The sequence below is a fragment of the Brassica napus genome, chromosome C5 (genome assembly GCF_020379485.1).
Source record: "Brassica napus cultivar Da-Ae chromosome C5, Da-Ae, whole genome shotgun sequence".
NCBI classification, from domain to species: domain Eukaryota; kingdom Viridiplantae; phylum Streptophyta; class Magnoliopsida; order Brassicales; family Brassicaceae; genus Brassica; species Brassica napus.
The window spans coordinates 28,717,523-28,788,626 of NC_063448.1; the positions used below are offsets into that span (position 1 = coordinate 28,717,523).

General features: G+C 39.8%; 5 protein-coding genes, 1 long non-coding RNA gene, 1 other non-coding gene and 1 pseudogene across 9 annotated transcripts; 3 read left to right on the forward strand and 5 right to left on the reverse strand.

Moving 5' to 3' along the window:
• Positions 1-817: 817 nt before the first annotated feature.
• On the reverse strand, positions 818-4,108 carry LOC125587188 (meiosis-specific protein ASY2-like). Its single transcript, XM_048757377.1, has 6 exons — positions 3,196-4,108; positions 3,016-3,138; positions 2,583-2,918; positions 2,071-2,426; positions 1,557-1,987; positions 818-1,511 (listed from the first exon to the last, which is right to left on the reverse strand). The coding sequence occupies exons 1-6, from the start codon at positions 4,106-4,108 to the stop codon at positions 818-820; spliced, it is 2,853 nt and encodes a 950-aa protein (XP_048613334.1).
• A 3,550-nt stretch (positions 4,109-7,658) lies between these two features.
• Positions 7,659-8,771, reverse strand: LOC125587189. Its single transcript, XM_048757378.1, has one exon. The coding sequence runs from the start codon at positions 8,769-8,771 to the stop codon at positions 7,659-7,661; it is 1,113 nt and encodes a 370-aa protein (XP_048613335.1).
• A 6,004-nt stretch (positions 8,772-14,775) lies between these two features.
• LOC106432373 lies at positions 14,776-18,467 on the reverse strand (annotated as a pseudogene).
• Positions 18,468-32,877: 14,410 nt separating this feature from the next.
• Positions 32,878-37,539, reverse strand: LOC106432361. Of its 3 annotated transcripts, none has more exons than XR_007323499.1 (5): positions 36,886-37,539; positions 36,574-36,623; positions 36,361-36,474; positions 34,098-36,267; positions 32,878-33,992 (listed from the first exon to the last, which is right to left on the reverse strand). It is a non-coding gene; the product is annotated as an uncharacterized LOC106432361 (long non-coding RNA). The 3 variants fall into 3 exon arrangements; XR_002662811.2 differs by having other exon boundaries at positions 34,098-34,503; positions 36,886-37,533; XR_007323498.1 differs by having other exon boundaries at positions 34,098-36,474.
• Positions 37,540-50,623: 13,084 nt separating this feature from the next.
• On the reverse strand, positions 50,624-51,291 carry LOC106419657. Its single transcript, XM_048757379.1, has 2 exons — positions 51,223-51,291; positions 50,624-51,181 (listed from the first exon to the last, which is right to left on the reverse strand). Exons 1-2 carry the CDS (start codon positions 51,289-51,291, stop codon positions 50,624-50,626), a joined length of 627 nt encoding a protein of 208 aa, XP_048613336.1.
• A 2,320-nt stretch (positions 51,292-53,611) lies between these two features.
• LOC106373339 lies at positions 53,612-55,891 on the forward strand. The gene is made up of 4 exons (XM_048757380.1): positions 53,612-54,187; positions 54,242-54,457; positions 54,711-55,232; positions 55,484-55,891. The coding sequence occupies exons 1-4, from the start codon at positions 53,612-53,614 to the stop codon at positions 55,889-55,891; spliced, it is 1,722 nt and encodes a 573-aa protein (XP_048613337.1).
• Positions 55,892-62,683: 6,792 nt separating this feature from the next.
• Positions 62,684-64,562, forward strand: LOC106419655 (meiosis-specific protein ASY2-like). Its single transcript, XM_013860466.1, has 5 exons — positions 62,684-62,695; positions 62,900-63,143; positions 63,462-63,722; positions 63,798-64,339; positions 64,428-64,562. Exons 1-5 carry the CDS (start codon positions 62,684-62,686, stop codon positions 64,560-64,562), a joined length of 1,194 nt encoding a protein of 397 aa, XP_013715920.1.
• A 5,520-nt stretch (positions 64,563-70,082) lies between these two features.
• Positions 70,083-70,189, forward strand: LOC125588252. Its single transcript, XR_007324639.1, has one exon. It is a non-coding gene; the product is annotated as a small nucleolar RNA R71 (small nucleolar RNA).
• The last annotated feature ends 915 nt before the right edge of the window (positions 70,190-71,104 follow it).

A 71,104-nucleotide genomic window follows, 5' to 3' on the forward strand; every position in this document is an offset into this window, starting at 1 on the left:
AAATGCGCTATCAGCCACTTTTACTCTGAAAACAAAGAACTACGAATGGCTTGATCCTCTACAAAGGAGGTACGTAGGCAACCTTAAAGGGTCAAGCCGTAACCAAAAAAAAACACACTTCCCCAAGAAGTTGCGCAATCCACGCGATGCCTACATGAGATTCGCCCCGGCATCTCGAGACAAACGTACCGGCACTCGCACCCCATAGCCAAGTATGTCCTGATCACACACATACTCGTGGGAATCCGATCGTATCACAGTATTAACTGATACGTCCGAAATGATGACTCCTATCCATTTCATAATTTACTAAGTAGGATTTTGGCCGACCGAACGCTTAGAAATTACTTTGAAGTCGAGTTGGGAACCGTTGTCATTTAAAAAATTATCTTTCACGGTCTAAAGTTATCCTATTTTGACTTGTACCAAATCGGCAAACGACATCGAGCAAACCAGGAAGCTTGATAAACGACCCAACGACACCTGACCACGAGTTGTTAAATTCGCAGCCCGTACGAGCCAACGTCGAAAAACGACTATATCATTGTCTCAATACGGTGTGAATCACATACTCTATAATCGCTTGCGGGCAAAACATCTACTGAGTTTCCTGAAAACCAGCATAAAACCTACACCTTCTCGGACCGCGAATCCCGAAGTTATCGAACGCCCAAGAAGCAATATAAATAAAGCAGAATTCGTAAACAATAAGAAATAGACAGTCTTAACAAACGAGAGACCACGATGGATCAAGTCATAATACATAAAGAAAAGAAAAGAAGAGCAAGGTTCTTTCAAACTAAAAAGGACAACGGATTTATTCCTCGGGGTCTCTAGCCTGTTCCTGCATTACGGCATCATTGTCGAGAGGTGGTTCGGGAAGGGTGGTACGCACGGGTTGATCCGCATCGACGCTCTCAAAACGAGCTATCGCCTCTCCCCCACGAATCTCAAGCTGACTCTCGGAGGGGTTCGCTTGATCTCCGATTATCTCTCCACTCTGCACCCCGTCAACCTCCTCGCCGGCGTCGGCTTTGTCTGATTCTCGACCCTGACCATCCTCCGAATCAGAAACGGAAGAATCAGAGATCTCAAGAACATTGCTCCCATCCTGGTTCCCAACAGAATTTACTCCCTCATCAACGGCTCGCGAGTCAAGAGCAGGCGCACCAGTCTTTGACCAATCAACTTCCACGGAACGAGAGGAAGCAGCGGAGGTTCCAGGACGATCAGCGGGACTTTGGAGAACCCCAGCAGTCCTCGGATCGATCAAGCGTATGTTAGACCCATGCGGATCGAGACCCACGAAAGCTCGCATATCGACGAACTGAGAGTCGAGGCGAAGTGGATAAAAGACCAAATCAGTCTCCGGGATCTCGCCGGGATCAAGCTTCAAAGCTTCCTCTTCAAACTGTTTTTCTCTAGCTGCGAACATGTCAATAGTCTCTTGAGGAATGTCGCGGCCACCAGCCTTTAAAGCCTCGAGGCAGCTCTTAGTCCCGAACGCTCGACTTTGAAGCAACCGCACCGTATCGAAAGGTCCACAGCGGGTTCACCATTCGCGCAAATTCCCGAAATGCTTGTTGGATTTTGCAATCATCTCGGTCTCGACCCTCACCCTCTCCTTCGTAACCTCGTAAATACGCGAGTCCCTAAGGCGGTCATGTTCTTTCTTATGCTGCACGGCCTTGGCTCCTATCTCTTCCATAAGATTGGCCTTCCGCAGCTCCAAAGCCTCGATAGTAGAACGAGCAACGGAAAGCTCCTCTTCAGCTGCGTCGGCTCTTTTCTTCAGAGCTTTCCCCTGAGCAACCGCGCAATCTCGCTTCTCGGCCATCCTCTCGAACTCCTCTTGCCATTCCGCCTTCCTTCGACGGAGAAGTCTGCTCTTGCTCACCACTGTCTTCTTCAGCTTCTCTAACTCAGCAAGCGCTTCTTTCAGCGCAGAGTCATATTTCTCGACGACGAAGTTCGAAACCACGTCGCACTGCGAGACACGAAAACCAAAGCACTTAAGAGACAAAATAAGTATGTAAGAGAAGAAACGAAAGAGCCGAAGGAGAGTCTTACCAACAACTTGGTGCGAGCAGAATCAACATACTCGTCCTTAAAGATCAAGTCAGCGACTGGCAGAAAGGGCTTTGGGCCGCACTTGATCTGACTAACCAGTTCCGCGCATTTGTGCGCAGCATAGATGAGAGGAGTTGGCCTGTCATACTCGAACGAGACACGATCAGGAAACTCGACTTTCAAAGTCTTCCTAACGACCGAAATACCACCAGTCGATGAACCGGGGACCGATGTCCCAGGGTTCGATGAAACAGCAACGGGGGGAACCTGGCGCTTGGTCGTCCCCCGCTCACCAGTTTGCTTCGACCTTTTCTTCTGAAGCGGAACCTCGGGCGAGACATTCCAAGGTTCATCCGCTAGGGCCAAGTTAAGAGAGGGCCCGTCAGTCAGGTCAGATGGAGCAGAGGGGCGGGCAATTTCGCTATCTTAATCCGTGACGTTATCCTCCAAAGATAGTTGCTTCTTCTTCTTTCTCTTCTTCGTCGACGGCTCCGCAGCCTCCGAATGATCACCTTCCTCTGGAAGAGTCTCGAGATCATCATTGACAGGCGGCTCGTCACGGGCTCTCTTCTTGCTCTTCTTCTTCTTAGGAGCAACGACAACAACACCAAGCGAGGATTCACGATGGTCAAAACTCGCGAGGGTCGCGTCGTCAGTCACCAAATCATTAGAAGGCACAGACGGCTCAGCATTTGACAAGCCATGCTCTGCTGCCATCATAGCACTCAGATCCGGAAGGCCCCTCATCTTCCTTGCTGCGTTGATCTTCTTCTGCTCTTCAACGGTGAACAGCGAGATACGTCTCTTGGTCTTGTTAACCGACGGAATGTAACTCGAATCCCAATCCCCTGCAAAGGATATATAGAGAGAAAAGACTCGTTCACCAAGGAGAGAGTAAAAGTCCACAGTGGAACATAAAAAAAATGGGTCTACTCCTGGAAATACGATCGATCGAACGGCGAACCCTCTCCCAAGAAATATTCTCCCAGTGCTCTTGAGCGAGTCTCGCGACAGCACGAGCGCTCGCAAGAAATACTTCCGGGTATTCGCGAGAAGTTAGATGGTCGGCTGCAAAGAAAAAAGATAACGAAAATAGAAGGCGGTTAGTATGCGAAGAAATAATACGAGTTAACGAAAGTGTTCTACCAAGCAAAGTATTCCATAAGACACGGTAGTCATCGTCTGGAGGATCCTCGAAGGCAAAATCATCGCATTTAATGAAGAAATAAGACCTCTGCCAATCGAGCGCCTTATTAGGATGCCCCCCTATCACGTTGTAGCTTGGCCGCATTTTTATCGATAGAATGTCGTCCTCCAACGAACTGACGGACGTCAACTCTTCGAAGGTACGAACGCTCAGCGAGACATCGATCTCTGCAGCCAAAACCATCAAAGCAACTGCAATATGCCACAAACCGTTCAAAAACTGACTTATCGCTGCGTCTCGGCGCCTCGCGTATGCCGTGACTAGTCGAGGAATTGGGAACCAAAGCTTCGTATCGTCACGAAAATAGGTTTCGTAGACACATTGATACCTAACTGGCGGTGACCAAGGCCTTTGGCTCGCCGAGGGAATCAAGAAGGTCACCCCAAATCCACGGCGTTCCCTCAGGAGCCTCTTCACGCTGTTAGGAGTTGACTGCGTCTTCATAACGTTCTCCCAAGCTTGACCACTCACATCTGGAGAGCACGGGAACTCGGGAGCTATTGCCGACAGTTCCTCGTAGATCTCTCCAGGATAGTAGCACGTCGGCATATAGTCGGCGGGAAGGACCCCGTCTCTCGCACCGCCAGAACCGTCTCTCTCGCAAGCCTGCGGCTCGGCTTGGTTTCCCCTTACTTCTTTCCGGAATGAACGCGCAGACTCGGAAACTAGGATCCTTTGAGACAGATCCAGGCTCCCGGTGTCCATCATCGCGTCGTGATGAACCCGTTCGAATTCCTCGAGTGGAACCTCGCTCGCGTCTCTCGAGGGACGAGATACGGTCGCAACCTCTTTCCCTTTCTGTTCACGAGATAACCTCCCACCAGACGACATATCGCTATCTATGTTGCAACAACAACCTAGAGAGAGAAGTGGAGGGAAAGAGAGAGAAAGTACCTGAATAACGCGGAGAAGAATAGAGGGAATGAGAAGCGGGCAAGTATTTATAGGGGAGAGATGGGGTGCTTCCCCGAGGCGTCATCATGATATCTACGTGGGCCTACGTGGGCCTAGGAACAGTATTTAGCCGCCTAAGAAATCGAAACGTCGATTCGGCTTCCCGAAATAACCGGCCCCGACTCCAAGTCGAACCAGCGTTTGGGGTGGAATCGGATCTAACCAAACCAAAACCGGTTTGGCTAAGATTTGATTAAACCGCCCGACAGAGCGAAATACTTAACGGTGCCTCGCGATGCCCGATCCGATAATGTACCTTCGAGACGACCCGTCTGTTCTTCCAAGCCATTAACCTTATAAATTTATCAAGTTCAACAGGACGTTTATCTCGATGAACTAGGGGGACTTACTGTAGAAGGTGAATTTGACATCCCTCAAGGCCCGAAGAACAGGCGGCCCAGCCCACTCAGGACGAAACGATGGCTCGGCGTGATGGCTCAAAACGTGCGTCTCTCGGCGTAACGTGGGAAAGCTTTCGGTCGACTTCCCGGCTAAGCATCCCCGACTTAACGGCCTCTCGAGACAGCATGGGCTTTTCGGCCCAGAGAGTTAGAAGCCCACGAAGACGATGCAAACTAGGTCATGGGAGAGCACGAGGTCAACTATATAAAGGGAAGGAGACGTAACGAGATAAGGATCCGAAATCACTGACACTCACTGGGCGGCTAGATTAGGGTTTTACCTTTGTTATCTCGCCTTGTTGTATCTCTCCGGTAAAGCCTTCTAGGCTCCGACACCTTTCTTTTCACGCATCTCCTTTCCTTGTAACCAACGAAACGCTCTTCTGACCGTTAATAAGATGTCTTTGCTTAGTCCACATCTAAAAACTAAACGTTCTCTCGTTCCGTACCGTTTCCCGATCAAACAGAGATGGTGATGCACATTGCATATACTTGTATTCCATTCTTTTATTAAGCTTAAAACCCCCTTGAACCTTCCGCCACAGCAGAAACCGCCTGTATAGCTGAACTCCGATCCTTCCCTCCGGGTTGACGTTAACGGCATCGCTTCACAAATCCACCATCATTATCTATTATATCAGAGATCACATAAAAGAAAGAAAAAGCCCTTGTTTGCCTACTTAATAGAGAGGGGATGACGATAAACTGTTATCAAATAGTAAATTTTGGGAGAAGGATTGTAGAAAACATACTTATTACTGTATTTGAAAAAGGCAAGACATAAGAATAGAGGGAATCATCCGAATGCAACGTTGAGATGTTACGGAGAGGTGATCGTCGTTTACGATTTCTGCAACTTTCGTCGTCAGACGCTCGAAGCCCCAAAGGCAAAGTGACCCTCAACGAAGAAACCAATGTCTAACTCTGGGTCTTGAATGTAAATAAAAGCCCAAACGAAATTATAAATCAGAAAACGCATCGTATAAATTATGGTGACACGTGGCATTTCCCCCCCCCCCAAGGAGTGAAAAAAAGGCAACTTTATTGGTATAGATACAAGTAAATCTCCCCTTTGTTGTTTTGAATCATGAAGCCCGGATAACAATATCATATGATTAAATAAGAAAAATGAGGCTTATGATCTGATAACTCCTAACTCCTTCTCATAATTTCCTTTAATATCACTGAAGTCCCGAAATATTAGCTGAGGTTTGTGCTGATAAAGTTGAGCAGCAGCAAATTTATAAGTTTTCGCCAATGAGCCTGACGATAGTTCAACATACATGTCAAAAAGTATTTCTGCCATCTTTTACATACATGTTTGAACAATAGAGAGAAGGGTTTTCCAAAATGAATCTTGACCTCATCATTTCAAAAGATGGCTAGTCCACCACTTCCCCTCCTTAGCAGATATTACAACAGAGTCAGAATATTTTTAGTTCTTTTCCAACCTTATATACACACTTATCTACATTCATGATTTATTCGAGAAGCATAACATCCGGATTTTGAATTCTCCTAATATCATTCAGATGTGGAATTGTTAGAGGTATTGCCAACCTTTGACAATTCCAAGCAATATCATCATCACTCATGTGGTGTGTTTGAGAGTAACCAAAATCCCATGAGCACTGGTTGATTGAACATGGTATGTAGAAGACGAGCATAATTCTTGCCTTTAAGAGGATGAATTGAAGGTTTTACCTCCATATATGTTTCCGGAGCTTTCCTGTTACCGCATGTTCTCCATAAATAATAGCAATTAGTTGCAGCATTAGACTTCCCAAGCTTTTACGTCCACTCTTCAACCCGAAGATTCCTTTCTCCATTATTTTCACATATCCACCGATTGCGGTAATTATTTCTTTTATTGTCGCATTAGTTCTTGTCTCTGTTAACTCCACAGATGCAGTAGAAGAGCACTCTGTACTTTCACAACCATGCTTCAAACACTATTACAAGTTGTACCGAACATCTGTAGCCTATTGGATCAAAAGTCAAATTGTCATAGCTGAAACTAAAACTTAAGGATTGGTAAGGGGTTTTAATTAGGGTTAACTGGTTTGTCCATGTTGAAATACAATAACAGTGATATGATTCATCAAAATTCTTAAGTAAACACGAAACAAAATTCATGCTTTTATCTTGGAAACAAGACATAATGGTGGGATTTAAGTAGAGTTCAGCGGTTATTTTTTCCTACGGAAATAACATTGCCTTCGTAGTACCATCTAATAGCTTTGGTTTATTCTTTTCTTGTATGAATGTTAAGATCAAGCTTTGATCGTGAATACCATATTTGGTAACCATCTGAATAAGCTTTGATTTATTATTCTTCTGTACAAACTACATACCCCGAATTATATCATGCATTTTACATTTCAAAATATGACACTTTCCACTAATAATGAATGAATTCCTTGCAAAATAATTCCAATGGCTACTATTTGTTTGTTTGGTTTTGTTGTCTATTCATGTTAGTCCGTACCTCTTTTTCTACATGCTAAAATTTATTTTCATTAAAAAAAAAACAGTATCGTACCACGAAATAAGAACAACCTAGATTTTGTTTGATAATGATAATTCTATGAGAGCCGTTTGTTACCTTACATATAATTTTATCGTAATTAATTTTAAACTTTGGTCCAGGAAAAGTTTCATTTTGTAAACTTAAAAAATCTGATATTGTGGTATTTTTTATCAAATTTATAAATGTCATTAATGTTAAGATTCTAATTTAATTATTAATATTCTAATATTATATCACTATATCAGTCATTTTATTTAAATATTTATTCTGAACTTTTACAACCGAGGAAAAAAAGGTCTTTTGCTCCTTGGGTGCTGCACTTTAGGTTTTAAAATTGTATTATCCAATAGAAAAAAATTCAAATTCAAAACGAAAGATGTATTAGAAAATAAGTAATCCATCTTGGCACTTTAATGAATTACAAAGTATTAATAAAGAACAAACACCATTTTTTATTCGGAAGCAAAAACACAACTTATAAAACTCAAGAAGACGGTCAAACATGCGAGGAGGAGGGGGCAGCAAAGAACTTGCGAACCAAAACATGTTTTCCATCAATAGTGAACTTGTTTTTGTTCATTGGAGTCACGATCTCTTCAATCTTCGATGCATATTCCATCTTCAACACCATCCTCGCAAACAAGGGCTGCTCATTTTCTTGCACTTCTTGCATCACTATGGCTTCTATCACTTCTCCAAACTTCCTCGTGAAGTGAACCCTAACCTCCGATTCAGAAATTGGATATCCTTTGGAAAACGTCAGAAACACCGTCCTATCATCCGCCGGTGTTACCTCTTCCTCGTCATCCTTGTTGTCCACCCTCTTTGTCTCCTTCACGGCCGCCTTTGCTTTTTCATCAACAGCTGGAGCAGGAACCCATTCTTGTGGAGCACTCACCTTTATAGGGGTTGATTGTCGAAAACTCGACCTAATAGAGTTTCCTTTTTGAACACTCGACCTACGAGGGATCTGTTGTTGAACATTCCACCAGCTAGGGGTTTGGTGTTGAACACTCAACCTAGTAAGGGTTTGTTGTGGAGCACCCAACCGGATCTTCTTCATCTCCTCAATGACTGTCGCCCTCTCTAACGCCAACAGTTGCTCCTTGTAGCCCTTCTCGTATATATCATCGAAAGCTCGGTTGCAGACATCGTTCAAATTCTTTGTCACTCCAACGAGAATAGTTTCGCGGTACTGGTTGATGTAACTGAGTGTGAGATTACTGTCAGTTAGACCTTTGAGAAAAGGTATAACCACCTCATCATTGTTGTTGTGGTTAAGGAGGAAGAAGCTTGAGTAGTCTTGGTTGTATAAGATACTTATACACACACCGACTTCGCTGGCCACCGCGTCGATTAATATGTCTGGTGATGAGACAAGATACGCGACCAAGTTGCGTGCGAAGCCAAGTTCCTCGACCACGAGGAGAAACGCAATCACTTGAGACGATTGGTTCATGTCTCGTTTTAGAACAAAGACGAGGCGAGTGAACAAGTCTCTGTCGATTTTGTGGAAAGAATGGAACTCGTCTCGAGTTACCTCCACTTCAAATAAAGAAGAATCGGTTGAGAAAAACGGAGAAGGAAAAAGAGAAGAAGAATAAGCCATGATATTTCTTAGATTTTTTATGGCGGTGGTGAAATGATCTTTCTAGACGAAGTTTAAATAGATGATTTTCCAGTCAAATTGGTCAAGAAGTGCAATCTTTTTTTCCTATAATATACTTCCTCGTTCATATCTCTTATTAATGAGATTGAAATTCATATACCTTCTGATAGAAAGAATATCAAGGCTTCGTTTAAGTGATAGATCATGACCCTTGGATCATCATGGATGATTCATCATTCATCTCTAAACCCTGTATTCCAACTTTTTTTTGAATAATTTCCTTTTATAATTCTTTCTTTTATGGAAACCCCTAAATCTTTTCTGACTTCTGAAGAAAAAATAAAAACACCTCATATATTATTATATATTACAATTTTACTAAACTAAATTACAGTTGTGAGGTTTACAATTGATGATATCTGTCTGTATAAAGTATGGTTGAATGGATTTTTTTCTTTCTTTTAATGTACAATAATAGCATATCAGTTTTTGAATAATATAAATAAATAACATTTTCTTATATAGAATAGTTATATAGTAGAAGATTTGTACGAATGTAAACGATTACATACTTTTTTAATCTAGAGTATCCCGAACTTATTGAGGGGCTCAAATTAATTTCCAAAGAAAAGTGTAATCCACAGATATATCGTCTTTCAGATATTCAAATGAATTGTAAGTAAGAGGCGCATATTTGTGTGGCCACACGATCGAGTATTGTGGAGGGCCTTTGAACTTAAATTGCTTATCAATCTAAAACTCACATGTCATTAGACCATCATTTGTGGTTAGATTACTTATACTTACAAACTGGATTTTGTTCTTATGGATAACTTCTCTGTACACAACCATGATCTTGGGAATAGTCAAAGTTGCATTCTTATGAAAAAAGGAAAAAAAATATAAAGGTATGACTACTAAAAGTATTTTTATTTAAAATTTTAATTTAATGAAAATTCTTATTTCTTTGTCAAATATAATTGTTACTCTGAGTAAAAGCTTTAGAGTCATAATGTTTCTAGTGCTCTCTTCGAATTTTAATATTCCATGTTCGATAGATTAAGAGGTTCTTGCATTGCCCATAACAAACCATTTTGCAATAGCTTTTAAAATCCCAAAACAGCACAACCAAAATAATTATTTTGGACGTCCTGATTTTAATTGAAATTGGAACGGCAAATTTTACAATAAAATAAGATAAAAGTTATTATTAATTTTTATTTTTTCTTTTGCTGTGAAATATCAATTTAGAACTTTTTCAAACCGTTCGTTAAAGAGAAATAAATGCAAAATTAACGAAAAAAGTGAATGCAACAAAAATAGTTGAGGCAATCATGAAATATATATGTGAGGATATAAATATGGGACCTGATGCCTTAACAACTCATTTGTATCTGTTAGGTTGGGATATTATTGGAAAAGATGTGATCTGTGAAGCTAAAACATTTTTGATACATCATACATGAAAAATGGAACCAACCATACGAACATTTCTGTGATCCTAAAATAGCTAGGCCAACAACATTATATGATTATAGGTTCACTGGTTTGTGCAATATGATTTACAAAATGATTCAAAACTTTTAGTAAAGAAGATAAAAGTTTTCCTTGACAAAATTGTTGTGCACATAAAAGAAATTAACTTCGACGAAAGTAAGAGAAAAATACCCATTTAGAATTTCTATATTGATTGTGTGAAAATTATAATTTCAATCACTTCCCGTATTTATACTAGCCTCTTTTTCCTATAAGAAAACATCTTTATTTTACTAAAGACTAGGGTCGGCCCGTCCTGTGGGCGGGAAGTTATAATAAAAACTATTTTACATTAATTAATGAAGCATTTAAAATCATTATAGAAAATGATATTATAGAAAAACAAACAATGAAAATAATTATGAGATCATATTGTTATTTTTAATAAATATTTGAATTAAAATGACCGTAATTTTCATTATTCTCTATTTTTAGAGAATACAAAATTAGCAAAAAAAATTCAGAAAATGTAATAATATATATACTAATAAAATAGTTTTATTTAAAATTATTATAATAATTTCTTTTGAATTTCTTTTTATTTTTTTTTCTTTCAAAATTTCTTTTTGAAAATCAAAAATTATGTTTGAAACTATTTTTTATTTTATTTTTATTTTTTAAGTATTTATATATTTATTAGAATCCTAAATTTCACATTCCAAAAATCCTACCTCACCTTTCAACTCTAAACCCTAAGTCTATATTAATTAATCCTATGGGTATAAATGTCTTTTACCCTTAATTAAAAGTGAGGGTAGAAGTAAGTATAAACATGAAAAGTAGTATTATGAATGTGGTATTTGTGGCAATTTCCCCAAATTGAATGGGGATAAGTTTTATTTTATTATGACTGTGTAGATATTTTAAGGGAGAACTAGGATAAGATATGCGCCTTGCGCAGGGTGAGTTTATTTATATATATATTATCGATAGTTTTTTTTTATATATGTGATCATTTTATTTATATATATAAAATATTTTTTGTTGTTATTATATAATTTTTTTTCGATGGATCAGATCAATTTTTATTAAAAATAATGGAACAAAACTATAATTAATACATCATGGGTTGATCGGATTGGACATTAAACAAATTATAACATAAAAACCTTATTTTTTTCATCGAACACATTCTTGAAAAAAGTGAACAGTATTGTTTTCACAGTTGAATTATTTTGACTTTTATCTTCCATATGGTTTTGAAAGCTTTCAAATCAACCATCGAATTGATACTTGTCATTTTAATGTTTTTAGTCGTATACTTAAGGAAAACTTACATTTTTGTAATTTAAAGTCGTTTTAAAAAATTCAAAATATAACATCTAAGAAAAATCTAACATATAAGAAAAATCTAACATATAAGGTGTCCTCATTTTTGTATTTTAAAGTCATTTTTAAAAAAAAATAACATATAAGGTTTCCTCATTTTTGTAATTTAAAGTCATTTTAAAAAATTCAAAATATTACATATAAGAAAAAATCTAATTTTTTATTATATGGTTAATGTGATTGTTTATTTTTTTTAATAATATAAAATTAAACAAAATGAAGGAGGATGCAAAAATTGTTATCAAATCTTTATTATTCATAATCATTAATTGCCATATATATGTAAATCATATTAGGTAATTTCGTAGCTTTTATTTAGAGAACGAATACACACTTCTTATATTTTAGGTTAATATAATGTTCTCTAGTGGACATTAAAAAAATTATGACATAAAAACCTTATTTTTTTCATCGAACACATTCTTGAAAAAAGTGAATAGTATTGTTTTCATAGTTGAATTATTTTGACTTTTAACTTACATATGGTTTTGAAAGCTTTCAAATCAACCATCGAAATGATACATGTCATTTTAATGTTTTTAGTCGTATACTTAAGGAAAACTTACATTTTTGTAATTTAAAGTTGTTTTAAAAAATTCAAAATATAACATATAAGAAAAAATCTAACATATAAGGTGTCCTCATTTTTGTATTTTAAAGTCGTTTTAAAAAAAAATAACATATAAGGTTTCCTCATTTTTGTAATTTAAAGTCATTTTAAAAAATTCAAAATATAACATATAAGAAAAAATTAGATTTTTTCTTATATGGTTAATGTGATTGTTTATTTTTTTAATAATATAAAATTAAACAAAAATGAAGAATGATGCAAAAATTGTTATCAAATCTTTATTATTCATAATCATTAATTGTCATATATATGTAAATCATATTAGGTAATTCTGTAGCTTTTATTTAAGGAAAGAATACACACTTCTTATATTTTAGGTTAATATAATGTTCTCTAGTGGACATTATAAACAAAATATGACATAAAAACCTTATTTTTTCCAGCGAACACATTCTTGAACAAAGTGAACAGTATTGTTTTCACAGTTGAATTATTTTGACTTTTATCTTCCATATGGTTTTGAAATCTTTCAAATCAACCATCGAATTGATACATGTCATTTTAATATTTTTAGTCGTATACTTAAGGAAAACTTACATTTTTGTAATTTAAAGTCTTTTTAAAAAAATTCAAAATATAACATATAAGAAAATTCTAACATATAAGAAAAATATAACATATATGGTGTCCTCATTTTTGTATTTTAAAGTCGTTTAAAAAAAATATAAAATATAAAGGTTTCCTCATTTTTGTAATTTAAAGTCATTTTAAAAAATTCAAAATATAACATATAAGAAAAAATCTAATTTTTTTTATTATATGGTTAATGTGATTGTTTAAGTTTTTTTAATAATATAAATTTAAACAAAAATGAAGAAGGATGCAAAAATTGTTATCAAATCTTTATTATTCATAATCATTAATTCCCGTATATATGTAAATCATATTAGGTAATTCCGTAGCTTTTATTTAAGGAAAGAATACACACTTCATATATTTTAGGTTAATATAATGTTCTTTAGTGTTATATAATTATGGAATAATGTGACACCATTAGATTAAACTACGCTTTATATTAGATGTTCTAGAATTCTTTGAAATGAAATTTAGAAGGCATTTAGAGTGCCACCTAGGATTTGGTTTTTTTTTTAATTAATACAAAATTAAGGTTCTAATTTTTCAAATGTTTCTCAATTAATATATAGGGGATTGAAAAAATGACACTTTGAACTTTTGTTTGTCATAATAAGACTTCTCATACTTTTAGCAATTTTGGACATGTTTTACCCTTCTTTAATGGGAAAAATAGTAAATCGAATTTAAAAATGTAAAAAAATATGAAAGTTGTTAGAAACATAAGTATGACAATATATATGTTTAAACTTTTAAAAAAAAAATTGGAAAAATATTTTATTTTATCTTCTAGCTACAGTTAGAATACTCATTCTGTTAATCTACCTAGTTTATATGTCTAATTCTAAGTTTTAAACATAGACATATCAAGGGTATATACCGTAAACTAACTTTTCTTGTATATTCTAGCAAAGTTTTAAGTCTTCGGTCTACCTACAGCTTGATAACGATATATAGCCACAATTCAATGATATAGGTTGGTTATATTACGCGACATAACTTGTTCTGCCTTTTACCTTATATGGCGCTTACAGGAAGAATACATTTCTCACCTACTATACGGTGTTATGCTTAGGTAGTGAACATATTCTAGGCAAATCGTGAAAATAGGGAAACTTCCATATTCGGTTAAAGAAGTTTCCTAAATCTAAACTAAATCTACCCTAAATCTCTCAAAATATATTTGAGAATATTTTCTCCACGTTCTTCTCCTCCTCCTCCTCCCACGATCTTTTTCTCTTCGTTTGTGTTTCTCTCTTCTTCCTCCACAAAGTCATCTCTTCTCTCTATCAATACAACATGGTTCTAATCTATGTTAAATCTGGTGAATGAGTGTCTAGTTGCAGTGAAGAGTGGAGTTTGGTGGTAGACAAAGCAAGGCGTGGTCGAATGGTAACATTAGAAACTACTACTCCATTGGAGAAGCTCAAGAGGATCGTGTGTGAGGAATATTATTGGTTGGACCATAATGTTCTTAATACCGAGTTCAGTTATTCGATGGTGAATCAAAGAGGGAATCCTCCAATTATTATCACCAATGATCGGCAAGCATCTAATTTTGTGGCGTATGCAAAGAGGGATTGATTTACTACCTTGTGTGTCACGTTCTCTGGTTTGGGTGTAAATCAAAAAGAACGAGTCAATATCGATTTGAATAAGGAGCCGTGTGATTCAAGTAATGTTGAGGATGAACCAGTTCTTAACGGTCAATATCGTATGCACAAAGAATGATGGCCAGAAGTGGAAGAATACAGATCGCATACGAGTCAATATCGATTTGAATAACCAGTTCTCCTTTGTTCGAATTTCAGAGACAAGAAACCAAATCTCGGTTTGGTTTGGTTTCTGCATGCACACATTTGCTTTTATACACCATACCAAATTCTAACTCGAATCGGGCCAGCTTATTTGTGTGTTTAAGACCAAAACAGTCTATAAATCACAACAAAAATGCAATATTCCAACAACTGTATGGTTTTTCCAAAATTCATACAAAAAATAACCTACATTTTTCTTGGTTAGACCGGTTAGAATATCTTTTGAATTATTCTATAAAACGTTTGGTTGGGGTTTATGGCAGCACATGTAAAGCTAAGATAAGATTATTCTTGATGACTCATGTCATTACATGGTTCGTTCTCTGAGAATACTCTTCAATCTTGTCCTGCACGTACATCTTCCCACCTTTCTTGTTCTTCTCTTCTCTGCTCAACGCCTTGTCGAACTTAAAGTTATCCGGGTGGTCTTTCAAGTACTTGCTGAACTCATCATCGTAGAGAAGGCTGTCGGTGTTGGCCACGCCTAAGAAGAGCCAAGCTAAGCCGCCAAATTTGTAGTTTGGGAGGTTTTCCATGAACAGTCGACGTAGGTAGCCTCTGTAAGGAGCCACTCATGTTCCCGTTGCTATCATTATGTGCGTCGCGTTTGGATCATTCTCTGGTAGTAGCATCACCTTCCCAGATGGACCTGGATTCGAAAATTAAACTTTAAGTAAACATAACTCTTATTTCAATGGTTCTATATGTATGCAAGTTAGATTACATACCTGTGATTTGAATCTTGTCTCCGGGTTTGAATCACATAGGAAGTTGCTGCAGACTCCGTTCTTTGAAGGGTCTTCTTTACCAGTCTCGGGATCGTAATAAACAGCTCTGCGTACACACAAACTCGCTGCTTTACCGTCAAAGAAGTCTCCATACCTCGTTGATGCAATAGAGTAAAGGCGCACATTGTGCGGAGCTCCTGGTTTACTTGTTTTCTGGGTTAACGCCAAGGAAGATGACCATGACTTGGTGTTGAAGCTTATGCTATTGTTATGCTGCAGGATGAAAAGCGACACAACACAAGCAAACGACGGTTTGAGATCAAACTCAGATGAAATGAGAAAATCAAGCAAACATAATCTAAAGGAATGTGACTGGAGAGCCAGGAGAAAGAAAATAGAATCCAAAGATTCTGTGTACAAAGACAGGTCATGGTTAACCTTATGAGAGCTTTTTGTTTTGTTTACTAAACACTAGAGAAAATAGGAATCTGTAAGGAGAGAGAAAGGAGGGATCACCTTGAAGACAGATCTCGTAAGTGAACGTTCGTTACCAATTGAAACAGAGACAGCAGCAGCCTGTAGTGAAATGAAAGTTACATGGGATTAAAACTCTCTCCTGATATGAAATGAAACAAGTTTTCCGGAGAAAATAAATTCAAAAAACTCGTTAATGGAGGAGGAAAACAAAAGTAGATTAAAGATCATAAAACTCTGCAATCCAATAAATTCAAAAGCAGATTAATCAAATCTAGGGTTTAGAGAAGGGATCTCTTAAGAGACTCAATAGAAGAAATCACATACTTAGTGTGAAGAAACGTGAGATTTTGATGAAATTGATGGAAGAACACTTCGATTTAGCAAAGAACTCGTAACCCGAAACTCGTTGAGGAAGAAGAATTCGATTTCGTTGGATGTAGTGTTTGAGTACGAAGAGTAAAATGACCAAAACGAGGTTAGAGACGAAAGGATTCGCGGAACCCTGATGAAGAACTCGTAACCGATAATGGCCATGGAAGGAGTGAAGAGAAAAAGGCGGAGAAGACGAGATAAAAAATAGGTTATTAGATTAACCCTAAACCCTTTAACCGTGTTCTTTTTTTTCCTTTTGTTTTTACCTGTTTTTTTAGTTTTTTAATTAATATTAAATAAATTACGAAAATTATAATTTATATTTAAAATTCATATTATTTGGTTAATTAAAAGGGTATTATGGTATTAACAGGAAATAAAATCCTAGTTTGCAAAAAAATCTTCAAAAAATCTTATTGAGACAAATCAAACTTCAAAGTGTCTATTTTTTCCAATTTTTCCATATTTTAATCTATTTGTTTTAATAATCTAATTTTTTATGTGTTTTTTGCCGTGTTCTTTTATATTGGTCTATGAAACTATATATATTTTATATTTTCATTTCATTGCTGAAACTATAGTTGACCTTTTTTAATCCAATTCATAATTTCTATAAAACATTTTCTATTTTCTGGATACAATAGCATTTGATATTTTGATATATCACGCCATCACGGTGTTTTATGTTTGTAGTAGTAAGTGGCGCATTTTATCAACAAATCAAGGGCCGTTAGAGACATTGGACTATTACGTTTGTTAATGTAGTCTTGTTTGGGCTTGACAAACGTGTGTAACGTTTTTAAATAGCCGAATATGTTGTTGGATTAAATTTTTTTGGTTTTGTTATGTTCGTCTCGATTTAGTAATAACTATTGACCAAACAATTGGTGGGTTTAATATAATTTTGGTGCAGTGCATTCTTGCGTAATAGTATATTTATATGGATGTTTTTAAACAATTTGCATATGTTTCTATTTGTTGTAATTTTTTTTATCCATACTATTTAAGAATATAAAGTTAATGAGATTCGTAGTAAAGCATTACACAAATTTTGATCATGAAAGAAACGTAACGAAATGCAAGAATTATGCATAAAAAATTACAATGATCAGTTTTTTTTCAAAGCTTTACACAAATATTTTTAGTTTCTTTTTTCATATATAAAAAAAGAAAACTCATTATAGTTCAATCTATCTTACTTGGTCCCAAACATGTTTATAGTTTATAAACATATTTCATGTTCCTCAGTTCATGCAAGTTTGATAAAAGGAAAAGAGGGATAGATAGAACAATAGAAGAAGTAGAGCGAGATTCTCTCCTTTGAGCGTTATATCTTAAACTTCGAAGTCTTAAACTCAATGCTAACTGGGTCTTCTTTTTGGTCTCAGCAGGATCAGAATGGCTGCAGGCTCGTTGTCAAAGAAGAAGACGGAGAGACTTCAGCAGCAACGGTTCAGAGCCACCACTTGTGTTGTGGTTTTGAGTTTGTTTGGAGCTCGAAGAGTGAAGCTCTGTGCGTTTTCATCTGAGGATGATGATGATGGAGCTAATGTGCTAAGCAATGAGGACTCAAGTGGGTGCTAATGTGCTGAGCAATGAGGACTCAAGAGGGTAAGGCGTGAGGGGCATGTCAGTGACTGAAGAAACCACCGGGCAGTAGCTTAGGGAAGAAGAAGAAGAGCTCATGGAGTGAACAAATTTGAAGGTATGCCCAAACTTGCCAATCACACATTGCGGATAATGGCTGCATTGTTACCACAGAGCTGTTTCTGTAGACCAAAAAATGAATGGAAGATAGAAAAACAGAGCTTATTTATTTTTATTTTTTTTGAATAAATGTTAAACTGTATTCATCCAAAAAACGTTTTTACATGAAATGCATCAAAAGACTGAAAGGCAAACTACAACAACTACTGCTTAAATTTGCTATCTTGTACCAAACCACATTCTCATTCTCTTCTCCATCTTTTGATCTCTTTGGCGCCGAATTGTGGACAACCTGTCCCGCACATTTTTATCAATGATTTTAGCCAGCATAACATGAGGAAGCTGCTTTCCTCCATGCCGTCTGCAGTTCCTCTCTCTCCAGATCGAGTGAGCTGCTGCTTGAAATGCGTATCTTATCAGGAAGAGCCTCACCCGATTCTGACCTTGCGCAAGCATTAACTCAACAATATCATCTCATCTCTCAGTATACCCCGAACAAAGCAGACCCCTCATGAGCGTTCCCCATATTTGGCTCGAGTAAGCACAAGAGAAGAACATGTGATTTCTTGTCTCCACTTCCAGTTTGCACAATACACAAGTTGGATCTATATCAGGATTCCATCTCAACATCCTATCACATGTCGACAATCTGTCTAACGTTGCAATCCACACATGAAACGAATATTTCGGCGTGGCGTGTTTGAACCATATATATTTGCTCCATCTTTGCAAAATGTATTCTTTGCGGATCAACAACCAAGTGTTATGGGAGGAGAACATAGCTTTATAAATCTCTGCTTTATTTCTCCAAACTGCAACGTCCTTTGCACTATTATTTGCAGATTTTATCTTTTCAATCTCCTCCTCAACTTTGTTCAGAATCACAACACGATGTCTTCTCCTTCTGTGTTTCTGTATAGCTTCAGCAACTGTTGAAATTTCAGGAATGCCCAGATCCATAAAACCTCTTGTTCCCAACAAATCTCTCAAACGCCCCATATTGCACCAATGATAAATAAATTTTAACTTTTTTTTGTCAGCAAAAATTCTAACTTACCTTCAATTATTAACCAAAATATTATAGTTGACTCATGAGAGTTTCAAGACGGTAAGGTTTAAGCTAATATATCAGATGCTTGGCTAATGAGCCTCACCGGACACAATGGGAGGCCAATGTTAGTTGAGCATGAGACCATACAGAGAGGAAGAACCATTTTTGGCTGTAATCGTAGGTTCTTTGAACATGTAAGCCTGGTAAAAGCTCAGGTCTTGGTATAACTACTCTGAGTTCCTGCTATGAATGAACGGATTGAGACTGAAACCAAATGAAAATAGTTAGACCAGTTGATAGCATGGAGCTTGTACACCATGAAAGAACGGAATGGTGAAGTCAACAGGTGAAACCAAATTTACACTAACATGTTCTCATCTAATAACAACCTACAGAACAATTTGAGAGATCATACAATACATTACAGCTACGACACATATATGCTAGATCACATAGAGAGAGAGCGATTGAAACCAGACGTAACGGAAATCCCATGTACTACATAGATAAACAAAATATGCTGTTTAGAGTGATACTCTTCACAAGTTTAGAGTGAAGATAGATTTTAGGAAATCAAGTTTTGTAATCCCAGAAAAAAGTATGTTCACTTAGGACCATCATTAGACTAAACATTGTAGAAGTATATAAGGACACATGTGTTCAGAAGATTCTTCAAAAATGCACCAGGAAAATTAGTGAATCTCCTATAGCATCGTCTATCTTACCTAAAATTTTTGGGACAATTAGAAATATAGAGAAAGAGAAAGTCAGAGAAAGACCTGAGAAGCATTGTGATAGCGAGCTGATGGTTTATGCTTTTCATCATTATCTTCCTTAGCTTTTGCAACTGAAAACTGAGATTCAGACATTCATCTTTGCATTATCTTAATGCGCACATTAACTATAATAGCAACTCAAACGTATGTAGCTGCAAAAGGAAGAACGTGACACTTCATTACTTGAGAAAATCTTATTGTGGAGGCTGGAGTAATAGATAAGACTATGAATGCTTCACAAATGTATGAAGGTATGTTCACAAACGTATGTATGTTTACATTGTGAATTACGATTCGTTGAAGGCGAATGTAATAACGATCCAATTATGACCAATAACATTTAAATAGATTCACAAAAACTCAAAAGAGGAATACATCCCAATTTTAGAAGCACAAATACACATGAGATTCATCAGTAGCTTAAAGTCCAGAAAAGCTTCAGTAAGAAGTTCATTAATTAGACACAATAAGGTCTTACTAAGAACATGAATAGAAATAAAGAGATTGAACGTTTAAGTTAGAAGCTATCCCCAAACGATATAAGTTTACACTGAAGCACAATAACGACACTAAGATAACTCAAAGGCAGAAACTATGAAAGCCACTATGTGCATTCAAACAGACCCCCTTATTCTATCTGCAACAGTCTTTAGTATCAGATATCATGAAGCATTTTAGTTCAAGAAAGTAAGGGAATGATGATGATGAGTCACCCGATCCTTGGGATGCAGAAACTATCCCAAACGATATAAGTTTACACTGAAGCACAGTAACGACACTAAGATAACTCAAAGGCAGAAACTATCAAAGCCACTATGTGCATTCAAACAGACCCCCTTATTCTATCTGCAACAGTCTTTAGTATCAGATATTATGAAGCATTTTAGTTCAAGAAAGTAAGGGAATGATGATGATGAGTCACCCGATCCTTGGGATGCAGAAACTGGCCTTCTTATTATTCATACATTTAACTATAAGCAAAGGGTGACTCAGATAGCCAACACCAAACAGAGTAGGGATCTTCTTTTTTTTTTGTGTACATAAGATGGTGTTGGGAGATATGTGTACCTTCGTAAGCTATCAGAAGCAGATAATCTGCAAGGAGGGTCTTTAGACTCAAGGCTTGATATAGACTCAGTTTCTGATTCTCTCCTTGATCATGGTCACTGTCCTGTTCTGTAAGAAAAAAAGAACATGTTGAACACTAAACCTGAGCAGAAAAAAACAAAAAAAAAACACAACAAAAACAAACAATTAAAGGGTTTTACTAAGAAACTTGATCTATACATCTGCAGAGAACTCTCGAGTTGTTTCCGAAATCTCTCAAAGACTTTTAATCTCAAGGTAAGACATCTATGGAGTCAATGAAAATGGGTACATAAACTACATAAAAAGATACAGAGATTCAACCTTTCTGGATTTCTAGAGTTGTCGAACCCAAAACAAACGTGGGAGGAGCGATCTCCACCATGTCAGAATCCTTCGACGATCTTCCTGAATATTGATTCTTTATGCTTCTCAAAACAAAAAATGAAGGATTCGTTTCGATTGATGGAAGGTGTAAGGATATGATCGAAACCCTCAGTGAACCGAATCGTCACGCCGATTTAAGTAGATTCGTCTCCTTTAGATCGAAGAATCAGAAAACCCTAGAAATGGATCGCATCACTCAGAGAAGGGTAGCTCTGCGGCCCCTGGAACTGAAGAACAAAGCCCGTAGACGAAGCCCATAAACATTCATACAGCTTTAATTGAAACGATGTGTTTTGGGTGAACGTACACGTCTCACGCTCACATAAATTTGTGACCAGGAATCGTAGGTGGCACTCGGGAGTGAAAGAGCTCTATTTTATATAATAAGACTAGGGTAAACCCGTCCTATGGGCGGGCGGACGGGCGAGTAAAATTAATAGTACAAATTTATTTCAAATTTTATTTTAGTTTTTACTTAAAGTAAAATTAAAGTTCATAATTATTTTACAGCAATATTATCTATGTATTTTATTCTTCATTTTATAATTATAAACTTGTCTAATTTTTTTTATTTTTTTTGTAACACACAACTTGTCTAATTATAATAAAATTTTAAATATATAATTATTTACTTTCTCAATGTTCATTTTAGTTTAATTATACCAATAAGGCACATAGATTTTTAAATTTACAATTAGAGTAAGTAGAATAAGACACATAAACATTTTTCTGCATATTTTAAGCAAAAGTTTTTCTGCATAACTATAAAGTATTAACAGTTGACGAAGCATGATGTTTTGTGTGTTTAGTTCTCGTAAAGTTTTAATTTTGAGTATCATGTTAATTTCGTTAATATGCAGATGCTATGAAACCATATTTTGCTTATTTCTTAATACATAATTATGATGCTAGTTAGGGAAAGGATAAGATGCTGTAGCATGATTTATAATTCTTTCACTTTAAAATGCCTGAGGCGGTGCAAATTTTAAGGAAGTACATCAACATAAACAAATATGTAAAAGATTTGAAGTTCCCTGTCTTCCCATTGTTTTTCATACTTACTCCTCCCAACATAATCCTTCTTGATTGTAGGAGCATAAATCATACTGCCTGCCAATCCAACTGAAACCCCTTGAAACCCATTACCATTACACATTCTCACATCCAAACCCATCTTCGATTCCTCCGAACTGCCAAATATCGAGGTGCCATTGCATGCCTTATCAGGAACTGTCTTCGTTTCCAACTTTCCTGCTAATCATGTTTCATAATTCATCTCAGACCTATGTTTTCACTTAAAAATCATATGTTCTTTAATAACATTACTTTAAATAAAATATATATAAATATATATAAATTATATCACCTTGCTCTTGGTACACATTTTTCTTGAGCAAGGTCTTGATCAATATTGCTAACCGTGGTCGCAAACGTATTTTTGGTTGGGATACATCTGGCTATAACATGACCAATATCAGGTTGTACCTACATAATGAATCAAGAAAAGAAATTAACTTTGTGAAAGAGGGAAACTAAAAGTGGCAAGATACACCTTTTGTTGAGCCGAACATGCATACCTAGCTTCCTTAGAAACGGTTCCATCTTATGTGTGAATCGCTCTAGAAGACCTCCCTTCAGTTCAACCTGATTAGTAGTACCAAAACAGTGTTGATCAGTAATGAAGATTAACGCAATCAAGCTTGTATGTTTATCAAGCTGGCAATAATTTTAGTCACAAACCGTTTCTACTGCCAGTCCTTGCAAAGTCAGAATCTTCATAAGCGTCAAATAAGCTGCAATGATAACCAGAAGAAGCATTTAGAAACAGTTACAACAGTGATACATAAAAGGCGGGAGAGAGATGGATACAGTTTTAGCCTTTCACTGCTGTCTTCACCAAAGCAAGATGAGAAAAGGAGGTCTTCGAGAGAGATGATACCTTTCAACCTCTTCCTTTGGCATATCTGTAATAAGCAGTTCATCATCACCATGAAGCAGCTGAAATAAAATTTCAAAACATATGTAAAAGCGCAACTAGCGAGGAAAGACCAAATAATATAAAACAACCATTGTAAGAAGCAGAGTACACAACCTTGGAGGCTTTAAAGATGGCATGATGGACTTCATCAGAAGTAGAACTGCAGAGAGCAAACTGCATCACTTTATTCTAGCCGAGGAAGAACCTGAACCAAAATTCAAATCAAGACTGAATGTGACATATATTAATCTCACTTACAATCAAGCAACACCCAGCTATTCATAATTACAAAAAAAAAGAAAAAAAAAAGAAACTCAGCTTCCATGGTGTCTAAACTGTTGTATGAACTCCTTGAAATTGATATTTTCATGTTTTTAAAAGAGAAAACATGGACAGAGTTATATTCTTTGACAGTCTCTATGATGCCATTAACAATAGTCGTCTTGTGCCCCCTCCTTTCTTTTCTTCTTTGTATTCGACAAAATAATTGCAATAACAACAACAACATTCATCAAGTAATTCGATAGTAAAAGCAAAGGTTTAGGCTTTATTTAAAATGATTCCTTTAAAAATAGCACACGGCTTCCCAGCTCAGTAACAAAGATGTTATAGTTTCAAGAAACAGAACTATGGTGAAAGAGAGGAGGAAGAAAGATTTCAGACCTGATTTGTCTTGCTTTCACTTAGGTATGTCTTCTAGAGTTTCAGACTGATGAATTGAAAGTGAGACAAACCAAAGTAGAGGGCTTTCCTATGAAATCAGAAAGTATAAACTCTACAAAAAACTCGAAGCTGATAATGTGTTTTCTCCTCGCCGGCCTTCTTTACATTCGTGAGCCTCCATAATCTCAGGAGACGAACGTCAACGCCGCCGGCCTTCAAATCACCGAGTAGCAGACTGGAGTTTGACATTCTAGTCACTGAGAGAATCAAAACCAAAGTGATTAAAAAGAATGATTTGATATTTTTTCAGAAAGAAAACACAGATATTTATAGTACCAGCTTCACACAATTGAACTAATGAGGGGATTCATTGAATGAGAGTATTCATTGATGAGTGGGAAATTGATACTAATGTTGACAATTCATGAATCGAGTCGAGTACCATAACGGCGCCGGAATTCCTTCCCGGGTTGAAGCACTCAAATCGACAAAACAGTGACAACGGATTCTATCTGCTCTTGTATTGAATCAATCGTAGTAGCCCATGAAACACTCGATCTTCATTGATGGTTGGGAGAACAATAGTTGTTATCCGGCGATTCAATCTCTTCAATGGCGGAAAAAAAGTGGGATGAACCCTAAAATCTGATGGTTGAGAGGCTTAGAGTTTCTTTCTGTCGAGCAAGACATACAGCCCACATACAAAACGCAGGCCCACATCTTATGCACACTTCGATTAATGAAACGGAGCGTTCAATAAAAAGAACACGTGTCAACACATGACTTTTTGAATTTGTGACCTGTCTGCTGAGGTGTCTCTCTAAGGAAAGAGTAAACCCAACTTTATATATAAAGATATTTTTCATAATCCAAAAAGCATATTGTACTAAATGAATGTGATCATTTAATGGTACACAGAGATTTAAATCACTTCCACAATCAATAAAAGAATATCTGAATCTCAAAGCGCCTTCATAACATCCTAATTGTGCTTGACCTAATGCACTAATTAAAATCAAAGAAACGAGTTTCACATAATGATATGGTGATAAAGACATGCATCACTAAAGCATATGATCGGTTAGAATGAGATTTTTTAGAATTCACATTAAGAGCCTTCAGTCTCAATGGACATTTGAACAAATAGATTATGGAAACTAAGAAGTCAATAGAATATCTAGTTGTTGTAATTAGAGAGTCTAGAGACTGAATATTTATGTGTCTTTAATGATCAATAGAGGTTCCTTTATATAAGGATTACAAGATAAAGATAAATGGAAAATATCCAAAACCTAAACTCACTAGGATTAGGAAAACTACTAATACATAATAATGGAAAGATTACATCTACTAGGAAAAGGAAAGGGTTTCCTTTTCTCCAAGCTTTGTGGCCGTCTCTCTCTCTCCTAAAGTCGTCTCTCTCTCTCCTCTCTCTAGGGCTTCGGCCGTCTCTCCATCTTCTAGGTATTGGGCCGGTCTTGGACCAGGCCTGGTTAATGGCAATCCACTCCATGATTTATAACACTCCCCCTTGGATGCCATAACCATACAGGATTTGTAGTACGCTTCATGTTGCCTCATTAAAACCTTATCAGGAAATCCCAGTGGGACAAAACCATGATGAAGGAAAAAGAGTACAACACGCACTACTCCCCCTGATGTGAACCTCAGTGTAGGTTCTACATTCTACGCATCTTGTGCGTGATATTTCCTGTATGTATAGGATGGGAAGTAATTGGCCAAGTTCATTACTAAGCCGTATCTAGACCACTTCGACCTTTTAGGTCGTTTCTCATGTCTCTTGACATCGAGTGTCCCGGTAAGGCATGTGTGCTAAATAATGTGAACCATATTGTTCTCGGGGATCACTATTGGGTCTTTGCAAATCGTGTTTGCATGTGTCCATAGTCTAGACGTGATCGTCTACTGTTAACTCTTTACTTTGATCGGACAATATAAGTACTTATGGACAATGTACTAGATATGGTTATCATGAACCTATGTCTCGATCTGGCCGATCCATTTCTGGGTCATAGACCTCGTCTATACATGTCCACTACTTGTCTCATGAGTGTTCAAGATCAATGATCATTGCTGTGAGTTTTATAATTTCTCATTATGGCTCTCTGGCCGAACACTCTCATGTATCTCTCATGTGGACATCGATCTTTCTTTGCCTTAGGCAGTACCATATCTATCTCCGACATTGTAGTCCTTTATCCATCTCTTGATGGTGTCTCATGACCTCTGTTGCTGTGGATTATATCACACACTGAAATATATATTATTAGGTCATAGATCTCGGCTCTCACAAGCTTATGGACTACAATACATTTGTATCCGGTTGATCTTTTGTCTCTACTAGCCTGTGATCAAAAAGAAAGGGCTAGACGCCTTTTAGTCTTAAAAGCCGTACGCGTCTAGTCGAAGAGCCAGACGTTCTTTGCTGAAGAGCCGGACGCCCTTAGATGGACAGAGTCGGACATCTTTAGTTTGAAGGGCCGGGGCCGGATGCTTTTGGTCGGACACCCACATAGATTTATTCTATGCCTACTAACCTCTTTTAGGTTTAGTATAATCACAAGGAATTTCAAATATATGGATTGTATTGGATTGTCTTTTATACAACTCCAAGATCAATGATCATGCGTGATCAATTTCTTTTACATACTATATGCAGCTGCTTTATGTTTCAGTCCATGAATCAACTTAGGAATGAAGCTGTTCTTTCATCTTATCCAGTGATCCATATGCTGCTTACTACATTATTTGTATCTAATTTCTTTCTTATGACCAGACCATTTTCAATTTAGAAAATCTGTAGCAGCATCCACCACATAGGAGTTTATCTCCTTATAATCCGTTCCTTTGATCTCTGTGAGTACCTTGTGTAACAAGCTATAATCTAATGCTGTTAAGTAGGAAGACATGAACATTCTTAGACCTCTTGATCATGTGCCTTCTCTCACGGTTTCTTTATCTCACAAAATCCATCTATTTCACTGGTTTATCAGATGGCGTTTCTGTATATGTATATGGCCAATACGCCCATCTCTCTTTTAGATACTTTGAACCTCCACGTTTTATCTTTTCTAATCTCTATGATCTTTTATGATTGTATGAGTACTCTTTGTGGATTCATGATCCTTGTTCATCTCTTTATGTTCAAGTGCTATAACTTTATGTATCTTTATACAAATGTGTGTGTGTTTCGACACTTTCATGTGGTTCCATTATGTTCCAGACATGATCTATAGATTTGAGATCTTATTATCCAGGACCTTTATTACCTAGTAGCTTGGCGTCCCAAGACTACATGGTTTGGTACCTTAGATGTGTAGCTGCGCAGCCTTTTCTCAATGTCTGGTATGGTTTCTCTTATAATCTCGGATCTGTATTCTATGCACCATTTTTATATCTGAGATTCCTTTATCTTATGGAACACTTGGTCTATCTTGTATAGACTCTATAGCAACTTGACTGTGTCTCTTTCAAGGACATCAAATTTTGTTTGGTGCTAAGCTGGTTTATGACTTAGTCATTCTTTTCTATTCGGGTCAGTGTCTGGCATCTCGATTAGCTTCTCAATTAGCTAGCTTTATATAATATTTCTTTGGATGTCTTAAATTATAATCTCTAGTCCGAGGATCTTTGCCAAGACAATGATGGTTAAAACCATTCTTATCATTTTTTTTACTTTTTAATCTTTCTTTGTCTAGCTTATAATCTTTCTCCTTTAATATTGAATATCCGGATTCATTTGTTTCATGCAATCCGTACCTGGCCACTATTTTAATCACCCATGTTTTGGCTCACGGTCCTTTGAATTTGTGCAGAAGATCTTATTCTTATATATTCTCAATCCTCTTCTGAGATTCCATCTTAGACGGCACACATATGTATATGGTGGTTTATTCAAAATCTCTTAAGATGGGGTATGTCTGGTTTTATGACCCGTATATAATCTGAGATGGGAATATCTATGCTCACTTATATGGCCTGATGCATATTATCATTCTATACATGTAAATTCATAATGTCCCCAAGCTTATAGACTTTATAATCTCATCCTTATAGATAATGGCTATACATGGCCAAACCTTTATAGGTAATAACTTACTTGGCCGAACCTTTATAGGTAATGGATTGTGTGCGGTCAAGCCTGCACTATACGGCCAAGTCACGGCCAAGTCGTTTATAACATGGTTCTATACCATGCTTCACGAATTTGTAGTGTGATCATGGATTTAGGGTTTTATCCTCTCTCCCCCTCATGAACATACTATAATTTCGTGGTGCTTAGGACAATAAAGCCTTAATGAGTTTCTCTTTGTGTACATGTTTTACAACGTGAGATTTTTTTATGGGATAACTCTTTGTGCCTTTTCAATATTAATCTTTGCATCAAGTTTGAGACTAGGATGGCTAATCCTATCATGCCATATAGTGTATAATTTTCGTGGTGTATCTCAATATGATCACCACGGCTCTTGCCTCTCGTCATACTGATCTTTGGCATAGTTTAAATCAGTAGAGATCATAGGTATAGTCTCGACCACTTTCTTATAAGGTCTTAGGCGTTTTTTTTTTCTTTAAATCCGAAGGAACTTGTTTCCTTCTTTGCCCATTGTTTCTATTTGAAACCATTTATAACTTAATGGGTCACATATCATTGGGTGTGTATAATGCCTTATAGGCAATGCCTTAGCCATAGTTTCTTTACTAGGTTTACTATACTCCTTTCACAATTTCTTACTTGATATTATGCCCTTTAGGCAACTCTTTATCAATAAAATATTCATATGTTCAAGTAAGATCAGGAAAGATATAATGAATATCAAAACAAACTCTTTTATATATATATAAAAATCGTGAACCATCAAGTAGGTTAAAAGCAAATCACAAAACAAGGACTTTAAAATAAAATGTCGAGATCCCTTTTAGTCAATAGACATGCCGGCCACTCCTTGAGTTATATTGGACACGGCTCCCTTGGATTCATCCTGATCCATATCAATTTTATTTGTATCAGGATATCTCATCTCACTGCTCCTCTTTAGTACCTTGTCATTCTCAATCACCGTTAGGCGAGAGATCATGTCATTGTAAGTGGTAGAACCTCTTTCTATGTAGATATGTTTTGACAACAAATCTTCTGGATGGAATGTGGAGTATGTCTTGAATAGACAATCATTATCTGTTACCTCTTCTCCACATAATCTCAGTTGGTACACGACTCTGGACAAGGCAAAGTGAAACTCGGCCACTGTCTCAAAGTCTTGGAATCTGAGACTCATCCATTTATGTTTGACCTTTGTACCATAGTGTATCTGGACTTTAATTTTGTCCAAAGGTCACGAGGATTCTCAATATGTAAATACTGATTTCTCAGTTCCTCAGTGAGATGATGGCACATAATGGCTCTTAACATTTTCACTTCTAGTTGCATAATCACCATAATCACCCTGAATGATACTCCTTCCGAGTCCTTTTGATTTCAGGGTAACTGAAGTGTTCATTGCCCATTCTAGATAATTATCTCCAGAGAGATTTAGAATGGCATAATCCATGGGATTAAATCTCGGCATCTGAAATCATATTATCAATCAATTCATTGATTTAGAATTCTTGCAACCAATTTAAATAATCAGTGCATATGATTTCATAAGTCTATATTTGATGCTTAGGCCATACGGCTTTGCATTGTGATGCTTATACCTCTCGGCCATTATAAGATACAACGATCTTAAGGATCGGATCATGATGCAATCCGGTTTATATAACCATCCGGATACTAGGCCACACGGTCACTTTGATATGCACTAAGCCACACAGCTTTTAATCAATCAAGGGCACAAGGCCGCAAGTATGTTCAATGTATTAGGCCACACGGCCATATACAAAACGGGATTATTAATCTAAGTGTATTCAAGGTTGGTAATATTAGATTTTAGAATCAAGCACTCTAGCAACCTAACTCTCATTCAAAACATTATTAAACTTTCAATCGTTAAAGTTTAAGGTTTCAAAGCCTTTAGGATTTTAAATTCGAGATTAGGGTTTCAGTTTAAACAAGATTCAGATTCAAGTTTTTAAAACAATCCTAATCATAGCTCTAAGCGATCAATCAAATACTCAAGTTTCAAATTAAAACCAATTTTCCAAAATTAGGGTTTTAGGGGATTTCGAAAACTTTGATCTTTTGATCAAGGGGATTTGATTTGAGATTCAAAAACCTTTAAGGTTCTGATTTTAATTGATCAATGGATCAATCTCGTTTTTAGGTTTTAGATCGAACTTATAGAGCTTCGATTTACTCATAGGGGATTGATCTATTTAACCTATGGCTTTTAGTTTTAGAGATTATCTTTTATGGTTTCAATCTTTACAAAACAACAAGGTTCGATTCATGTTCTTAGATTAAGTCTGTACCTTTGTTTTTGCAGGTCTGAACCGGACCACCAAAGATCAGATGAACCTCTAGTTGCACACGGACGCGAGCTGGCTCCTTTATCGGGTCGCAAGATGGGACGAGACGCGAGCTGTCTGGAACGGTCTTGTGTCCGGTCACGGATGTGTGCTGAGGTAGTCAGACGCGATCGGGACGCGTCTTCTTCTTATCTAGTTCGCGAGCTGCTGCCTTTGCAAGCGGCTGATCTGAATTTCAAGTTGGCTGTGATGCGAACGTGGGCTGGCTCTGTTGTGAACATGAAACTACGAATGTCTAGGATAAGGAACGCTTAAGGGCTTTAGCTGATCAGGTGTTTGCAAGCCGGAACGGAAGCAAGAACAAGTTAGGGTTCTTCGGGATTAAATCTTTGCACCAACTCCTCTCAGCTCAGGAAATAAAAACAAGGAGTATTAGATTACATGAACACCATAATTTGAACAAGATATCATAAAACAACTAAGGTATGATAAACTTATCTTTCACAGGATTTGAATTTGGCTAGAAAATCTTGTTGGTTCGGATTAGGGTTCCAAAAGACCAAGACGGCGCCGCATATTGCTTCTGCGAGTGTGGACGCGTCTGAGATCGGATCGACGAACGGTTTGCGCTGATGGTTTATCTCGTCAAGAGCTTCAATTTGATATGTGGCTCGTCGTCTGGTTCCTCAGGGTTTGAGAGATATATCGATCTTAATTTGCGCCTGATTTAGGGTTTATGTGTGACGGATTTTAGGTTAGGTTTTGTCTCAGGGTTTTGGAGTCTATCGTGCTGATAACGTGTTGTAATTAGAGAGTTTAGAGACTGAATATTTCTGTGTCTTTAATGATCAATAGAGGTTCCTTTATATAAGGATTACAAGATAAAGATAAATGGAAAATATCCAAAACCTAAACTCACTAGGATTAGGAAAATTACTAATACATAATAATGGAAAGATTACATCTACTAGGAAAAGGAAAGGGTTTCCTTTTCTCCAAGCTTTGTGGCCGTCTCTCTCTCTCCTAAAGTCGGCTCTCTCTCTCCTCTCTCTAGGGCTTCGGCCGTCTCTCCATCTTCTAAGTATTGGGCCGGTCTTGGACCGGGCCTGGTTAATGGCAATCCACTCCATGATTTATAACACTAGTTATTATATATGGAAATGTGCAAGAAGGTATAAGGCCACAAAGGGTCTCTGACAGGTTACCCCTTATCTTTGTACCTCCATATAATAAGTGCAAATGTTTTGATTAATCTAATTGCAGATATGATATACCATGGATTTTACCCACTTTTAGCCATGGTATATAAGTGTTTTCAAATACATTATAGTTGTTTTGAAGTCTTTCTAGTATGTTTTCTGGTTTTGGAGTGATTTGGAGGAAAGTGGTGATTTTGGTGCATTTTGTAGATAAAATGATAAAGACCCGAAGTTGACCATCGACTATCGATCGACGGGCGAAGGCAACAATTGATCGACACACACTCTGTGGTATCGATCGACGGTGAAGCGCGCAGAAACCAGATTAGGTTTCAGCCGACTTAAAGCCCAAGTCCCACAAGAATTACCAGTTATCCCCGACGAGTTTTAACCTAATATTTACGTGCTCTCCCTTGATATCATTAATTAAAATGATACATAGTTTATCATTTATTAAAATGATACATAGTTTACTAAAATAAAAAAATGATATAGTCTACTTCAATTCTTGAGTAGTGTTGGTCGATGCTTATGCAGAAATGGTGTCGTGTGATGCTTGAGGGGTGTCACTCGATACTCTTTTCTTGTATGTGCGGTTTGTATGTTCCAACTCCGACAGTTCCTGGTTGAACAGGGTCAAAAGCTCTTTTTCCTTGTTGCTTCTAGTATTGTGATGCATGCACTTGAAACACAAGAAAAGAAAGTAAGTAAACTAAAAAGAAAAATATAGTCAAAAACACCTAGACTAATGGTGATTAGAGTCCACGTAAACAACACCAAAATTTGATATGCTCAAATTTACCAGTGAGCTACTCTTCAATTTCAGAGTGCGATATAACACTTAGGGATCAAATCCACAGAGACTGTATGTTTCACACAATATTCTTGAATTTAAGACTAAGCTAGATTCGGGAAATTCAAACAGGTAAGTCAGAATTGCAAGTTATAGAATGTTATGGGTTGATGAAGAACGGTTCTTGAACTCAGATTATGATTATCAAATGAATTAGCTCTAGTTGCAGACACTATCTATGTCTAGATACTAGAATTCCAAATCTCTTTGCAAATTCATAAACTAAATAAAGCATTAAGAAAACTCGGATAAGTACACTAAATCCCTAAATCATATCTCTTTGCGATTAGTTATTTAGCTAATCAAAGATAATTTCAGGTAATCATTATGCTGTTGCATCTATCAATTATCATGTAATCAGGATTCTATTTAATTACTCTAGAACTCAACATTAAGATCAATCAGTTACTAAGAATTCTATAGATACCCGTAGCAATTCTATCAACTTAGCAATTAATCCTAAATCTTAGAAACCTTTATATCTATAAGGGTGATTACTCAGACAAGATCAAAGAACGCATAAATGAAGTCTGGATAAATTGTATTAAGGTAAAATAAAATTTCTGAAGTTTCAAATCAATCTCTGAATGAGTGCTGATCTTTCTCTTCAAATCTCTCTAAAATTTAATTTGGGGTCGCCTAAAAAGTTGCTTAAGAAAACCTAATATAGGTAAAAACACGATTAGAAGCTTCTCTTCAAATAAGGAAAACTTTTGGGTTTTGTATAATTCTTCAAACATCATTAAAGCATGTCAGTTTGTTAACTTGAGACGGGTGTCGGCCGATACCAAACTGAGTGTCGATCGACACCGTAGTGACAGATCGACTCCGACTTTAACTTTTCAGCATCAGTTCTCTTCATGATCCAAATATCTCTAGAATCTTCAAAATGCTTCAAATCGTACTTGAACCTGCAAAAGTTCTAAAACCAACTCGAAAATAATATAAAGACTCTAAATAAGGACTTATACCATGGAAATATTTCATAAAAATCATGATATATATTATCAGATGTAGATTAATAGATTCTTGACTTCAAACATCATATATCACTTGTTTTACCTCGTGTTGCAGCATCTATCTATTGTCATATCTAAACATTTTTCTTCACTATATTTAAATGAATAAGTACTAATAAATAATGCCCGATTATCAGAATCAATCCAAGGTGGTTGATAAATACAAGAAGATGATTACATATCAATGCAGTCATAATTAGCCACTGCTCTATAAATCTGATATTTAATTTTGAACTTAGGTTTATTACCAATACAAGTAAATCTTCCCTATATTGTTTTGAATCATGAAGCCCGAATAACAATAGCATATGATTAAACAAGGAAAATGAGGCTTATGACTTAATAACTCCTAATTCCTTCTCATAATTGCCTTTAATATCATTGAAGTACCGAAATATTAGTTGAGGTTTGTGCTGATAAACTCGAGCAGCAGCAAATTTATAAGTTTTCTCCAATGAGCCTGACGATAGTTCAACATACATGTCAAAAAGTATTTCTGCCATCTTTTACATACATGTTTGAACAATAGAGAGAAGGGTTTTCCAAAATGAATCTTGACCTCATCATTTCAAAAGATGGCTAGTCCACCACTTCCCCTCCTTAGCAGATACTACAACAGAGTGAGAATATTTTTAGTTATTTTCCTACCTTATATACATACTTATCTACATTCATGATTTATACGAGAAGAATAACATCAGGATTTTGAACTCACCTAATAGCATTAAGATGTGGAATTTTCAGAGGTATTCCCAACCTTTGACAATTCCAAGAAATATCATCATCCCTCATGTGGTGTGTTTGAGAGTAACCACAATACCATGAGCACTGGTTGATTGAACATGGTATGTAGAAGATGAGCATTCTTCTTGCCTTTAAGAGGATGAATTGAAGGTTTTACCTCCATATATGTTTCCGGAGCTTTCCTGTTACCGCATGTTCTCCATAAATAATAGCAATTAGTTGCAGCATTAGACTTCCCAAGCTTTTACCTCCACTCTTCAACCCGAAGAATCCTTTCTCCATTATTTCCACATATCTAACGATTGCTGTAATTGTTTCTTGTATTGTTGCATTGTTTCTTGTCTCTGTTAACTCCACAGATGCAACAGAAGAGCACTCTGGACACATTTCACAACCATGCTTCAAACACTATTACAAGTTGTACCGAACATCTGTAGCCTATTGTATCAAAAGTCAAATTGTCATTGCTGAAACTAAAACTTAAGGATTGGTAAGGGGTTTTAATTAGGGTTAACTGGTTTGTACATGTTGAAATACAAGAACGGAGTGATGATTCATCAAAAATCTTGGGTAAACACGAAACAAAATTCATGCTTTTATCTTGGCAAGAAGACATAATGGTGGGATTTAAGTAGAGTTCAGCGGTTATTTTTACCTACAGAAATAGCATTGCCTTTGTAGTACCATCAAATGGCTTTGGTTTATTCTTTTCTTGTATGAATGTTAAGATCAAGCTTTGATCGTGAATACCATATTTGGTAACCGTCTGAATAAGCTTTGATTTATTATTCTTTTGTACGAACTACATACGCCGAATTATGTCATGCATTTTACATTTCAAAATCTGACACTCTCCACTAATAATGAATGAATTCCTTGCAAAATAATTCCAATGGCAACTATTTGTTTGCTTGGTTTTGTTGTCTATTCATGTTAGTCCGTACCTCTTTTTCTACATGCTGAAATTTATTTTCATAAAAAAGAAACAGTATTGTACCACGAAATAAGAACAACCTAAATTTTGTTTGATAATGATAATTTTATGAGAGCCGTTTGTTACCTTACATATAATTTTGTCGTAATTAATTAATTTTAAACTTTGGTCCAGGAAAAGTTTCATTTTGTAAACTTAAACAATCTGATATTGTGGTATTTTTTTATCAAATTTATAATTGTCATTAATGTTAAAATTCTAATTTAATTATTAATATTCTAATTCTACATCACTATATCAGTCATTTATTTTGAATATTTATTTTGAACTTTTACAACCGAGGAAATAAAGGTCTTTTGCTCCTTGGGTGCTGCACTTCAGGTTTTAAAATTGTATTATCCAATAGAAAATAAATCACATTCAAAACGAAAGATGTATTAGAAAATAGGTAATCCATCTTGCCACTTTAATGAATTACAAAGTATTAATAAAGAACAAACGCCATTTTTTTATTCAGAAGCAAAAACACAACTTATAGAGCATGATTATCCCTATAACCTTTAATGGGTTTCTTAATGATTTTTTAATTAATAAAAGTAACCTAAGAATTTTAGTTAAGAAACTCTAATTTTGAGTGGTCCAATGAAAGTTTCTTAGTTAAAGGTTCTTAGATTTTTTTTTTAAACATAAAATTATTTATTAAATAAAACATATTAAAAGATAACATTTAAAACATAGATTTAAAAAACAACATAAAAATAAAGATTAATACAATAATCAAGAGTAATTTGAAAAAAACATTTGTGAATAATATTTGTGATCAAAGAGAGTGTTTTAGATTACTTTGTGAGAAGGAGATAATAAAACTTATTTGGTGAGAAAGAGAGAATGAAACTTGTTTGGTGAGAAGGAGATAATGAGACTTTGTGAATAAAATGCTTGGTGAATCACAACTTTATATAGAGAAGAAGAGAAGAACCAAAACCAACATGTTCCTAACATACAGACAATACTCGTGACTTGCATATACAACAAATATATACAACAAATATGATATCAACCTGTTATAGAAGGAAGATTGGCACTCTACGGTTAAAAATATAACACACACACACACATACCTCAAACTGACACCGATTAACTTCTATTATGTTTCACTTTCGTCATAGGACTTTGAGTGTTACTCAAAACAGTTCAATACTCAGACCTACATGTAACACAATAACAATGCCTAAATCCTACTCTTGTATCTTCTAGCAATGCCTCTCTTCACAAACAAACAAAAAAAACAAGATGTTACCTTTGTATCCAACATGATAGCAACGGCTTTGTCGACAAAGAAAGAGATACATAGATGGGACTCCATTGGTTCTGTAAGTTCTGTTCAACTCCATCCCTAGGCGTATCATCTGGGCTGTAGTTTCCATTAAAAACAGAGAATGACAAATGATTAGAATCTAGACAAGACACATAGGTTTTACCATAAAAGAAAGCAAGTGTTTTTTTTGGCTACCCGAAGATGACAGCGTTCCATCTTTGCTAGTGTTGACATCTCAATCTCTTCTAAACCAGAAAAAACAACAACAAGATTAGAACTTGTAATCAAACATATCCATGATGTCTCATTTGCAAACATTTGTTACAGCAAGCAGAACTCTCTCAAATAAACCATAGATTCATATCTTTACAAAGAGATAGATGAAATCCAGAACAGGAATTACAAACCCTAATTAAGAAGATAACCAATTAAGACGGAACACAACCCTAAGTCATCGATATCACAATCAGTCGACCAAGATCAAGACAAGATTAAAAGTGGACGAACCTGTGATTCTCAATGGAGAAAAAGAGACGCCGTGAGGAGATCATAGAAGCCGGAGGAGACGCCGGTTTCAATCGCCAAAGGAGAAGTCGAGAAAGAAAGAACAGAGAGAAAAGAAAAGAGAAAAAAAAAAGAAATTTTTTTGTGCTTGCACGTGTTCGAAAAACTCCCTTTAAAAACGGTTACCAAAATCCCTTTCTAAGGATCGGTAATTGCCTATTGTTTTAATTTTCATTTAATTAAATCAGTTTTTATCTTTAAAACCTCTGTTAAAGTTCCGCGTTAAAGATGGTCTAAAACTCAAGAAGGCGGTCGAACATGCGAGGAGGAGGGGGCAGCAAAGAACTTGCGAACCAAAACATGTTTTCCATCAATAGTGAACTTGTTTTTGTTCATTGGAGTCACGATCTCTTCAATCTTCGATGCATATTCCATCTTCAACACCATCCTCGCAAACAAGGGCTGCTCATTTTCTTGCACTTGTTGCATCACTATGGCTTCTATCACTTCTCCAAACTTCCTCGTGAAGTGAACCCTAACCTCCGATTCAGAAATTGGATATCCTTTGGAAAACGTCAGAAACACCGTCCTATCATCCGCCGGTGTCACCTCTTCCTCGTCATCCTTGTTGTCCACCCTCTTTGTCTCTTTCACAGCCACTACAAGAAAACAGCGACATACTGAGAGAAAAAATTGTCGGTATGTCGTCGGAATAACGATATTCCGACGAAATACCGACGAAACAAGTCTTCGGAAATAACTCCTCGGAATTTCTTCTTTCCTCGGAAATCCCTCGAAATTTTCCGACGGAATTCCGAGGAAACAAATTTCCGAGGAGATTCCGAGGACCACTAGTTCGTCGGAAAGCTCCTCGGAATATACCGAGGGAGAACGTCGTCGGGATATTTCCTCGGAACTTCGTCGATCGATGCGTTTTTGGACATATATCCATCGATCGATCCGTTTATAAAAAAACGTTCGGAATATTCCGAGGAACATGTCCCTCGGTATAAACGGATCGATCGATGGTTATATGTCCAAAAACGCATCGATCGATCGAGTATATCAAGTGTTCCTCGGAATTTCCTCGGTATTTCATTTCCTCGGAATGTAAAAAATATTAATTTTTTTTAAAAAATAAATTTTTTGAAATTTAAATTCGCAAATATAAAATTAAAATTAAAATTGAAATCATATTAATTAATATTCAAAGTTTCACAAATAAAAATAAAACATTCCGACTTTTTGGAAAAAAAAAAAACTACGGGTCTGGCACGTCCGGGAACACCTCGTTCAGGTACATCCTCTGCATCATCTCCATCATTTGCTGGTTCAGCCCTCTTCTGTGCCTCATAGCCCTCCTGTTGAGCCGCCATCTGGGTCTCCAACCAAGATATGCGATCATCCTTACCATGTTTGACCCCGTACCACCACGACCACGACGCTGTCGAGGCCGGGTCTGATCATCATGAGACCTGTAAATTAAAAAAAATATATTTAATAAATATAGAAATATATAAATTATTTTTTTTATAAAAAATCCCAAATAATAGTTTTTAATCATTCTAAAAAGATTTATAGATATTAAAAATGTTTAATAAATATATAAAAATAGTTCTAATAAACAAAAAATAGTTTTAATAAATAAAAAATTTATATAATCTAAATATATATATATTTTTAAAACCAAAATCCCAAATAATTGGTTTTAATCACAAAAAAAGTTTTATAGATATTAAAAATGTTTTGTAAAATCCAAAAAATCGAATTTATATACAAAAAACATTTTGTAAAATCCAAAAAATCAAATTTATATACAAAAATCGTTTTGTAAAATACAAAAATTGATTTTATATACAAAAATCGATTTTATAAATACAAAAAAAATAAAAAAATTATAAAAAAATTCTAAATCAATTCAACAAAACAAATTATTCAACCAAATCACAATTCTAAATCTATTATACAACCAAATCACAATCCTAACCAATCACCCTAACAAAAATCTATCAAAGCTACACAAAAACCTAACAAATAGAACCTAAGAGAGTGGGATAGGGTCCTTACATGATTTGTGTAAGAGAAGGGGGAGATCGCCGGAGATATCGTCGGAATTCAGGGGGAAATCGCCGGAGAGAAGAGAGGAGTCGCGCAGAGGAAGAAGAGAGAAATGGGGAAGAAGAAGGGGCTCGTGGTTATAAAACCTAGGGTCCGACGGACATTATCCGTCGGAATTCCGTCGGAATTCTAATTTCAATTTTCGCGAAATATTTGCCCGGTAAAATGAAAATATTCCGAGGAAATACCGAGGAACTAGTGTTTGGGGTTTCAAAACATCAATTTTTTTTGCCGTATTTCATTTCTTATACAATTGTAATGCATACCATTGATGATTCTTTGTATAGATGAGCATATACCATGACATAACAAATTTCAAAACGAATTGAAAGTATTCCCTTTACCGTTCATTAAAGTGTATAAGTGTTTCTCTTATGTTGTGGGATTTCGTTCATACAATCGGAAAAGTGTTTATTATAGGGTAAGGAACAAATTTTTGACTTCATAATGAACGTAAGACACTTAATAAAGGTTATATAGGTGTTATTCAAACCGCAAAACATTGTTTTCGGTTTAAAAACCCTATTTCCTCGGAATTTCCTCGGAATATTCCGAGGAAATACCGAGGAACTAGTGTTTGGGGTTTCAAAACATCAATTTTTTTTGCCGTATTTCATTTCTTATACAATTGTAATGCATACCATTGAGGATTCTTTGTATAGATGAGCATAAACCATGAAATAACAAATTTCAAAACGAATTGAAAGTATTCCCTTTACCGTTCATTAAAGTGTATAAGTGTTTCTCTTATGTTGTGGGATTTCGTTCATACAATCGGAAAAGTGTTTATTATAGGGTAAGAAACAAATTTTTGACTTCATAATGAACGTAAAACACTTAATAAGGGTTATAGAGGTGTTATTCAAACCGCAAAACGTTGTTTTCGGTTTAAAAACCCTATTTCCTCGGAATATTCCGAGGAAATTTCGAGGAAACCCTTTTCTTCCCTAGTGTTTGGGATTTCAAAACATCATTTTTTTTATAAACGGATCGATCGATGGATATATGTTCAACAACGCATCGATCGATCGAGTATATCAAATGTTCCTCGGAATTTCCTCGGAATATTCTGAGGCTTTTCCGAGGAAACAGGGTTTGGGGTAACAAAGTGATCGATCGATCCCAAAATGGATGGATCGATCACTAAGATGGACCAAAGCGTAATAATGTGATCGATCAATTAGATTATCCCATCGATCGATGTGGATATCCAATAGATCGAATGAACAAAATCTCGAACATTTTTTTATAAACGGATCGATCGATGGATATATGTCCAAAAACGCATCGATCGATCACTAAGATGGACCAAAGCGTAACAATGTGATCGATCGATTAGATTATCCGATCGATCGATGTGGATATTCAATAGATCGAATGAACAAAATCTCGAACGTTTTTTTATAAACGGATCGATCGATGGATATATGTCTAAAAACGCATCGATCGATCACTAAGATGGACCAAAGCGTAACAATTTGATCGATCGATTAGATTATCCGATCGATCGATGTGGATATCCAATAGATCGAATGAACAAAATCTCAAACGTTTTTTTATAAACGGATCGATCGATGGATATATGTTCAAAAACACATCGATCGATCGAGTATATCAAGTGTTCCTCGGTATTTCTTTAAAAAAAAAAATCAATTGTAGTCTGTTTCCGAGTCATCATCGTCGGAATTTCCTCGGAATTTTGTAAAATCCCCCAACGGCTCTCCAACGGCTATAATATTTCCTCGGAATTCATCGGTTTTTTCCGAGGAACACATTTTTCCTCGGTATTTCATAAGAATATTCCGATGGATTGATATTTCCTCGGAATTCTGTCGGTATATTCCGAGGAAATTCCGAGGAAACCAAATTTTGGGTTTCCTCGGAATATCCTCGGAAATTCCTCGGGAAATTCCGAGGATTTCATTTTCCGTTGGAATGTCCGTCAGAATACCGCTGTTTTCTTGTAGTGGGCCGCCTTTGCTTTTTCATCAACAGCTGGAGCAGGAACCCATTCTTGTGGAGCACTCACCTTTATAGGGGTTGATTGTCGAAAACTCGACCTAATAGAGTTTCCTTTTTGAACACTCGACCTACTGTTTGATCGAGAAACGATAATAAATAAGATGTGGGTTTAAACAAAGACGTCTTATTAATGGTCGGAGAAAGAACGTTCAATCGGTTACAAGGGAAAAGAAGAGAACGCGACAGAAAGAAAGTCGGTGGCTCGATAAGCTACCGGAAAAGTACAACTAACGGCGAGATGAAGCAAAGGTGAAAACCCTAATCTAGCCGCCAAGTGTTAGTCAATGATTTCGGATCCTCTTCTCGTCGTCTCTCCTTTCCCTTATATAGGCGTCCTGGTGCCTCGCCCTTGACCTAATTTACGCCGTCTTGGTGGGCCTCCTCTGCTGGGCCGAGAAGCCCGTAGGCATCCGAGCAGCCGCTGAGCCGAACGTACTTCAGTCGATGATGATCAACTAAAAGTACTCAAGAGTCAAGCCGAGAGACCTGACTCTCGAGCCGACCGATCGAGCCGTCGCTCCTCCTAATTCGGGCCAGGCCTTCCTATTCCTCGGGCCTTGTGGGATGGTCAAATCCATCCTCTACAGTAAGTCCCCCCCTAGTCCATTAGTGAGCGGAGTGCTTTCCAGCTCGTGATGGATTCTAAGGTTTGGAGGTTTGAGGGAATAGAAGGCCTGTCGGAAGGTTGGAACAGTTGGTCGATGAGTCGCACTGCGTTGTTCTCTCGAAAGCGAGCAGTAGAGGCTTTTATCTCTTCTTTTGGTCGTCGTGTCGCAGGAAGGGTTCGTCGCGAGGGTTCGCTGGACATTTGGGAGAGTTTCAAGGCCCATTTAGGCCCGTTTAGGCTTAATGACGACACCTCGAATTCCCCCCATCTCTTTTTTTTTTAATGAACCGAGAAGTCGAAACGTCGCGAGGGTCCGCTGGGTTTCTAGGGCGGATTTCGAGGCCCGTTTGGGTCCGAATAGACCTAATGATGTCGCCTCGAGTTCCCCCCTCTCTCTTTTCCTTATAAATACGCAGACCCCCCTTCATTTCTTCAAGTTTTTCTCCGCGATCAAAGGTACTTTCTCTCTCTATCCTTTATCTCTCTAAGCGTTGTTAGATTCATTCGAAACATTCTTCACCGTTCCGTTCTGCAATGTCGTCGGGTCAGAGGCTATCGAAGCAACAGAAGGGAAAGGCAGTCGCAGCGACGTCGAATCTGACTAGGAATCCCGACGGGGGTCGTGTCGGTGATCCGGAGGCGATTCATCGCGCGGCAATGATGGACACGGCGAATCTATCCCGCTCTCATCGACTTCTGGTTGCGGATGCTGCGAGACTCGCGAGAGAAGGATGTCAGAACGTCGTTACGAAGGATGCAATGGAATGTTTGAGAGACGGGCAGAGCGGGGCAATGCCCGTTGACTCGATCACTCTGAGAGCTCGACCTGCGGAGGTTGGTCTCTCGGAGGACGATGATTCTGAGGCCGAGTTCTTCCCGACCACTTTTTACCCCGATGGGATTTTCGAAGAGCTTCCTCAACTCCATCCCGATTTATTGCGTCCTGCCTTCTTGGCCGGTCAGGACTGGGAAGGCGTAGAGGAGACAAAGTCGACTCTTGGAAGCGTGAAGAGGGTTCTTCGGGCCGCGGGTACCGTAGGCGTGACCTTCCTTGTGCCTACGGAAACGCAGAGACCCTGGTCTCCTCCGATGGGGTACCAGACGGTGTATGAATCCTATTTTCAGGAAGACACTCGTTGCTGGTTCCCCATCCCGCGACTGATCACAGCATACGCCAGACGTCGAGATCTCGCGATCAGTCAGCTGCTGAATGGCTCGCTGCGTCTAGCGGTCACTTTGTCGGTTTTGGCGGAGCAGATCGACATGCCGATGAGCGTTAGGTCGTTCGAGGAGATGACCTCGATAACCGACATGAAAGATGGCACTTACTCGGTGAAGATGCGACCGAACTGCAATGTGTGTGCCGGTCATCCGAATAAGACGCAGAATTGGCAGCGCTCCTACTTCTTCCTTAAGTCCGACAGCTCGGCCTTCGAGGAGCCTCCCCAAGATGATTACCGAGTTCTTTGGAACCGTTCTTGCGGTAGAATACTCTGTCGCGAACCGTAAGCGATTTGTCGATTCTAACCAACCATTTTTTTGCTTTGTATGCAGTTGGCCATCCTACCTCCCCAGCTTATCCCGAAGATTTCTTGAGGAGTGTTCGCGCCGTCGCTCTGCTTCGAGTCTATCGTTGGTCTGAGATCTCCGTCGAAAGGATCCGTGAGCTTAAGGATCGAATCGATCGAAGTACTTTCTCTCGCACCTCTAGACAGTGCTCTTTTAGTCGCAAGTTTTTCTGTCGCGTCCTGACCCTTCTGCCTTATGTTTTCAGGAGAGTGGAGATCCGACCTTCCGACCGTTCTTCCCATTCGTGCTAAGCGACTGGACATCTTCCCGAGAGACATCCAAAAACAAATCACCGAGGCGAAGAAGATGGGCACTCTTCCTGATTTGAGCGCAATAATAGCGGCCCAGCTGGGGCTGACTAGCGGGGAAGGGCCCTCAACGGCGGTTCCTCGTTCTGACGAGGTTTTCCCTTCTGATGCTAGAAGTGCGGGGAAGGGCAAGAAAAGAAAAAGAGGCGATGGTTCGGGAGCCGGGAGGAGTACTGAGGAGACAAGTGATGTCCCTCCTTCCAGTGAGCCCTGGAAGAAGAGCAAGAAGAAAAGGACAAAGAAGAAGTCCACCGGCGAGCAGTTGGAAGATGCTGACGAGCAGATCGAGCAAGAGGAAGAGGATGCTCGAGGAGAAGAAATTCAGCCCGAAGAGGGGGGTTCTGGGGCTGAAGCCTCGGAGGGACGGAATGACGAGGAGGGAGTAAGCGAAGGAGGGGAACGCGAGACTTCTCTTAACGCCGCCTGCTCGGGTGATTCCGAGGAAGATAGCGAAGGGTCACCACTCCTGATAAGGAGGGGAAACGACGAAGACGATGATGAGAGGCGGTCTCCTGTCCTGACGTTTCCTCGCGAGAGAACTCCAGTTCCCGTCGGAGGAGGGGCCGTCCAGATCGGTACTTCTTCCCGTGGCTCGGCTCTCCTAAGGAGGGCTCCCGGATTCAGTTTTCCCGATAAGGTCGACTTCCATTATGAGGGACCGGCTCCCTTAGTGTACGTTCCAGAGAAATGTGGGGAGTTTCTCTGTCAACTAAGAGGGAGGGCGAAACCTCTTCCTGCTGTGAAGGACCTTATCTTCGGGGGTGAATACGAAGAAGCTGCAAGGGCCAAACTGCTGGTAAACGGCTTGGTCCTTTTTTTTTTAAATTCCTTGACTCCTAACCTCTCACAATTTCCATTGTGTCGCGTGTTCAGGGTGATAGCACGATGAATGTCGTGATTGATAAATACGACACGGCGCTTAAAGGAGCCTTGGGGGAGCTCGAGCTGGCCAAGAAAGAGTTTGCTGAGAAGGAAGAGGTTTCTGCTCGTCAACTGAACGAGTCAAGGGCCAATCTGCAGAAGCTCGACGGGGTGATGGCTCGCACCGTTGCTCGGCGCGATGAGTTTAAAGCCGCGCTGGAGTCGTCTCGAAGAACCATCCGCGAGCTTGAACAGAAGAATGCTGACCTCGAGAGCGAGAAGGCTTCGCTCGCTGCCACGCACGAGCGAGAGATGAAACGTCTGAGAGACTCCAGAATCTTGGAGGTGACGAGAGAAAGGGGGAGGGTTGAGGCGGAAATGACCGCCAAGGCTAGTCGTTGCTTCGCCAGGATTCGTTCTCGAGAGGAGCGTCGGGGTCCTTACGACGAGGCTCGGTTACTTCACAGCCAAGCCTTCGGGACTAGGAAGTGCCTCGAGGCCTTGAAAGGAGCCGGGAACGACATACCGCAAGCCTCTATCGATATGTTCGTCGAGTACGAGAGGAAGTACGAACAAGAGGCTGAGCAGCTGAAGATTGGCGAGATCCCTGAAAGCGATTTTATACTCTCTCCTCTCGTGTTGGAATCTCAGTTTGTGGATGCTCGGATTCTGGCGGGTCTCGATCCGTATGGTTCCAACGCTGGCTTAATTGACCCGGAGACCGCGGCGAATCTGCATGTCTCGTGTACTTTTCCAGTCGGAGAAAGGCGCGAGGAACCGACGCTTCCTATCGAAAACCCTTTGACTGTTCTTGAGGAAGGGGTGCCTGGTCGAGGAGCCCGAGTCGATGGAAATAACGTTCTTGTCCTCGTGCTTTCGGACACTTCAGTCGAGGGTCGCGATTCGCTGCCTCCAGAAGAGGAAAACACTGGCGAGGTGTCGGGGGATGCTGCGGTGCAAGTCTCTCCGATTGCCCGCGAATCGAGCGTCAGGGCTTCGGAGCTTTCCGCCCTTAATGATCGCGAGAGTGATCGGGAAGCTTAGTTTTCCTTGTTTGTTGTTTTCTTTTGAGTCTCAGAGGATTTATGTTGTTGCCTTCTAGACTTTTGCCTTTCGAGGCTTTTGCTTTGTTGTTCTTCCGTTACAACTCTTCGAATCGTATTATCTGTTTGTCTTTTATTGTACTTGTCTATCAAATGCATGATTTGTCAAGATTTGAAGTGACTATTTGTTTGGTATAATAGTATTCGAGATATCAAATCGTTGTAGTTTTGGGCTCGCTATGACGTTGTCTCGGTCGATTTCTTTGACTCGCGATCGTTCGTCATTTGAGTTTAATTGTAATCAAGACAGTTGTATTGTTAAGCTCGTCATGACTTTGTCTCGGTCGATTTCTTTGACTCGCGATCATTCGTCGTTTGAGTTTAGTTATAAGTCCTCGACGTTGACGGTTCCAAATAGACCCTAGCGTAATTTTCAAGCGTTCGGTGGGCCAAACATTACTTTAGTAAATTACAGGGTGAGTTGGAGTCATTGTCTCGGTCGTGTTGGTTTAAATCGCAACATGGTCGACCCCCGTGAATACGTGTCTGATCAGGACATATCCATCATGGGACGCGAGTACCGATACGCTTGTTCGAGAAGCCGGGACGTGCTCGCGTCGGCACCGCTTAAGTGATCGTCTGCTTCGGAGGTCGATTCCTCGGGGAGGGGGTTTGTATTTTTTTTTTATTTCGGCTGGACCCCTTTTTTTTTTGGGCTGCCTACGTATCCCTTTGTGGGAATCAAGCCATTCGTAGTTCTTAGATTGCGAGTAAAAGTGGCTTTTGAGGCGCGTTTACTCGGTTTTTTTTTTTTTTTTTTTTTTTTTTTAGGAGACCGAGTAAAAGTGGGCTTAGTGGCGCATTTACTCAGTAAAGTGTTCGTTTTGACTAAGGATGGAAGAGGCGGAGATGTTTGGAGTTCCAAACTCTCGGTACTGCTTCGCCTGTTGAAGTCTCGAGGCGGTATACTCCTGGTTTGATGACTTCGACTATCTTGTATGGTCCTTCCCAGTTGGCTCCAAGCTTGCCAGCTTTCGACTCCTTAGTATTTTCGAAGACCTTTCTTAAAACAAGATTTCCCATTTCGAGGGGACGCGACTTAACCTTCTGGTTGTAGTAGCTCTCGATTTGATGCTGGTAATTTTGGATACGGAGCAGTGCTTGGTCGCGCTTTTCCTCGATGTCGTCGAGTGCGTCGAGCAGCATGTCACGGTTGAGTTCGACGTTTTGCGGCATTCGTGATCGGCGCAAACTCGTCACATTCACTTCTGCGGGAGCCATTGCCTCGACGCCGTAGGCCATTGAGAAGGGCGTGGCCTTCGTCGCTCCGCGAGGAGTTGTTCTGTGGAACCACAGGACACCATCTAGTTCATCCGCCCAGCAACCCTTCTTTAAGTCGAGTCGTTTCTTCAGACCGTCGATGATGGTCTTGTTCGTCGACTCAGCTTGGCCGTTACTCTGCGGGTTTCTCGGGGTCGACATGTTGAGTCGAATTCGCCATCTGTCGCAGAATCCCTTGAAATGATGCGAGATGAATTGCGAACCGTTGTCTGTTATGATCTCGTATGGGAGCCCGTGTCGGCAGATTATGTTCTTCCAGACGAAATTTTTCACCTCCTTGTCGGTGATGTTGGCATAGGCTTCGGCTTCGACCCACTTGGTGAAGTAGTCTGTGAGGACCAGGATGAACTTCTTTTGGCGAGATGCCGGCATTTGACCGATGATGTCCATTCCCCATCGCATGAATGGGTATGGAGCAGTCAGGGTATGAAGGAACCGCGTTGGGCTGTGTAAGGTGGGAGCATGACGCTGGCATTTGTCGCACTTGCGCACGTATTTCTCGCAGTCGGCGTTCATGGTTGGCCAGTAGAATCCCAGATTCTTCACTTTTAATGCAAGAGCTCGTCCCCCCGAGTGATTGCCTGCTGCTCCTTCATGTGTTTCGGCCATGACTAGTCTCGTTTCTTCGCCGGAGATACATTTGAGTAGCACCTTCGTCGCGGTCCATCGGTGTAGTTCCCCGTCCATGACAACGTAGTGTGCACTACGTCGCTTCAGTCGCCGCGCGTCCCATTTCTCGGTGGGCAATAAACCTTCAGCGAGGTAATCGATGAGTTCCTTGCGCCAATCTGTTGGCTGATCGTCCTGCGAAGGAGGTTCCGCTTCGTTGATGTCCATTGCTTCGCTAATCGCTGCTGCGATTGCAGTCTGTTCCGCCTTCGTGTCGATGCTCGGTTTCTCGATTTTATGGATTGGGATTGTCCTCTTGACTTGATCGTGTAGCTTGCTTCCTAGAGCAGCGAGGGCGTCGGCACAGACATTTTCTCCGCGAGGAACCTTCGTGAGTTCGAAGAACTCGAAGTCTCGCGTGAGGTCTTGGACGAGTTTGAGGTAGGCGTCCATCCTTTCGTTGCGGACGTCGTAATCGCCAAGGTACTGGCTTACAACAAGTTGAGAGTCGCAGTAAGCGCTGATCCTTTTGGCCTTTACTGCCTTGGCGAGACGGAGCCCTGCGATGAGGGACTCGTACTCAGCTTCGTTGTTTGACGCCGCAAAACCAAAACCGAATGACTGCCGGATGAGTTCTCCTGTTGGTGATTGCAGTTGCACTCCTGCCCCCGACCCTTTACTCGTGGATGAACCATCAACGTGGAGGATCCAGTTCAAACTTGGTAGGATGAGGTCTTGCTCCAACTCTGGTGTTAACTCGATCAAGAAGTCTGCAAGAACCTGTGACTTTGCTGCTGTGCGATTCTTGTACACGATGTCGTGTTCGCTCAGCTCCATCGCCCATTTAGTCAATCGTCCTGACTGGTTGGTATTCTGCATAACCGTTCGGAGTGGTTGGTTGGAGAGCACTTCAATCGTGTGCGACTGAAAGTAGGGTCGCAATTTCCTGGCCGAGGTAACGACAGCTAAGGCCATTTTTTCGAGTGTTGGGTATCTCGTCTCCGGCTCTGTCATTCTTTTACTTGTGTAAAAGATTGGATTATGTTCTCCCCGATCTTCTCGAATGAGCACGCTGCTGACAGCGGAGGATGTGACGGCTATGTAGAGAGACAATGTGTCGCCGGCTTCTGGCTTTGATAGTACTGGGGGGGTTGTGAGGTAATGCTTTAGTTGATTGAACGCCTCTTCGCATTTCTCGTCCCAGACGAACCTCTTGTTGCCCCTTAGTAGCTCGTAGAAGGGAAGACACTTATCGGTTGATCGCGAGATGAACCTGTTGAGAGCTGCTATCCGTCCGGTTAGTCGCTGTACTTCGCGGCTGTTCTTTGGGCTTGGAAGATCGAGGATCGCCGAGATCTGCTTGGGGTTAGCCTCGATTCCTCGTTGAGTGACGATGTAGCCGAGGAATTCTCCCGAAGTGACACCGAAGGTACACTTGGCCGGGTTGAGCTTCATCCCGTAGTCATTCAAGATCTTGAAGCAGTCGCGTAAGTTGTTTAGGTGATCGTCGGCCTTGAGCGATTTGACTAACATGTCGTCGATGTACACTTCCATGGTGTTGCCTAGCTGATCGGCGAACATTCGGTTGACGAGTCGCTGATAAGTCGCGCCGGCATTCTTTAGCCCGAAGGGCATCACCTTGTAGCAGTAGGTCCCTCTGTCGGTGATGAATGCCGTCTTCTCGCGATCGCCGGGATGCATCAAGATCTGGTTGTATCCCGAGAAAGCGTCCACGAAGGTTAGGAGTTCGTTACCAGCAGTTGATTCGACGAGACGATCGATATGAGGGAGTGGGTAACTATCCTTTGGGCATGCCTTGTTGAGGTCCGTGAAGTCGACGCATATGCGCCATTTGCCATTTTTCTTTTTGACGACAACCGGGTTAGCCAACCATTTGGGGTATCGGACTTCGGTTATGAAACCCGTGTCGAGGAGCCTGTCGACTTCTTCGTTTACGGCTTTAGATCGTTCTGGACCGAGTTTTTGTCGCTTCTGTCGGATGGGTTTGAACGTCGGATCGACGTGCAGTTCATGAGAGGTAACTGCGGGGTCGATCCCCTTCATGTCGGAAGTCTTCCAGGCGAACGTCGAGGCGTTGTCTTTGATGAAAGAGATGATCTGTGAACATACGTCGTCGGACAGGTAGACGCCAACTCGGATGATTTTCGTCGGGTCGGATCCATCTATTGCGACTTCGCGAACTTCCTCTCTCGGAGTTTCTCCATCTTCTGTAGCCGCACGCCGGTAACCTTTTGCGTGAAGGGTGTACGAAGAGATTCCGCGAGTACATGCTCGATTTGGGGCGCGGACGTCGTCACCTGGTGGATCTTGGAATTGATATCGAGGACCGGCTGTTTTAACGCGGCTAGTTTGCTTGCGGTGTGCGCATTGGTGTTGTTACCGGCGCTTTGGTTATCGTTATCCCGCGTAGGTACCAAGTCGGTGGTTCGTTCTGTGGCGAACAGATGTCGACGATACAGCGCCGTTGAAGCTTCGGCGTTTGCAGCGAGAGGAGCAAGGATCTTTGCTATCGCCGTGATTTGGTCAACTGCCGCCTTCTGCCCCGCTTCTTGTAGGGCGAGGCGTGCCAGGATAGTTTCCATAGATGCAGGATGGGGAAGTGGAGTTACTGGTGTACGCGTAGGTGTCACCTCTGGAGCCGGTGTCACCTCGAGAGCTTCGCGCTCCTCGCCTGACGAAGAACTGTCATTGCTAACGACCATAGTTCCGACGTTACTTTGCTAGTGGCCCCACGGTGGGCGCCAACTGTTTGATCGAGAAACGGTAATAAATAAGATGTGGGTTTAAACAAAGACGTCTTATTAATGGTCGGAGAAAGAACGTTCAATCGGTTACAAGGGAAAAGAAGAGAACGCGACAGAAAGAAAGTCGGTGGCTCGATAAGCTATCGGAAAAGTACAACTAACGGCGAGATGAAGCAAAGGTGAAAACCCTAATCTAGCCGCCAAGTGTTAGTCAATGTTTTCGGATCCTCTTCTCGTCGTCTCTCCTTTCCCTTATATAGGCGTCCTGGTGCCTCGCCCTTGACCTAATTTACGCCGTCTTGGTGGGCCTCCTCTGCTAGGCCGAGAAGCCCGTAGGCATCCGAGCAGCCGCTGAGCCGAACGTACTTCAGTCGATGATGATCAACTAAAAGTACTCAAGAGTCAAGCCGAGAGACCTGACTCTCGAGCCGACCGATCGAGCCGTCGCTCCTCCTAATTCGGGCCAGGCCTTCCTATTCCTCGGGCCTTGTGGGATGGTCAAATCCATCCTCTACACCTACGAGGGATCTGTTGTTGAACATTCCACCAGCTAGGGGTTTGGTGTTGAACACTGAACCTAGTAGGGGTTTGTTGTGGAGCACTCAACCGGATCTTCTTCATCTCCTCAATGACTTTCGCCCTCTCTAACGCAAACAGTTGCTCCTTGTAGCCCTTCTCGTATATATCATCGAAAGCTCGATTGCAGACATCGTTCAAATTCTTTGTCACTCCAACGAGAATAGTTTCGCGGTACTGGTTGATGTAACTGAGAGTGAGATTACTGTCAGTTAGACCTTTGAGAAAAGGTATAACCACCTCATCATTGTTGTTGTGGTTTAGGAGGAAGAAGCTTGAGTAGTCTTGGTTGTGTAAGATACTTAGACACACACCGACTTCGTTGGCCACCGCGTCCATTAACATGTCTGGTGATGAGACAAGATACGCGACCAAGTTGCGTGCGAAGCCAAGTTGCTCGACCACGAGGAGAAACGCAATCACTTGAGACGATTGGTTGATGCTCGTTTTAGAACAAAGACGAGGCGAGTGAACAAGTCTCTGTCGATTTTGTGAAAAGAATGGAACTCGTCTCGAGTTACCTCCACTTCAAATAAAGAAGAATCGGTTGAGAAAAACGGAGAAGGAAAAAGAGAAGAAGAATAAGCCATGAATGGCGGTGTGAAATGATCTTTGTTCTAGACTAAGTTTAAATAGATGATTTTCCAGTCAAATTGGTCAAGAGGTGCAATCTTTTTTTTCTATAATATACTTCCTCGGTCATATCTTTTATTAATGAGATTGAAAGTCATATACCTTCTGATAGAAAGAGTGTCAAGGCTTCGTTTAACTGATAGATCATGACCCTTGGATCATCATGGATGATTCATCATTCATCTCTAAACCTTGTATTCCAAGTTTTTTTTGAATAATTTCCTTTTTATAATTCTTTCTTTTATGGAAACCCCTAAATCTTTTCTGACTTCTGAAGCAAAAATAAAAACACCTCATAAATTATTATATATTACAATTTTACTAAATTAAATTAAAGTTGTGAGGTTTAGAATTGATGATATCTTTCTGTATAAAGTATGGTTGAATGAATTTTTTTCTTTCTTTTAATGTACAATAATAGCATTTCAGTTTTTGAATAATATAAATAAATAACATTTTCTTATATAGAATAGTTATATAGTAGAAGATAAACGATTACATACTTTTTTAATCTAGAGTATCCCGAACTTATTGAGGGACTCAAATTAATTTTCAAAGAAAAGTGTAATCCACAGATATATCATCTTTTCTGATATTCAAATGAATTGTAAGTAAGAGGCGCATACTTGTGTGGCCACACGATCGAGTATTGTGGAGGGCCTTTGAACTTAAATTGCATATCAATCTAAAACTCACCTGTCATTAGACCATCATTGTGTGGCTAGATTACTTATACTGCTAAAAAAGCTTCCAAACTGGATTTTTTTCTTATGGATAACTTCTCTGGACATAACCATGATCTTAGGAATAGTCAAAGTTGCATTCTTATGAAAAAGGTAAAAAAAATAGGGGTTTTTGCCAAAACTAACCCACAACTTGATTTTAACCCCAAACCTATACCCAAACTTGAATCAAATGCAAAACTAACCTAAAAGCCTAGTGAAATTACAGCTCAGCCCCTTGTGAACAAACAAAAAAACAGAAGCCATTTTTACGAATATAGCCCCAGTAAATCGTCTGAGTCGTCTGAGATGTTGGAAGTCGTCTGGACGACTGAAGTTTAAGTCGTCTGGTACCAGTTTATTTTAAAAATAATTTATAAATCTTGTAAAAAAATATTTTGATGCGTGAAAAATAAAAATCAGGTGATTATAAACAGTTTTAAGTGATATAAATTAAGATATGATAAAATTGATTTGTTTTGAAGATAGATGAGTGGAAGTATTGAATCATGATATTCTTTGGTTTAGGAGTTTGGCAAACATATGTTGTAGTATTGTATTTATTGTTAGGGTTAGATCTTGGAAAACTAAAATGTTTTTTTCAAATATTAGTTTTCACCTATATGTGTTTATTTCTGTGTATAGTAAACACTTTTCAAGTTTGATTTGATTTTATGAAGTGTTTAATTAGATAATTAAGTTTAGGGGTTATGTTTAGGGTGTGGACGACTTATATTTCAGTTGTCTGTTGAATAATTTACACGGACGACGTATATTTCAGTCGTCCACATCGTACCGAACCTTTAATTTACCAATGTACGTTTTAACCTAACCGGATCATTTACCGGACATATAAAAGCTATTTTTTTTACTATTTCACAACTTTACGAAACCCTAGGGCCGATTCTCTCCAACGGCGATTTCGAAGGCGATAAGACGAAAACCCTACCGTGGTCGTGTTCCGCCGTTATCTTCGCCGGTAATCTCTTCGATTACGACGAATCTCGTTTCTCCTTCATGCCGTAGAGTATTTTCGTAGTTTAAACTGACCGTCCACTTTCTTTTTTTCAGATCTGAAATCTCGTTTGCCAAACTCCGCCGCCGGTATGTTATTTCTCATGTATTAAGGCGTTTAGCCGCCGGAAAACCCTAAATATTTTAGTATTGATTCTTCTTTTCCCTTCGATTTGCAGATCTGTAACGGCTTGGGACCACATCTTCTCCGACCATATCTTCTTGGACAATATATTCTCCAACTGTAAGTCATTCGTCTTTTGTTTAAAAGATTTTGAGATTGTTGTAGTCTTTTGCTGAAAGATTACTCAGACGACTTCCAGGAAGTGAGAAGACTACTTGGACGACTTAAGTCGTCCAGAGAGTAAGACATCGTAGAAGACTTCCTGGAAGTCGTCCAAGTAGTCTTCTCACTTCCTGGAAGTCGTCTGAGTAGTCTTCTCACTTCATGGAAGCCGTCTGCAAGTCTTCTATAGCATTTAGCATAGTGCACAACCTATGTGTTTGAGATGGTTGTTTGTGATTATTTGCAGGCCTTAAAATGGATTTACCAGAACTCCCGCCGAGGATGTTTACATTAGGAGAAGAGCCCGATGCAATCAGGAGCATTTCGTATCATTCTGATGACACGAAGTTGTTTAAATCTCTATGTGATTGTCTCACAGCTGACGAATATGAGGATCTGAAGGCGTCGAAGTTAGGAGTGTTCATCAAATTCAAGGAGCTTGACTTTGGTTGGACTTCAAGGCTGGTACATTTTTTGCTCTGTTTCCAGCTGGACATCAAGAAGAAGTTTGAGCTCTGGAGTCTTGTCGTTTCACAACCTGTGAGGTTTTCACTGATAGAGTTTGAACACCTCACTGGGCTGAACTGCGATTACATCAAGGACCTGGAAAATCCAAGGTGTGAGGTTACGTCGGAGATGGCTGCTTTCTGGGAGAAGATGCGTGTTGATATCGATACTGGGCCAAGTATTGAACAGATAACAGAAGCATTTTACAACTGCGACGAGTGGTCTCCGGATGATCGCATGCGGCTGGGATACCTTGCCATCTACGCAGGATACATCGAAGGGAAAAAGTTCTCATCCGCTACATCAGCTAGTCTTGCAAGGCTAGTGATGGATTTAGAAAATTTTGAGAATTATCCATGGGGGAGAGTGGCGTTTAAGGTGCTGATGGATTCTCTGAAGGCAAAAGACTTGACGCAAACTGGTTACACTGTTGATGGGTTCATACAAGTGCTCCAAGTGTGGGCGTACTATGCTATGCCAGAATTGGGTGCTAATTATGGGTCTCCCATACCAAACAGACCGTCTCCACTGTTGCTGGCTTATAAGGGTGGCAAAAGACAACGCAAATGTTTTAAGGCTGCTATCAATAAACAGGTACTTAACTTCACTCCTAAGACTTCTCAGACGACTTAAAGTTAAGTCGTGTGGATCGTCTTCCAACAAAAGACCACTCAGACGACTTACTTTTAAGTCGTCTGAGTGGTCTTTTTGTTGGAAGACTTCCAGACGACTTAACTTTAAGTCGTCTGAGAACAAAATACTTCTCAGACGACTTAACTTTAAGTAGTCTGAGAACAAAATTCTTCTCAGACGACTTAACTAAGTTTATATCTTTTATTTATTGCAGACTATCGTGAAGAACTTCGTTCAGAAGGATTTTGATGAAATGTTTCCAAAATGGGACGGAGACGTAGATGACCCTGCCGCGGATAACATAATTAAAGTCATGTTTAATGATCCTGGATGGGAGTGGACCATGGAATGCTGGCCAGTCACCGGTACTCGCAAGATTGTGAAGATGGAAGTGAGTCCAGTGAAGAATGAAGTGAGTCCCGTGAAGTCAGAGAGTGTTGTGAAGGAAGAAAGTAGCAGACCTCGGAAGAAAGCTCGTAAAGGGTCTTCTGTTTCTGCTGAGACACCTGCGGCGGGTAGTGAAGGGATGACGCATCAGCAGATTGAAAAGTCCTTGAAGGACATATCTGATGCCATTAATCTTGGCTTTGGGACGTGCCTTAAGGAGCTCAAGTTACTGGCGGATAGGATGGTAGCTGTGGAGAAGAAGGTGGGAATCACCAACAGAGGGGGTTCATCTGATGATCGTCAACTTACAACCACTTCAAATCCACCAAAACCTGCTGACGAACCCGGGGTTAGTACCAAAACCTCTCCCAAAATTGCAGAGAAGAGAGTCACTAGGCAAAGTGTTAGGAAGAGTCAGGACTGATGTGCTTTGTTTCTTGTGTGCTTGGATGAACATGTGTGCTTTGTTTCTAGTGTGCTTTGATGAACCACTGTATGCCTTGATTCTGAACATGTGTGCTTTGTTTCTAGTGTGAATTTGATCTTTGCTGTAAGGGCTTTTGTTAATAGTTTTTAAACACTGTGAACTCGAAATTGCAGAGTGAAAGTGTGAATGGGGCGAAAGCAGGACGGAAGGAAGCCAAAGAACCGAGTCTTACTACAGAACCGAGTTCCTCGAGAGAGCTCTGTCTTGTGAGTCCTGCAGACGACTTACCGAGTGATGATCCTAGCCTTCTTATATTGGACAAACAAGTTCCCACCGCTTCAGATTTACTCGTTGAAGAAGCTAGAAGGCAGACAAAGAAGGAGACTGCTTTGGTGAATCTCCGTAAAAAAAGTGTGCGAGAAAGGAAGCTTGCTCCCACACAGCAAACTCCTTTTAAGGGAAACAGCACTGCCAAACAGATCATTCCAAACAAACAGGTTGGCGGAGGCTATGATCCTTTTGCACCCTATGACAAGTTGAAGTCGAAGGAGCTCACTGCATGGGTGCAAAAAGATCCGTAAGTTGCTGTTAAAAATATGCTTATTTATATTTGATTAAAAAAGCTTCCATTTGATTATTTACATTTTGTGTTTGCAGTTCTTATAAACTGCCTCTGAAAAAAAAACCACGTAGATGTCCAAGTCGATTTTATCAGGTCCTCCGAACCCCCTTAGAATGGCTGACCGACCATGTAAGTCTTCTGCTATTTTCTTACTCTTATATAAGTCGTCTGGTAGTTATCTGGTACTTTTCTGATTTGTATAAGTCGTCTGTGAGTCGTCTGTGAGTCGTCTGTGAGTCGTCTGTGAGTCGTCTATAAGTCGTCTGGTAGTTATCTTACGTAAGTCATCTGTAAGTCGTCTCTAAGTCGTCTGGTAGTTATCTTACGTAAGTCATCTGTAAGTCGTCTCTAAGTCTTCTCTAAGTCGTCTCTAATTCTTCTCTAAGTCTTCTGTTAGTCGTCTCTAAGTCGTCTGTAAGTTTTTTTGACTTGTATTGTTTTATATGCAGCAAATGGATGCTTTTATTAATTTACTGAGGCAACGGTACCAAAACCATCCAGAACATTTCAGGAGCGACAGAATGTGCTTTCTTGATCATATATTTTCTCGCCAGTGGAGGGCCTCCTACCCTGATTTTAAGAGCGACACTCCTGATGCCAACGGTTTAGGAAGAAGACTCCCTGGTGGGGCGTGGAATTATCATGCAGGCGTGATACCTTCTTTTTGCCAATCTAAGAAGGTTTGGGGGGTGGATGTGGATGATATCTATGCACCTGTGAACTTCAAGAACCAGCATTGGATTGCTATATGGATATCGATCCCTAAGAGGCACATCGTCGTCTGGGACAGCATTGTCTCTCATATTAGCCCTGAAGAACTCGATGAGGTAATGGAGCCTTTTGTCACAATGGTCCCTTATCTGCTTGTTGAGTGCGCGCTCTCTGACGAACAAAAGGTTCAATACACATTGGAGCCATACACATATGCGAGACAAACCGTTGGAGTACCTCAGTGCCGAGCTGGTGATTGTGGCCCCTTCACTCTGAAGTACATCGAATGTCATGCTCTTGGGATAGAATTTCCCACCGCGTTTGACAAAAAACACGGGAAGACCATCAGGGAGAAGATGGCGCTGGATATATTTCGAGAGCTTCCTATGTGCCATGAATGGGAAAACCAAGACAATGATGAGAACCTGGCAACGTATGATTAGATATTGGATGTGTTATTGTGTGCTGTTGCGATTGTATTTGAACTTGATGCTTTTGTGTACTGTTGTTTGGTAGATTAGGGGATGTTAACAGGGTCAGGATAGGATGATGTTTTTTGTAACCTATCCTCATACCAAACTAGAATTCCGTAGGAAATTAGTTTGGTAGTGCAGTAACCTTTCGGAATATGTAATGTATAACTTGTCTTTTTTAAATTGCACTGTTGGAATTAGTTTGGACGATTTAACATAGAAGGTCTACAAAGAAAAGTTCATAAAACATATAAATTCATAACATAGAGTCTACAGAGAAGTTCATAAAACATAGAAAATCATTGTGGACGATTACAGAGAAGTTCATAAAACATAGAAAATCATTGTGGACGACTTACTTAAAGGTCTTCTGGACGACTAACCAGAAGAAAATTCTAGTTAAGACGTTGGACGACTAACCAGAAGGTCTTCTGGACGACTTACTTAAAGGTCTTCTGGACGACTAACCAGAAGAAAATTCTAGTTAAGACGTTGGACGACTAACCAAAAGGTCTTCTGGACGACTTACTTAAAGGTCTTCCACGTCAGTTCTTACATTGTGGACGCTTATGGCCAGTTTCTTTGCAGACTGAGCACCTATAAACCCTGTGTTGCTTCCGGGGTTTGCGTCCTCTCATCCTGGATAGCTCCAACCAAGATTGCCATCTTGATTTCTTCTGTCTCCCCGGACCACGCTTTACTTCCGGAGGAAAGCATGTGCGTGCCTCAACAAGTTGTCCAACACAAGGATATATATTCTCTGAGTATCCTGCAAACAAAGTATCCTTTGAGTAGACCGGCCACACAAGTGTGGAGATATGCACACCAGCTGCTGTTCCAGCTGCTATAGCATGAGAGCAAGGTATTTTCTCGACTTGATAGACACCACAATCACACTTTTGAAGTTCCAGATCAACATTACAGTCCCTATTGCCACCTTTCACAAAGAACTTCCATCCATCAATTTGTTGGACTCTCAGAGTATACGCGTTCTCCTCTCGGACAGCAAGCAAGTGTTCAACACCCCGACTATGTTGAGTTGTAAGACTCAAAGCATCTCCTCTCCTTTTCCAGTACCACCTTCCTAGCTTCTCCCTTATGAACTCCAGCAGGAACTGAATAGGAAATCCTCTTGCTCGCTTCAGTGCGGAGTTAATTGATTCAGCGATATTGCTCGTTTTTAAGTTGTACCTGTCTCCCTGACAATGAACCCTAGACCATAGGGTCACATCGGCTTCCTCCAGATACTCAGCAAGATCCGGATTTGCACTCCGTATCTCATCCATGTACCGATCAAAATCGTAAAGTGTATGAGCATAAGCAGCACCTTTCACCAAGTACAAGAGATGCTTCCCTTTATACTTTTTGACAATATTCTCTTGAAGGTGATAATAACATATTCCTCGGGTTGCCCAAGGAAACACCTTTTCACACGCATTTATAATGGAGGCGTGCCTGTCGGAGACTATCACCAGAGGATACTCATCAGATACACAGCTCGCCAATTTTGTGAAAAACCATTCCCAAGATTCATCATTCTCACCATCTACGATCCCAAAAGCCAATGGATATATCTGAAAATTACCGTCTTGTGCGGCTGCAACCAACATAGTACCCCCATACTTCCCACTTAGGTGAGTCCCATCTACCACAATGACCCTTCTCTGATACTTAAATCCTCTGATCGAAGCTCCAAAAGCAAGAAATAGATACTTAAATCTATTCAGAGAATCAAGTTCTATAGCTGTGATAGAACCCGGATTTGCTGCCTTGATTTGCTCCAAATATGAAGGCAGTCGCTCATACCCGTCTTCCGCTGATCCTCTCACCATTTCTTGCGCATATAACAATGCTCTGTATGAAGTGGTGTAATCAAGTGTCATGCCAAACATGTTCTTCATTGCATCTTTGATATGCTGCGGATTCAACCCATCAATGATTCCCACTCGATCTATGAAAAGTCGACCAATGTACTTCGGAGTACAACGTTTCCGCTGAGCGATTCTGTCTGGGATGGAACATGTATGAGTTGCCAAATACTTGGTTACCCAAAACGTTTTAGTCCCATGTTTCACACTTGCTCGGACCTTCCATTGACAACCACTAACACGACATGTTGCCACAAACAGAGTTTTCGTTGACTTGAATATTCTGAAGGAGAACCTACGCCTCACCGCTGTCAACCGCAACTCTGAAAGCAGTGCATCCTTACTAGCAAAACTCTGGTTGACATAGATTCTGTCTGCAGATGATCCTTCTCCTTCACAACCATATGCCCCTTTGTAATCATCAAAACAGATTTCATCATCTTCTTCCTCATCCTCATCTTTAACCTTTCCATACTCACTATAATCCTCAGCATCAGCGACAACAGGGATGTCAGCATCCTCCTCCCCATCATGATCCTCAGCTTCATCCCCCTCTTCAGCTTCATGCCCCTCCTCAGCTTCATCCCCCTCTTCATCTTCATCGCTCACATCAGCTTCATCCCCCTCCTCAGCTTCATCCCCCTCCTCAGCTTCATCCCCCTCCTCAGCTTCATCCCTTTCCTCTGAAACCGTTCTCATCTTGCTAAAGCTTGATACACAAAGACGTACTTCATGCGTTTTAGTTATCTCGAGCAAGTTCCGAACTTGTCTATCACTTGTAACATGAATAGGAGGAAGGTCTGGAGCCATCTGTTGTAATGAGTAGGTTAGCTCCACAGACTCTGTGTTCATGTCCAGGTTATAATCTTCTTGAGCCATTGCAACAAGATCAGCATGTGTCGAACCTTCATTCAAAAATAACATTCTCGCTCCTTTGAAATGATCAACCACAAAATTCCAACATCCATCTTTCAACAACCATTCTCCATACACTGCATGTAACTGACGCATCATCTGAAAAAGTCAAAATAAAACACATTAGCAAACTTAGAACAAAGAAAACGAAAGTTTATTAAAGATCGAAGCGGACGACTTCAATCTAAGTAGTCCAGACGACTAAACTATATGTCATCTGGTCAACGCAGAGGTTATTTTTGCAATTGACTTTGAAATCTGTTATTTCGGACGACTGAAAAATAAGTCGTCTACTATTGTTTGGCTAAAAAAAAACTCCAAAAAAGCTAGACGACTTACATTTCAGTCGTCAGAGGTTAGTTTTGCATTTGACTGGATTATTTCAGAAGTTTGACTTTTCTTGACGACTTACATTTCAGTCGTCTAGTGAAAATTAAAATAATAATATTTTTTAAAAGTAGACGACTTACAGTTAAGTCGTCATAGGTTAGTTTTGCAATTGAAAAAAAAACTTCAAGATTTAATTATATACAGACGACTTATAATTCAGTCGTCCACGAGACGACTGAAATGTAAGTCGTCCAGGATTTACGAGGTTTGACCAGAATCTCGGAAAAAAATCCTGGACGACTTACAAGTAAGTCGTCTCGTGGACGACTGAATTATAAGTCGTCTGTGTATAATTAAATTTTGAAGTTTTTTTTTTCAATTGCAAAACTAACCTATGACGACTTAACTGTAAGTCGTCTACTTTTAAAAAATATTATTATTTTAACTTTCGCCAGACGACTGAAATGTAAGTCGTCTGGGGAAGTCAAACTTCTGAAATTATCCAGTCAAATGCAAAACTAACCTATGACGACTGAAATGTAAGTCGTCTAGGTTCTTTGGAAATTTTTTTGAAACCAAACAAAAACAGACGACTTAACTTTCAGTCGTCTCAGGTTACAGATTTCAAAGTCAATTGCAAAAATAACCTCTGCGTTGACCAGACGACTTCCAGGTAAGTTGTCTACAGCCAGACGACTTCCCAAGTAAGTCGTCTGACGAACAGATCTGGAAAAAAACTCGATGTCATACCTTAAATTGGTGAGATAAGTTCCTTAGCATACATAAGGCTTCTCCAAGCACACAGAATCACAAACGAAAGTAACCCACCCAGAATCGTTAGCTTCTATGACTCTATGAACCATAAAAATTTAGAATCAAAATCTTGGTTTTTTTAGCTCATTGTGGAGAGAAAGTGAGAGATATGTTGTGTTTAGTTCACAAGAATGGAAAAAGAAGAAGGGTAAATCGATTTTGGGAGCATTAAGAGCTTCAAATTGGTTGTTCATGGTGGTTGTGGTATTGATGACAATGGCAATCTTGTAATTACTTGAAGATGATGAGGGTGAGAGAGTAAAAATGTCATTTTCGAAAAAAAAAGAAAAAAAAATTGATGGCATTTTCGTAAATTATATGAACTTGTGGGGTGAATAGGGCAAAACCAATTTTCAAAAAAAAAAAGGTTAGTTTTGTGTTTGACTTTAAGTTATAGGTCAATTCTGCCAAAAGCCCAAAAAAATAAAGGTAAGACTACTAAAAGTATTTTTATTTAAAATTTTAATTTAATAAAAGTTCTTATTTCTTTGTCAAATATAATTGTTACTCTGAGTAAAAGCTTTAGACTCATAATATTTCTAGTGCTCTCTTCGAATTTTAATTTTCCATGTTCGATAGATCAAGAGGTTCTTGCATTGCCCATAACAAACCATTTTGCTATAGCTTTTAAAATCCCAAAACAGCACAACCAAAATAATTATTTTGGACGTCCTGATTTTAATTGAAATTAGAACGGCAAATTTTACAATAACAAAAAATAAGATAAAAGTTATTATTAATTTTTATTTTTTATTTTTCTATGAAATATCAATTTAGAACTTTTTCAAACCGTTCGTTAAAGAGAAATAAATGCAAAATTAACGAAAAAGTGAATGCAACAAAAATATTTGAGGCAATCATGAAATATATATGTGAGGATATATATATGGGACCTGATGCCTTAACAACTCATTTGTATCTGTTAGGTTGGGATATTATTGGAAAAGATGCGATCTGTGAAGCTAAAACATTTTTGATACATCATACATGAAAAATGGAACCAACCATACGAACATTTCTATGATCCTAAAATAGCTAGGCCAACAACATTATATGATCATAGGTCCACTGGTTTGTGCAATATGATTTACAAAATGATTCAAAAAATTTAGTAAAGAAGATAAAAGTTTTCGTTGACAAAATTGTTGTGCACATAAGAGAAATTAACATCGACGAAAGTAAGAGAAAAATACCCATTTAGAATTTCTATATTGATTTTGAAAATCATAATTTCAATCATTTAACCCGTATTTATAATAGCCTTTTTTTTCTATAGAAAAACATCTTTATTTTACTAAAGATACTTTTCATAATCCAAAAAGCATATTGTACTAAATGAATGCTATCTTTTAATGGTATAAAAAGATTTAAGTCACTTCCACAATCAATAAAAGAATATCTGAATCTCAAAGCGCCTTCGTAACATCTTAATTGTGCTTGACCTAATGCACTCATTAAAATCAAAGAAACCAATTTCACATAATGATATGGTGATAAAGACATGCATCACTAAAGCAAATGATCTGTTAGAATGAGATTTTTTAGAATTCACATTAAGAGCACTCAGTCTCAATGGACATTTGAACAAATAGATTATGAAAACTGTGAAGTCTATAGAATATCCAGTTATTATATACGGAAATGTGCAAGAAGGTATAAGGCCACAAAGGGTCTCAGACAGGTTACCCCTTATCTTTGTACCTCCATATAATAAGTGCAGATGTTTTGATGAATCTAATTGCAGATATGATATACCATGGATTTTACCTACTTTTAGCTATGGTATATAAGTGTTTTCAAATACATTATAGTTGTTCTGGATTCTAGTATGTTTTCAGGTTTTGAAGTGATTTGCAGGAAAGTGCAAGAAGGTATGCTTTGATGGTTATGGCCGCTGAGATCGATGTCTCTCTAAGTGTTCGCGTTTTCGAGGAGCTGACGTCCATTAGCTCGTTAGACAAAGGCCTTCTGTCGATAAAGATGCGACCAAGCTACAATGTGATAGGAGGACACCCTAATAAGACTTTCGATTGGCAGAGGTCTTACTTCTATGTTAAGTCCGACAGTTCCGCTTTCGAGGATCCTCCGGATGACGACTACCGTGTGTTGTAGAACACTTTACTCGGTAGAATACCTCCGTTAACTCGCGTCGTTTCTTCGCATACTAACCGTCTTTATTCTCATTGTTTTTTCCTTTGGCAACTGATCACCCGACTTCCCGCGAGTATCCGGAGGAATTCCTGTCGAGCGCTCGTGCTGTTGCGAGACTTGATCAAGAGCATTGGGGGAACATCTCTTGGGAGAGGGTTAGCCGTTGCATCGATCGTATTTCAAAGAGTAAGTCCGCTCTTTTCCTCGCCCTGCTGCGACTCTTCGCTTCCATCTTCGCAAATAAGTCTTCTGTTCATGTTTTTTGCAGAGGATTGGAATTCAAGTTATCTTCCCGCGGTTAACACGGTTAAGAGACGGATCTCGCTGTTCACCAAAGAAGAGCAAAAGAGGATCAACGAAGCAAGGAGAATGAAGGGCCTTTCTGATCTAAGCGTTATGATGGCGGCTCAGCTCGTCGAACCATCGGGGGCTCCTGACGAGGTGGCGGCCACTGATATAATTGAAGCGACTATTCAGCGTCAGGCTCCTTCTCCCGACGCCTCTGCCACTGCCTCTAAAAAGAAGAAGAGCAAAAAGTGATCTCGCGACGATACCTCCGCTGACGAGGATCACGAAACACTCCCGGAGGGGACTGGTCCTTCAGACCGGACCGAGACTGCTGAGCCGTCCAAGAAGAAAAGGAAAAAGAAGCAGTCGAGCAATCGACAGTCTCTTCCGGGAAAGAACGCTGCCTCCCGAGGTACCGAGGTTACTGGTTCCGCTGCTCAAGCTGGCTCGACTGTCGAGCCATCTCCTAATCTGGCTCTAATAGATGAACCCGGGGATGCTTCGCCCGTAGTTCAGCTTCAGAAGAAGGAGAGGCGAACGAGTGAGCAGGTAACGACTAGCCGCCAGGTTCTTTCTGCTGCTGTCCCAAGTGTAGCTAGGGATTCTGCTTCATCGATTCCCAGGGCATCGACTCCCATCACGTCGGCTGGTGGTGCTCCGGCCGTAAGGACGACTCCGAGGGTCGAGTTTCCAGACCACATCTCGTTCGAGTACGACGGGCTGACTCCCCTTATCTATGCTCCAAATAGATGCGTGGAACTGGTCAGTCAGATCAAATGCGGACCGAAGCCTCTCCCGCCCGTTGCTGACTTGATCTTTAAGGACGAGTACGTTGATGCCGCTCGTACTAAGTTGCTGGTAAAATTTTCCTTCGTCCCTTTCGAATTTTTCATGTGTACTCTCGTCGATCCTCTAACTTGAGTGTTTTTTCTTTCGTGCCTCGTAGTGTGATGGAGTCTCGAACTTTGTTATTGAGAAGTATGATACGGCTCTGAAGGAGGCGCTCTCGGAGTCTGAGAAGCTGAAAAGGACTGTGGCGGCCAAAAGTAGGCTCTTCCGTCGAAAGAGGGCGGAATGGTAAGAGGAGTACGAGAAGATGGCCGAGAAGAGAGAACGAACAATCGCTCGGAGAAGAGCTCAGAAAGAAAGAGCCGACGCAGCTGAAGCCGAACTTTCCATTGCTCGCTCCACTATCGAGGCTTTGGAGCTGCACAAGTCCAACCTCATGGAAGAGATGGGAGTTAAGGCTGCGGAGCATAAGAAAGAGTTGGATCGACTCAGGGACTCGCGCATTTACGAGGCCACGAAGGAACAGTGAGGGTCGAGACCGAGATGGCCACGAAATGTAACAAACACTTTGGGAATTTGCGCGATTGGTGGGCTAATCGCGGGCCGTTTGACACAATGCGGCTACTGCAGAGTCAAGCTTTCGGAACCAAGAAATGTCTCGAAGCTTTGAAGGCCGGCGGTCGCGACATTCCTCTGGAGACCATCGACATGTTTGTTGCTCAAGAGGAGAAGTTCGAGCAGGAAGCTACAAAGCTTAACCCCGGCGAGATCCCCGAAGATGACTTGGCCTTATCTCCCCATAGACTCGACTCGCAGTTTGTCGACATGCGAGCCTTCGTGGGCCTTGATCCGCATGGAACCAACACGCACCTGGTCAGTCCGAGGATTGCTGCCGCTCTTCGAAGCCCTGCTAACCATCTCAAAATTCCGGTTGCTCCTTCTCGTTCCACGGGGAACGGTACCCCAGAGAGAAATGCGCCGGTCCCTGACGTTCAAGCCACAGACAAAGGAGTGGCCTCGACGCGAGACGAGGGTGATGTTAGGAGTTTTCAAGGCTCCTAAGATAAATGTTGTAGTATAGTGAATGTCGAACCAGTTCTGAGGGATATCAAAGCACCGAGAATGCAAGTACTCACTTAATCTAAGTGCAACCAATGATTTAGATGAGTTTTAAGCTATGACTAAAACTAAAAAGCAATAACAGAATGATACTTTCTTGACTAAGGGAAAAGAGAACTCATGGGCATAGGGATTAGACCTTGGGTGATCAAGTTTCGAACTAAGGATGACAAATGATCAATCAAACTATCGACCTTAAGCCTAGACACAATTCTAAGCAAGCTCTATGTCTAGATGAATGCTCATTTGCTAACATATCTCAAACATCAAATGTCTTTGGTTGAATAATATGAAAGCAATCATTACTAACAAGTCTATTAGCTATTTTATCACCTTTAACAACAAATGTCTTTGGCAAAGTATACTAAAAGCCTAGGAGAGTTGTCTCAGGCATTTCATCAAACACCTTTTGGGTGGGAAATGCCTATTGATCAACTTTTGAGTGGCCAACTCAGAAGATGCATTATGAATACTCTAATAGCAAGGAACAAGAATGATCTACACTAAAACATCCTAGAACTAACCTAATCACCCTTAATCTCCCTAACCCATGAATTCAAAAGGTGATTACTCACTAATCTCCATGATTCTTCTTAAACCCATATTGGATTTCAGATTAATCATGTAGAGAAATAGATAAGAAATCAACAAGAACTCAAGAACATAACAATCAAAATCCAAGAGATAAACTTCTCAAGAGAGTTTTTGTGTATTTCTCAATAGATCAAAAGATAATCTGCTTGGTGGCTCCCAAAGATGTTTAAAACATAGGTTTTAGAAATGTAAAACGTGCATAATGAAATGACCAAAAGGGCCTTAAGTATAATAGAAATCGACCCAACAATAGACGCGGAGCGACCTCGGCATGTCGCTCCGACAAGTCGCTCCGGCCTTCGGGAGCGACCTCAGTGGGTCGCTCCGGGCTTTGCTTCGTGTCGTCTCATCATAGAGATGAGAGCGACCTCGGGGTGTCGCTTTGGGAGGTCGCTCCGAGAGGGGTGTGAGATGCGAGTGACCTCGGTGCGTCGCTCTGGGCAAGTCGCTCTGGGCTTCCAACGGGATGAATATGGCGAGCGACTTCACGGGGTCGCTCCAGCTAGGTCGCTCTGCGAGGTGCTTTGGAGCGACCTCATGACGTCGCTGCGGAACCTTGCTCCCATCCTATGCTCGTCCAATGATCACCTATTTCACCTCCTTTGAGCTCCAAATGCATCCAAATGTCCCCAAGAACTCCATGTGGCACTCCAACACCTGATAAAGACTCATGTATGCAAAATGTAACCTAAACATGGCTAAATCCTAGTCTATATGATCAAAATGCACATGGACGAATGGATAAGATAATTGAAATATGCAAGATATCAACTCCCCCAAACTTGTTCTTTTACTTGTCCACAAGTGAACTTTCTTGAACTCATAGGGAGAGAGGTTTGAAGGTGAGAGCTCATAGCCAAAAGAAACACACAAAGCACTCAAATCAACATCTAAATTCAGCATTAGTACACCCTCTCTTGTTATAATCTAGCTTCTCTAGGCCTATTCAACTCTTTTCATCCCTACACTCATCATCATGCATTCATACATGCAAATCAGCCAACTCTCAAGTTCATTAAGCATAGCATCAAGTGAATTCTTGCAAATGGTCAATTGGTCCAAATCATTTGGTTGAGTAAGGGAAAGCTTTTATTCAAGTGGGTCAAGAGGTTCAAAATCCATGATCTTTTAAAGTGGTTTACTCTCAAAACAAGTAGCCTTGACATTGCACATAATATATCTAAGAAAGGGATCAACTCATGCATACAATGCTCAATCTCCATTGTTCTACCATTTTCCCAATCATACAATTACACAATCATTCCCAAATGTCAAACCCAACTCACATCTCTCACCAAAAGATCCTAAGAACTTTAACTCCTTCTCTTTGAAATCTACAAGGGATTTTCCACAACCTCAAAACATTACTTAGCTCCTAACAACTTTGCTAGCCCCCTTTTTCTTTCTTTTTCTTTCTTTTTATATATTTTTTTTTTTTTTTTTTTTTTAGATGGGGGCCAAGACTTTTCATAACTTGAGCTAGAGGTTTTTTCTACTTATCCCAATAAGACAATTCACTTAAACACGAAGAGTCATTTCTTTTCTTTTTTCATTGCTCCCAAATCATAATCACAACTCTCACCCCCCACCTATAGCTAGACAATAGAGTGCCCAATCTAGCAAGAATGAAGATAAAACATTGTCGTTCCCGATACTCTCAACATTATGCACATGTAAGACTTTCCGAAGAAGGCCTCACTCATCAAACAATGAAAGCTTAAAAGAAAGGAAAGGTTTTGGGAGTGGTCTACCACTAGAGTTTGTCAAAATAAGATTGGCATAAAGGATGTGACAACTCAAGTGTGTATAGCCATGACTCAGTACACAAGGGACCATGAGCAAGAAGCATTAAGTTTGTTCAGTTCAAATAAGGTTGTAGTTGGCTTCAAAGACTGAGTTTCAGCAATCAACAAGTTTCAGGAAGAGTCTTCAAGGCTCGAAGCATACAAGTGTTTTTGAGAGGTGCATAAGCTATTCAGGTGCAAAGTAATGTTCTTTACAAGGCATTTCAAATCATTGCTCCCAATGCAAGTAAATGCAACCTATATGCTCTAGACTCTCCTAGAAATGCCAATGATGCAAACTAAATGAAATTTTTTTTTAATGCAAATATATATGTATAATGCAATGCATGAGACTCAAAATCATCAAAGCAAACGTGATCAAATACTTGGTACCTCCCCCAAAATTAAATGACACAGTCTCTGTGTTGTCAAGGAGAGAGAGATACCCAAAAAGAGAAAACTAATATGCAAAAACGAAATGGTATATACAAGGGAAAGTAGTGGGTTGCCTTCTATGGAGAATGAGTAGAGGGAGATGCTCCCTCCTCGTCGTCCTCAGGTGGTAACTCTTCAAGGTGCTCATCAGTAAGAGTGCCCATCTCTTCAATGTAGAAGACTTGCCCGAACACAATTGGTTTCTTCATTTTCTCCTTGATGTCAAAGTGGAGAACATGCCCTTTACCCAAATGGAGATCAATCGTGCCCTCTTTCACCTTAACAATTGCTCCTGCTGTAGCTAAGAATGGCCTTCCAAGAATCAATGGGTCCTGAGCCTCCTCACCCATCTCAAGCACCACAAAATCTGTAGGTATCTCATACCTTCCAATCTTCACAGGTAGGTCCTCTAAGATGCCCACAGGGTACTTCACTGAACGATCAGCTAACACCAGAGAGAGTTTACACTTCTTGTACTGAGTGAATCCAAGCTTCTTTGCAACAGACAAAGGCATCACGCTGACACTAGCTCCCAAATCGCAGAGACATTTCTCAAATACCATAGGTCCAAGAGCACAAGGTAGTGTAAAGCATCCTGGATCCTCTAACTTCTCTGGAACATCAAGCCTTTGGATGATGGCACTGCACTCATGGGTAAGAATCATCATGCTTTCCATTTCCTTCTTCTTTGCAGCTACAACATCTTTCAGGAACTTGTTGTATTGAGGAATCAACATGAAAGCATCGATGATGGGCATTGCAACCTGAGCTTCACTCATTTGCTTCTCAAACAAAGCCTTGTACTTCTCTAGCAGCTGCCTCTTGAATCTACCAGGGAATGGTAGTTTGGGTTCATAGGGAGGAGGAACAAAAGAATTTTCACTTGCTGGAGCAAGAACTTCACCATCTTTCACTGTTTTCTTCTCTTCCCCCACCTTTCCTTTACCTTTGGCTTCCACAATCTTCTCCAAGATTTCATCATTGATTTTCTCATCAACAATCACCACTTCATCATCTAAGTTGATGGCCACCTCCTCACCTAGTTTCTCAGCATCCCTGGTGAGGGTTGTAGGAGGTAACTGCTTACCACTCCTAAGGGTGATAGCTTTGGCCTCCTTGGGGTTTTGGTCAGATTTTCCAGGTAGAGATCCTTGCTGGCGAGTCTGGTGAGTGTTCATGGAAGCAAACTGATTCTCTAAATTTTTGACTGTAGAAGCAAGATGTGAGAACTTGTTGTTGAGCTCATTGTAGCTCCCATCAATCTTGGAATGAAGGTTCTTCAACTCATAACCAACATGCTTCTCACTTCTAGTCTGAGACTCCAAGATTTGTTTCAGCAGGGTGTCAGTGCTGCTCTCTTGAGGAGCAGAGGAACCAGATGAGGGGTTTTGCTGAGGTTGATAGCTGCCTTGCTGGTTGTTTCGAGGCGGATAACCACTCTGTTGGTTGTTGGGATAGGATTTCTGTTGGTAGTTGTTGTACTGAAAGTTGGGCTCTTTTTTGTACCAGCTACCATTGTTGTTGATGAAACACAACTCCACCTGACCTTCCAAACCCTCAACCTCATGGACAACAGATGGTGTCTCTTGGCTTGGGTTACCAACAAAGTGCAGCTGCTCTTGTGTGGCTTTATCAGCAAGGAGGATGTCTATCTTATCCTGTAGAGCTTTCAACTCCTTCCTCGTCTGCTTATCATCTGTTCGACTGCCTCTGTCGTGGTCTCCACTGTAGACTGCATCACTCTTTACCATGTTGTCAACCAGCTCCTCTGCATCTGCCTCAGTTCTCCCCAAGAAGAACCCATTGCTAGCTGTATCCAGTCTGGCCCTGTACTTAGGAAGAGCACCACGGTAGAATGTGCTCAGCAAGCTCTCCTTAGAAAACCATGGTGTGGGCATTGAGCTTGGTAGCCCTTGAATCTCTCCCAGGCTTCACTGAAGCCTTCCAAGTTCTTCTGTTGAAAGCTGGAAATCTCATTTCTCAGCTTAGCAGTTCTTGAAGTAGAGAAGAACTTCTCCAAGAATGCTCTCTTGCAATCATCCCAAGTGGTGATAGAGTCGCTGGGTAGAGACTTCTCCCACTGACGTGCCTTATCCCCCAAAGAGAAAGGGAATAGCTTGAGCTTTAAGGCATCTTCGGACACACCATTGGTTTTTGACAACCCACAGTAGCTGTCGAACTTGTCCAAGTGATCAAATGGGTCCTCTAGAGCCAAGCCATGATACTTGTTGTTCTCGATCACGTTGAGGAGTCCTGACTTGACCTCAAAGTTGTTGGCTGCCACAGCCGGTGCTCGGATTCCTAGTCTATGACCATGAATGTTGGGCCGGTCATAAGTACCAATGGGTCGAGCTGCCCGCGGTTGGTGTTCTGCCCCTTGCGGTGGATCTGCCATATCAATATCAAATCTCTGCAAGTGGGCTTGTTGTTCTTCTTCTCTTCTAGCTCTAGCACACTCCCTCTCGAAAGCTCTGATGTCTGCTACTATTGGAACTAGGTTTGATGGACCTCTGCTCCTCAAGTTCATACACCTGAAAGTGAAAGGTAGGTGAAGAAGAAGAATCAGTAACAAAACAAAATTAAAATGACTTAGTCTCAAGCAAGTGACTAAATCTCAATGTTTAAATCTACTCAGAATTTGGCAACGGCGCCAATTTGATGTTAGGAGTTTTCAAGGCTCCTAAGACAAATGTTGTAGTATAGTGATGTCGAACCAGTTCTGAGGGATATCAAAGCACCGAGAATGCAAGTACTCACTTAATCTAAGTGCAACCAATGATTTAGATGAGTTTTAAGCTATGACTAAAACTAAAAAGCAATAACAGAATGATACTTTCTTGACTAAGGGAAAAGAGAACTCATGGGCATAGGGATTAGACCTTGGGTGATCAAGTTTCGAACT

What these genes read in the sequence shown, in the direction of transcription:
- LOC106419655 (XM_013860466.1), top strand. An exon ending in TGCCTCTAAAAAGAAGAAGA is followed by an intron (nt 63,723 to 63,797) that starts GCAAAAAGTGAT and finishes CTGGTCCTTCAG; the next exon opens with ACCGGACCGAGACTGCTGAG. An exon ending in CCGCTCGTACTAAGTTGCTG is followed by an intron (nt 64,340 to 64,427) that starts GTAAAATTTTCC and finishes CGTGCCTCGTAG; the next exon opens with TGTGATGGAGTCTCGAACTT.
- LOC106419657 (XM_048757379.1), bottom strand. Translation starts at nt 51,291, where the DNA reads ATGGCTTATTCTTCTTCTCTTTTTCCTTCTCCGTTTTTCTCAACCGAT. An exon ending in CTTCTTTATTTGAAGTGGAG is followed by an intron (nt 51,182 to 51,222) that starts GTAACTCGAGAC and finishes CAAAATCGACAG; the next exon opens with AGACTTGTTCACTCGCCTCG.
- LOC125587189 (XM_048757378.1), bottom strand. Translation starts at nt 8,771, where the DNA reads ATGGCTTATTCTTCTTCTCTTTTTCCTTCTCCGTTTTTCTCAACCGAT.
- LOC106373339 (XM_048757380.1), top strand. Translation starts at nt 53,612, where the DNA reads ATGGATTTACCAGAACTCCCGCCGAGGATGTTTACATTAGGAGAAGAG. An exon ending in CAGCTAGTCTTGCAAGGCTA is followed by an intron (nt 54,188 to 54,241) that starts GTGATGGATTTA and finishes GTGGCGTTTAAG; the next exon opens with GTGCTGATGGATTCTCTGAA. An exon ending in AACCTGCTGACGAACCCGGG is followed by an intron (nt 55,233 to 55,483) that starts GTTAGTACCAAA and finishes TCGAAATTGCAG; the next exon opens with AGTGAAAGTGTGAATGGGGC.
- LOC125587188 (XM_048757377.1), bottom strand. Translation starts at nt 4,108, where the DNA reads ATGTCGTCTGGTGGGAGGTTATCTCGTGAACAGAAAGGGAAAGAGGTT. An exon ending in TAGAACACTTTCGTTAACTC is followed by an intron (nt 3,139 to 3,195) that starts GTATTATTTCTT and finishes TTTTCTTTGCAG; the next exon opens with CCGACCATCTAACTTCTCGC. An exon ending in GGTTCGCCGTTCGATCGATC is followed by an intron (nt 2,919 to 3,015) that starts GTATTTCCAGGA and finishes TATCCTTTGCAG; the next exon opens with GGGATTGGGATTCGAGTTAC.